Source organism: Giraffa tippelskirchi, chromosome 3, assembly GCF_054371585.1.
Source record: "Giraffa tippelskirchi isolate mGirTip1 chromosome 3, T2T-mGirTip1v1.2.pri, whole genome shotgun sequence".
Lineage (NCBI taxonomy): Eukaryota > Metazoa > Chordata > Mammalia > Artiodactyla > Giraffidae > Giraffa > Giraffa tippelskirchi.
Genome location: NC_137277.1, coordinates 130,690,397 through 130,762,485, shown reverse-complemented (window position 1 = coordinate 130,762,485; position 72,089 = coordinate 130,690,397). Strand labels below are relative to the sequence as shown.

Sequence of the window (72,089 nt, the reverse complement as noted above, 5' to 3'; positions counted from 1 at the left end):
GCATGGATGTTTGATGGACTGGTGTGTGTGTAGGGGATATTGGGGTGGCACAGTGAGCTGGAGCAGGTGTGTGCTGTGAAGAAGCATTATAATCAGGTGCATTTAATGTGAAACATCTATATGCATTCAGCAATCAGTCAGTAGGTGCAGGGGAGATTAAGCTAGGCATTCACAGTATGGTGAGTCTGCCTATGGCCCCCCTGCATATGAGCTCAGAGTGAGGGTGAGATGGGAGGTATGTGCACGCTGCTCCCTAACCATGTCCTGGTCCCTGCACACTTCTGCAAGTAGGAACGTCTCTCTTTGCTGATGCTGAGTTTTGTATTTAGAGACAAGTCTTTTTTGCACAGTGAACCCTTAAAGACACACCAATGACTGACCTGGTGCTCAGAGGCGTGCTGGGGGAGCAATGGACAGAGTGGGACTTCCAGGCAAGTACCTTGGATCTATGCTATCTCTTTCCCAAGGCCTTTTCATGAGAGACTTTGGTTCTAAGCAATTCCTGCTTATTGTAGAGCTAAGCCCCCTGAGGATGGGCCTGAGCCATATTTGGGAGACTCAGCACAGCAGAATCATGGCAGACCAAGGGGAGACAGGCTCAGTGTGGATCCTCCTAGCTGTGTCTTCTTGGGCAAGTCACTTAACCTCTCTGAGCCTTGTTCTTTTCATCTAGAAATGGGGGTGAGTAACACCTTCTTTGTAGAGTTTGATATGAGGGCTAAAGATAAACTGTGCTTCTGTGGGCCCTAGTGGGTATGCAGCAAATGGTGGGTCTTGTTATCATCATGGATAAATGAGTTCTCACCTGGAAACACTGAGCGGCCAATGTCACCGAGGTGCTTCATTTAAAAAAGAAAAGATGCTCTTAAGTTAGTTTCTGCTGAACAACAATAACTTACACTGTAAATAATTGATGCTATGAGCAGAATCCCAGTGTTCACATCCAGGTAAAGTTTAGGAATGATGTCTCCACATTCTAAATCGCCTCATCTTTTCTTTCTTAAATAGATGGAGTCTATGCTGGAGGTCACAGTGAAAGTTACACCAGTGTGACTTCCAAAGAAAGTGCCACTGGGGAGACTGCAGTCTGCTCTCTGGCTCCTGGGGTAGGAGAAGCAACCTGGCTGCCCCTCTATGCAATTAGGAGGCTTGCACCCAAAGACTCTCCTTTAGGGGAACCTCCCCTCCTTTTGGCATCCACTGTTTCAAGGGTTTGCAAACTGCTTCTCAGTTTCACTAAGAGGTTCTGTTCTAGTCTGTTACTCCTTGGCAGCGTCCTCCCTTAGGGCTTCCCACGTGGCTCTAGTGGTAAAGAAAGAAATCTGTTTACCAATGCAGGATACAGGAGACACGAGTATGATCCCTGTGTCAGGAAGATCCCCTGGAGGAGGGCATGGCAACCCACTCCAGTATTCTTGTCTGGAAAATCCCATGGACAGAGGAGCCTGGTGGGCTACAGTCCACAGGGTCGCAAAGAGTCAGACGTGACTGAGCAGGCATGCACGCCCTCTCTTAACTCCTACCCATCCTCTGTCCTGGTGGCATGCGACCTGATTTTGTCTAGGACCGTTATGACAATCTTTCATCAGTTTTTGGAGTAGTTAGTAGTGCATTCTGTTAGAGCTGGAAGGCACCTTCCTAGAGGCTACTGCATCCCATTTTCCAGCTGAACCTTCCATATGAGACTCTCTGGTTGGGAAGTGGGTCGCCAAAGTCATAAAGCAACTTTGACCCTAATTCTGCATCCTCAACTCTGAGACACGCAGGTGTCAGGAGGGTGAGATGCTGGGAATTAGGAAATGGCTATGGGTTGGCTGATGGATAAATGTGACATAAACCAAGATTCACATATCTACTGAAACAGGAGAGTGTGGCCTGGCTTCTCTGGCCTGGGTGCTAATCTCCCTCTGTAGGGGTCTGGTCTGGATTGCCAGAGGTGGAAGGTGAAGTCAAGTGGGAGGTCTGTTCATGACCTGGATGCTCAGCAGCAAAAGAGGTAGGGTCAAGGCTGGTCCCGGCAGGAGCTGGCTGACTCCCTCTCCACTTACTGGATACCTACGATGTGCCAAACAGTGTTCTAAGGATTTGCACATGTTAACTCCTTAGATCCCACCATGGCTCTTGGAGGCTGGTGCTGATACATGTAGATGAGTGATCTGGAGGTGTAAGATCACTTATCTAGAACGGGGATCCAGGACTCTAAACTGTCCGGTCACGCTCTCAAATCCCGTGCTCTTTGCCTGGCTCCTCACAGTCTCCCCAGTGCTCACTGCATGGCTCCAGGTCAACAGGAAGAGAGAGGATGAGGAAACTGAGGCAGAAGATTGGGTCAAGGCCAGGTAGGGAGGCAGGAGATGGCCATAGCCTGACATGGCTCCGGGATCCTGGATACGGCTCTCATGCAGGTGGTGGAGGCCAGCCTGCTCCCACCTGGCCAGGTGAACTCAAGGGCACTTCCTAGGCCCAGCCCTGGCTTCCAGGCCTGCACTTAAACAGGGGACTCCTGGAGGTGCAGGGAAGGGGGCTCATGGAAGTGGGCTCTGGGTAGAGGGAGTGTTTTCCCTGTGGGGTCCCATGAATTGCCCCTCCAAGGAGAACCCCCCTCCCCCGATCCCCGCAACTGGCAGACATGAAAGACCAGCCTGCGGGGGCCTGAGGGAGGCCCTGCCAACTCTCTGTTATAGGAACTTGCCTGCCCCAGCGGTTTTTTAGTCAAACTGCCGGTAGGGCCACCTGCTTTTTAGTTCAATGAGGCTCCCTGGGGAAGGAACTTTAAAAAGATTTCAAATCATAACAATGCTCTCCTCTGCTAAAATCGACAAATGTTTTCTTCCCCTCCATCACAGCAAGGGCACATACAGAGGAGGATAACATTGAGAAAATGCCGTTTTGGGCTGTCAGACCAAGTAGGGACAATTAACCCTTACTTAGTCAATTTCTTCCTGCTGGAGGAGGCATCCTTTGATGAGTGCATTTATTCCTCCCCAGCAATACCAGGCTCACCATCACAGGTTTATTTTCTGCCCAACGTTGCTGTTATATTCATCCCTTGCTTTGCAGCCCCAGGACAGCGACCTTGGCTGTTCATTCATCTTCCCTCTGGACTTCCACAGTGGCCTTGTAACAGGATTTCCCTTCCCCCCTCCACTTCCGTGGTGCCTTTCTGTGTGCCCCATGGAGTGATCTTTCCGACGATGCTCAGTGCTATGAAGGCTGTGGGCCTCTGCCAGGCACCTTTTACTCCTGACAGAGCTGTTAATGACCAATGCCTCCCTTCAGGGTAGGCACTAGGACCCACCCAGTCATAGCACCCACATCTTCTAGCCCTGGTGCTGGACCCAAGGGGTAACTGGTGAGAGCCTTCCTGTGGTATTGCAGCCATGTGCAGGGAGAATCTTCTAAGAAGCAGACCAGCAAAGGCATCTGCTCTTTTGCGTGGCTATGGCAGTACTTCCGGCCTCGAGTCCCAGTGTCACAGGTGCTGCGTGACAAACAGCCACAGGGGTATGTCCCCAGAACAGTGGTGTGGCTGGGGGTTTGCCTGACCCCTCTGTTCTCGCCTGAGCAATGTCCAAGTTCCATTCTGAGATTCTCTCGAAGATACTGAGAGATACCCAATGAGTTTCAGTGAACCCCTTTATACCTAATTCAGCAAAGGGGAGTCTTCTCACCACAACTTAGAACCTTGAGCAACACAGAAAGTGACAAAGAGGCACCCTGATGGCAGCATTTGGCCTCTGGACGCAACTGTGTTTGACCCCAGATGTCCCACCATCCTTCCCAGCTATGTGAGCTGATAAGTCCCTTCACTTTCTTATGTGGTAGAGTAAGGTGTATTTTTGAAATGTGTAATCAAATGAAACCTGAATAATATTGCAGTCTTAATTATATCATATCATGTCTTTGCTCAGGTATCTCCAGAGACTCCCATGGCGCCAGGTTCAAGAGTCTTACAAAGGCTGCTGTCTTCCTAACTACCCCCTCTGAGTCCTTACCTGTTTCCACATGCTTCATCATCTCTTCACTATCTCCCCCTGCTCCCCCACAGCTACCCCCCACCTCTCATTCATACCCTCCTCTCAGCACCCCCTGCTGGAAGGCACTCCCTCTTCACTCAGCTCATAGCCAGCTTGCAGGTTATTTCAGGGGACTGTAGGGACATCTCTGCAGCCCTAAAGTTTATGCAATGTAAGCGTGTTCATTCATCTCCTTCTCAACATTCAGGAAAATATTATGGATGTGGGAGTTTGACAAGTTTTAAGTGAAGGGGTGGGTGTCTCATGGGTCCTGTGTGCCTGGTACCTCCAAGCTGAGTGCTTTATGTACACCTCCTTAATTCATACACATCACAAAAAGGAGACTAATACTGTCATTTGATGACTGTGGGAACTGAGGTTCTTGGACTTTAAGTGATTTCACCAAGGTCACAGAGCTCTGGAGTGTAGAATCAGCTCCTCAGGGGTTCCTAGGTGGTTCTGTCCATGAGGCATGGTCCTCAGTCTGAAAGGGGCAACATTCACAGTGGGACCCAGGATACTCTTCTCAACAAGAAAATGGTTACCACAGTCCATTTAGCCACATCAGTGAGTGTCTACTGTGTGCAAATCATTGGGCTATTTTTTCAGGAGCAAAATAATGATTCAGTCCCTGACCTCAGTGCAGAAGGGAAAAAGGAAAGGCCTTCAAGGTAATCCAGGTTGAAGAGAACAAACAGGAGCCTGTGGAAGGAAAGACAGTGACTTTGAATCGGAGAGCCCTTGAGCTGGGGCTGGGACCCAAGGTCAGGTAAACAGTGAAGGTCATCCAAGTTACAGGGGCTCAGGTGGGCAGCTACAATAGCCTTGGCCTCAGTAGCCAGGTAGAAATTTCCTGAGGAAAGTGGGCCTTACTCTGAGCCTCCAAAACTGGGGAGGGTGGCAGTCATTACGTATGTCACCGATTTCTTCTCCCTTATGAGTATAAAAACTTCTTAATAAGAAATTGATAAACTTGAAAAAATTCTGTATGAAACTTCACTCACATTCAATGAGTTCCTTTCATCTGCCAAACACTGTGCCTGGTATTTGCTTCCAAGCCCAAGTTTTCTTGTCTGTAAAATGAGACTGCTTCTCGCCATCCCTGTAAATATCTGAGCATTTACCTTAGTATAGTATGGTAAATGTTTACACTGATGATGATTATTTCTTTAATAAAGGATATATTACTATGTTTACAATCTTGAGTTTTTAAAGTATGTAACTGGTATCTTTTATAATTCTACACATTTAATTTATGCATTAAAAAAATTAATTTCACTTTATTAGACTGCCAAAAGATCCATGGCACAATTAAGAGCCTCTGCTTTTCAAAGATTATTCAGCATAATAAATGCTTTTGAGTCTGATCCCATGTTAAAAAAAAAAAAAAAGAGAGTGATTCTAAGAGCTTGATTGTTGTGGGAGATTAGCAAGAAGGTATAGGAACTGTTTGGCATTCAGCAGTGCTCAGCAGATGGGAGATGTTGTGGCTAATCATTACAACGACCCCATGTGGAGGGAAGAGGGGGAACTTTCAACTACAAGTGGATGAAACTGGGGCTCGGGGAAATCACATGACTTCCTGGGGCCCCTTGGCTTCTCACGAGCAGAAGAGGACTGTTGGGCCAGAACTCCCTACACTTCTCTCTCCAGTCAGGGATCTCTGGCCTCAGTAGTTGGTCTCGGAGCCAAGAGGGTGCCTGTTGAGGTCGGTGTCCTGGTGGTGGAGAATATACCTTATTGTGTTGTGCTTAGTTGTTCAGTTGTGTCCAACTCTTTGTGACCCCATGGACTGTAGCCCACCAGGCTCCTCTGTCCCTGGGATTCTCCAGGCAAGAATACTGGAGTGGGTTGCCATGACTTCCTCCAAGGGATCTTCCCAACCCAGGGATTGAACCCAGGTCTCCCGTGATGCAGGAGGATTCTTTACCATCTGAGCCACCAGGGAAGCCCCTTCCAATAAGGTACTCAGCCCAGCAACCTCCACATGGGCTTAGTTAGTTGTGAGTTTGTGGGTGTTATTCATCCAGAAACTCAAGGCTTGAGCCTGATATCTGGGGCTGGCACTGGTAGGATGTTGATGTGGATGGCAGAGGTCCTGTTGTTGGGGGGTGGGGAGGCTGGGGACAGTAGTCCTTCATCTCATCCCTGGGCCCTTGTTTGACTCCTATGGGCAGAACAATGTAGGCTGGTCTCCACACTCAAGTCCTCAAGGAGGGGTGATATTTGTCCAAAAGTGGCAGTGTTCTTATTAACTCGGAAAGGCCACTTCCTCCTGGGGAGCATAGCATGGTGCCCCAGGGGGCAGCAGAAGTGATAGGGCAGAGCTATATTTGCCCTTCTTTTTAGTTTTCTTGTCCAAAGGAAGCTGAACTTGGAGTGGTCTCTGGGACCAGTGATGGGTCACAGGGCCACTAAGAGGACTCATGAGGAAAATCTTGCAAATCCTTTCATGATTTTCAGAAATAATCAGCAAGACGTAAGGTCCTGGTTTGCGTGCTTGTGGGTTGCCATTTCCTTCTCCAGGGGATCTTCCTGACCCAGGAATCGGACCCGTGTCTCCCGCGCCTCCTGTATTGGTAGGCAGATTCTTTACCACTGAGCCACCTGGAATCCTGTAAGGTCCTGGAGTAGTGGGTAAAATCAGTCCAAGAAAAGCCTTATCACAAAGCCTGTGCCTAGCGTGATGCTGGGCACACAGGATGTCCCCAATATCACTTCCTAGTTAAGACATTAATCAGGGTCATCTCCTTAGCTGGGATGCACTTGCTGACTGTTCTCTGCGTCCCAGTCAGATGGAAACCTGTGTGGAATGAGAATCTCTGTTTCGAGGAGGCGATGCAGGTGGTGGTGGCTCTGGGCCCCTTAGGGAAGTGGTCTGCCTGCTTCCGCCCATATCCGGGGCATGGGTGGCTCCCTCGAGTGGCCCCTGGCTTTCTTTGCACTGGGAAGGCGTGGCTGTGGGCTCCTAGCAAGAATGCTTGGGTCTCAAGGGGATACTAAGTCTCCTGCAGTGTCTGAGGGCTCTTTTGAGTAAGTCTCTTGTTCAGTCTCCCAGAATGAAAAATTAGAGCCATCCTAGACCAGCCTCCCCTTCCCACGCACCTTGTCCATCCATGGCCTGGCTGGGAGATGGGGGAGTTGGGGAGAAGGGCAGGGGACCTGGAGCAGCAATGGGCAGTGATGGGTGGACAGGCCCTTTCTCTTCAGCTGGGCACAACTGCCTTCCCATCACTCAATTCCAGTACATTTGATTCTGAGCCACAAGTGGCTTGTTCCTCTCCAAAGAAGCATTTGAATTTTAAAAGAGGACCCTGGAGAGGAAACACTTAACCCAAAGGAATGAATATTTAATGCTGGCATTTCAGGTTCTGTCGGGGAGAGGTCTTAGAGGGGTCTTTCCCAGTGTGCCACAGAGCACCCCACAGCTGCTTGCTTCTTCTGCCTGGGAGGAAGGCCAGCCTGGCAGAGACTCTCAGGGGAGGCTGCGGGGGAGGACTAGGCACTGGCTGGTCTCTGTTTCCAGCTAACTCTGTGCTTCCCTAAGCAGGCTGTGGGGATGGCTGGCTGGGCCTCCATTGGTTCCAATGTGAGGGCTCTTAAAGAGGTGGCTCAAGGCTCAAATTGAGCCTTGATTTTTAAAAATTGGGCTGTAAGGCCCTTCAGGGGAGGCTGCAGTATAGGAAGTACCCTGGGATGTGTGGCATGACCAGATATAAGCTCTCCAAGGGACAGAGAAGGCGAAGATGGGGCCTCGATTTTTCTTCACCCTCAGTAGGGAATTCGCAGCCCAGGGCTGTGTGCTGCAGGATTTCTGGGAAGTGGGGCCATTCAATGTGCTCCTTGGGTCCTTCCTGGTGAGGGGCTTGAAAGAGAAATTCGAGGTTATCTGTGCCTGTTTCTGTCTTCTGAGGTGACAGGACCCCTTTACAAATGTCCAGCTTGCTGGTACATCACAATAGTAGCTGTGGCCACATCAAGATTCGCCTGCTGGCAGGACTGCCCCTCAGGTACAAGCCCACACGCAGCTTCTCCCCCCTCTACCTCAAGGAAGTGACAACCATAGGGTCAGTGGGCAGTGGTCCTGTGAAGTCTGTTCCTTCTCTCTGTCTGGCATCAGGTCCCCTGCCTTTTCCTCAGGATCCTGGCTCTGGCCTTCAAGCTGACCTCTGACCTCCTCGCCTCATACCCCAATGCCCACAACCCCCAGTCTTCGAGGCCAGCCTGGGCTGCAGAACCATTGCAGGCTTTGCCATCAGATTTGTGTGGGGTTGAATCCGGTACTCCAGTTTACATTGTGAAATTGGAAAGTTTCCTTCATCTTTCTGAGATGTTTCTTCACCTGCAAAATGGGATAATGATGCTTTACATGGTATTTAGGCAAATTAAGTGTATATAGAAATATATTTAATTAATTTTTCCTTACTTTTCCTTTTATTAAGGTACAATTGCCATAACACCATATTAGCTTCAGGTGTACAACTTAAGTATTTGATATTTGTATACATAAAGATAGATTTTAAATGATTGCTCTACAATTGGCAATTGTTCTGCACCTTGTTTTTTCCCACCTTAATACTATATCTTGAACTATTCTATATTAGTACATAAAGAACCTCATCAATATTTTTATGTTTGCCTGGTGTTCCTTTGTACAAATGGACCATAATTTATTTAGCAGTCCTTTTCTGATGGACATTTAGGTTGTTTACAGTATTTTGCTATTATAAATACTGCTAGGATAACAGCTTTGTATATTCATTATTTTGTACATATGCCTTTGTGGTTATGAATAGGCTGTCCCTTTTCTTAGGAATTTTCTCTCCTTGTTCTATCAGCTGGTGAGGGCATCCTGTTTGTTCTTTAGGTGCATCTTCAATGCTGTGTGCCTACGAAGTCCTTCCTAACTTTTCCAGAGAGTCCCATTGTCCTCTTCTAGTGCCTGTCCTCTATTTATATCCCTAATAGATTCCTCTTCTCAGATTTCATTTATTTGTATGTCTGTTTTTCCTTCTAAAATGTGAACTTCTTGATGATAAGAACTGTACCTCTGTAACAGCAGAAGCTGCAAACATGTATCTCCAGTGCTCGGCCTGGTACTTTTCACATAGTAGGAGCTTAATAACTTTTTGTTGCATAAATGAATAAGTAAATAAACTTTATGCATTCAGGAAATTCATAGTCCAATGGAGCAGGTAAAGATATGCACAAAGATAATGATAATGCAAGCAGAAAGCATTAAATGCCACCAAAGATACAGATTAATTATTCTATTCATTGGTTTTCAGCCATGACTACAATGAGAGCCACCTGGGAGCTTTCTAAAAGTACTACTATGCCTGGGCCTGATCCTCAGAGAGTCTGGTTTATCTGGTCTCGTGTGGAGCCCAGCCATTAGTTACTTAGAAATTTTTCCAAAGGATTCAATTGGCTGCTGGAGTAGAGAACCACTGCCATGCTGCTCTAGGCAGTGAATCTGTGGGGATCTTGTTAAGATACAAATTTTGATTCAGCAGATGTGGTTGGGGCCTGAGGCTCTACATTTCTATCAAGAGCCTAAATGTTGTCCATGCTGGTGGTCCCAGGACTGTACTTAAAGTAGCAGTGCTTTTCTAGAGCAGTTGTCAACCCTGGCTTTCATCAGCATCCCACTCCCAAGCTGATCTCCAGACTAAGTCAAGGTCTCAGTCAGTTCTGGATACTGTCACAGCATAGCAGGGACCGTGTAGCTTCAACAAATGCTTATTTTTGACAGTTCTAGAGGCTGGAATTGGGGATTAAGGTGCCAGCATGGTCAGGTTCTTGGTGAGGGCCCTCTTCCTGGTAATGTCCTCAGATGGTATTCCTTGATGCGTGCAGAAATAAAGAGAGAGGGAGAGAGAGAGAGGGTTCTGGTATCTCTTCTTATAAAGACACTAATCCCATCTTCAAGGCCCCACCCTTACAACCTCATTTAAACCTAGTTACCTCCCCAAGGCCCCATCCTCAAATGCCATCATATCAGTAGTTAGGGCTTCAATATATGAACTTTGGGGGCATACAAACATTCAGAATCTCTGGGTTGGGAACCTAGGTATTAATATTTTTTAAAGTTTCCAAGTTATTCCAATGTGGATGTAGCAGTTCTTTCTAGCTATGTGGAAGGAGTCCACTTTTCCTGGAAGAGATGACACTGTTAAATGGTGAGGAGAAAATTTTATGGGAGGGAACCTGCTTAAATGACCTCTAATTGGTCTCCTAGTTTTAATATTCTGTGATAACCCTGGTTAGATTGGAGGATAGGAGACCTGGGATCTTTGTCTGTATGCCCTTAGGCAATTCATTCATTCATTAATTCACTCATACACATATTTGTTGAATGACAGGTATTGTATTAGGTTCTGAGGAAATATTAATAGCAATGAACAAGACAGGTCTGAAGGTCCGATCCCTACTCTTGTGGAGCTCATTGGAGAGCAGTGAATTCAGACAGTTAACCTAGGAATTATCATGGAATATAATCGATGTTATGATAGGGAAAGCATAGAATAAAGTTCCAGGTTCTTAGAAGAATATAATGAGGCCTTTCCTTTCTACATCACAAGGTGTGATGAATGTCACATGGGACAATGGGTTTGAGAAAGCTGTGCAACTTTGTATAAGGTCTGAAAGCATGTGACACATGGACACTCAGAATATATGTCTAATGGGACAGAAAAGATCTAATTGACAGTCAGAGAAACCTACAAGGCCCCAGCCACCAGCGCATGTTTTTCTGGATGGCTTTGGAGTTTTTTCGGAAGACTTGAATTTAACTCCAGTGCTTTCTGTACCCGGAGAAGGCAATGACACCCCACTCCAGTACTCTTGCCTGGAAAATCCCATGGACGGAGGAGCCTGGTAGGCTGCAGCCCATGAGGTCTTGAAAGAGTCGGACACGACTGAGCAACTTCACTTTCACTTTTCACTTTCATGCATTGGAGAAGGAAATGGCAACCCACTCCAGTATTCCTGCCTGGAGAATCCCAGGGACAGGGGAGCCTGGTGGGCTTCCATCTATGGGGTCGCACACAGTCGGACACGACTGAAGAGACTTAGCAGCAGCAGCAGCTTTCTGTACCACCAACACCGACACAGGCACTTAGTAGTGTGTGATTTTCAATGGGGTTGATTTTATATAGAATCTCCATTGATCACAGCCATGGAGATGACACAGTTCTTCAAGAAGGGATGTGTAGAGTGGCCCTGGCAGAGTAGCAAAGAGAAGGGTGGCTCACCCACCTTCTAGCTGCTCGGGACTCTCCAACCTCCTTCAGCACTATCTCTGAGGCAGCTGGCACTGCAGGGCCCGGGATTTACAGCTGAAATCACAGGTGGTCCTGGACCCAAGCTGCCTGTGTGAGATGACATGCAGATGACTGCATTAATGTGCAGGTGAAAGGGTAAGCACTTCCAATTCACTTCATCTTTCATCGCTCACAGCTGGAATGCCCCACCGGAAACCAGAGAGTGCTATGGGAAATGGGGCGAGGAGAATGCAGCCCTCCTGGGGGACTTGTGGCTGCTTGTTTTTTGTTATTTCTGATTCACTCCTATTGAACTGGACTATGGCATCTAGCTGCCCACTGTGGATGCTTCTTATTTCTTCTCTGCTGCCACCTTCTGAAACTCAGACCCTACCTCCTCAACACTGACTCCTACAGTCACCTTCTGACTTGTATACCTGCTCCAAGGATTGGCCCTCCCATTAACCCTATAAGATGCTGACAGGCTGCTGATGACACTCTGATCCTGACACTCTAACTCCAAGCATTTTGTAGTTCTCTATTTCCCATCATGTCAAGTCCAAACTGCTCTACTTCCAAGGCCTCCACCATCTGGAGGTTTAAGTTAAATCCTTAACTCGAAATATCTAACAAAATGTAACACCATTTCAGACTGCCAGTACCTTCATTTCTTTTCTTTACTCTTTCCACTTCATAAACACACACAATCTCACACACAACAAACACACACTTGGAGGTGGAGGATATTTTACCTTACTTGGAGCATTTTATATTCCCATCTCCTTGTATAAATCTTGTTCATTCTTTAAGGCTCACCTTCCCTTCCCCATAACACACATTTACTGCTTGAACTGTCCTTACACAGTATGGCATCACTTGCTCACTATCCATGTCATGTGTGTTAATTGTGTTTTCCCAGCAGATAGCACAAGCCTTGAATGCAGGAGCCATGCTAGTCATATTTGAGTCTTCATCCATTAGCATTGACCTGGGCATACAGGAGGCTCAATGAATTAATTGATTAGTAAATCCCTATTAAAAGACAAATGGAATCGGTCAGAGGGGCCAGTACTCCAAGTGGCATGCAAAATGACAAGAGGCGCAGATGAGGGAATGAGAACATTTATGGAAGTCAGGCAATAGCAGAATGAGAGAAGTCCCTAGAATATTATTAAAAGAAGGAGAGAAATTACTCTATTTAACAAGCATTTAATGAGCACCTATTATATTGTCAGCATAAATTAGAGCTATCCCACAACCCAAAGGCATTCAAGGGTTAATTCAAGAGAGAAGCCCACATGCAGCCAACTAAAACACACTGTGATACCCTGATAATATGACCTAGGCTATAGGAACAGCAAACAATAGGCACATAGTAATGATCTGTACCTGGTTGGCTTTTGTTGTTGATTGGATCTGACAGGTAATTAGCAGGAATAGGTGACTGATCAGAAATTAAGAACTCAGAAGTGGGATGAGAACACAGAAAACAGCATGACATTGTAAGAAACAGCACAGTGTCATAGAAAGAGCATGAAAGTCAGCAGAACTTGGGTTTAAAGTTCAGCTCCAACACAGCGTGTCGTTTTCCTTATATGTACAATGAAGATAACAATATTTATCTTCTATTTAGTAAGGAAAGGTGAGAAAATGTAAGAAATGTACTTAGCACAGTCCTTGACATACAGGGGGAGCTCGTGGATTTGAATCTCCATTTTTGGATGCTGACTACTGGGCCAGAAACCCCATGGGCAGACCTTCAGCACCACGGACAGCTCCATAGAGGGAAAAGTAGGCTGTTGGTGAATTTGGGCTTTTAGCTTCTGGGTCTGAAAAATAATAGTAGCTAAAGGTTATATAGAATTCCTATCCCCCAAACTTTACATATATTAATCCATTAATTGTCACAAGAAATCTAGGACAAAAATACTGCTTTAGCCTCTATTTTAACACATGAAAAAAACTAAGGCAAAATCACTCAGATAGTAGGTGGTAGAGCCAAGACTGGACCCCAGAGAGATTGGCCCATAGCTCATGCTCTTTGACAGTAGGCTACAGGCTACATACACCGTGTCAGGACTTCAGGATGCCTGTGTTTTCTGAGTTGGAGCAGTGTGACTGGGGAACTGGCAGGACTGTTCTTTCATCACCTTACAGTTCATTATCCAGGACTCCCCTTTATTTTGGTTTGGTCCTGGAGGCAGGATCTCATCCAGCAAACCTTGTTTCTATCATCACCATCCCAGCGTACTTGTACATAGTTCTCTTTTCTCTCACATATCTCCCTTCTCTCACCCAGTCTCCCACCTCTCCTGCATAGTTGAAGGTGATGGGAGAAAAGAAAGAAAAGAGAGGTGAGTAGAGGAGAAAGGAAGGTTAAGTTTAGAAAGGGTAGAAGAGAGTTATAGAAGAGAGGTGCAGGAGAGAAAGAGAGTGAGAGAAGAATCTGAGCGAGATGGTGAGGGTTCAGGAGATGGGGAAAAACAATATACTAGGAGTGAGTGGGAGAGAGGAGGGAGAAATGAGTTGGAAGGAAGCAAATACAGGAAGTGGGAGAGATAAAAAGGGAGGAACCAGTGGAAAGGAGTGAAAAAATATATGGGTACGAGAAGAGAATGTGAAAATTTGGGAAGGAACGTGCTGTGATGGGTGAGGGGGAGAGAGAGGAAGGTAAATTGGAGAAATGAGCAGGAAAGTATCAAAGAAGGCCCAAGTTATATGAAAAAGTGACAGATGACATTCCTCTCCCAAATTTGAGCTGAGATATTGCCCCATCTCGGAGAAGGCAATGGCACCCCACTCCAGTCCTCTTGCTTGGAGAATCCCATGGATGGAGGAGCCTGGTAGGCTGCACTCTGTGGGGTCCCTGAGTCGGACACAGCTGAGCGACTTCACTTTCATGCCTTGGAGAAGGAAATGGCAACCCACTCCAGTGTTCTTGCCTGGAGAATCCCAGGGACGGGGGAGCCTGGTGGGCTTCCATCTATGGGATCGCACAGAGTCAGACACGACTGAAGTGACTTAGCAGCAGCAGCAGCAGGGCTGTTGACTGCTCTTGTATAGGTTGTGAACTACAGAAATGTGCTAAAGTCAGAAGGACTGAATGAGTGCTGAAAACTATCCTGGACTCCCTTTACCAATCTATGTGTTCTGGCATGAGGTGTCAGTCCAGAAAAATGAGGAACCTATTGCTAATTGCTCTGCCCAGAGGAGGATCCCTTTCATATTTTACTAGGCAGAGAAGAACATTCTAATTTTTACAGAGGTGCAAGAACTGCAGCCCTATTCTTCCTCTTCATTTAAAAAATTCATTCCCCAGATTTTGCTTCCAGAAATTGTTCTAGTTATGTTGAAGTAACTGGCTTTAGATTTACCTACCCACAAAAGCAAGAAATTATAAAACAGAACAAAATATATAAAGAAACTGTTTTCAGACATTGGACAAGAGGAAGCATAGGATTTTGATTCTTGAGAGAAAGAAAACACATGGATGTGTGCCAAGGTCTGCCTTGATTTTCTGTCTCAGATCATGTTTCTGATTTTAGTTCGGGGTGGGGGTGGGAGGGGGAGGGCAGGGGGCGGGAGGGTGGTGGGTGGAGCCCATAATGAAAGTGAAAGTGGTGTTCTCATTGAGTTGAGGAGGCAGAGATTGAAGCATCTGAAATTTGCAAGGAAATGTACCAGTGGGGAGGAAGCTGCATGGGAGAATACCTGGGCAAGAGTCTATATGGGAGTTTCCCTTAGTTTTTTTTTTTTTAATTTTAATTGAAATATAGTAGATTTACAATGTGTGTAGAGCAAAGTGATTCAGTTATATATACACACTATAGTTTATTACATGATATTGAATATAGTTCCCTGTGCTTTACAGTAGCAGGTCCTTGTTGTTGATCTATTTTATACCAAGTAGTGTGTATCTATAAGTCCTAAACTTCTAATTTATCCCTCCCCAACTTTTCCCTTTGGTAACCATAATTTTGCTTTCTGTGTATGTGAGTTTGTTTCTGTTTTATAAATAAGTCCATCTGTATCTTTTTTTTTTTTTAGATTCCACAAATAAGTGAAATTATATGATATTTGTATTTCTCTGTCTGACTTACTTTACTTACTATGATAATCTCTAGGTCTATCCATGCTACTGCAAATGGCACTGTTTCATTCTTTTTTTGTGACTGAGTGATAGTCCAATAGTCTATCTATCTAACCATAGAACATCTTCTTTATCCATTTATTTATTGACGGACATTTAGGTTGCTCCCATGTCTTGGCTATTATGAACAGTGCTGCTGTGACCATTGGGGGTGTGTGTATGTTTTTGAATTAGAGTTTATGTCTTTTCTAGACGTATATACAGGAGTAAGATTGCTAGGTCATATGGTAACTGTATAAAATAAAATATTTTGAAAATATTTCATTAGCATAAAAGGCGGCAAGAAAAAGTAGCAGAGGAATAAAAAAATGATAAAATGAAGAAAACAATAGTGAGACAGTAGACTTAAATTCAAGTATATAAGTAATTACATTAAATATAGTTTTACCTCCAATAGAAATGCAGATTTTTATTTTAAAAAAATGTTTATTATTTATTTACTTGGTTGTGCCAGGCCTTAGTTGTGTCATGAGAAATCTTAGTTGTGGCATGTAGGATCTAGTTCCCTGATCAGGGATTGAACCTGGGCCCCCTGCATTGACATGAGGATTCTAAGCCACTGGACCTCCAAAGAAGTCCTTGTAGAGATTTTTAGACCAATTTAAAAGAGACCCAACTATGCGATACCTACAAAAACCTCTACAAAGAGTCAAAGACACAGATACACTGAAAGCAAAAGGATGTAAAACTACACAATGGAAATGGTAAGCATAAGAAAGCTGCTGTGTGGCTATTTCAATATCAGACAAAGTAAATTACAAGATAAGAATTGTTAGCTAGAGATGAAGACTTTCCTAATGATGAAAACAAAAAGGCTAGTTCAGCAGATAAACGTTGTGTCTTCACTGAATAATGGGGCTATAATACATATGAAACAAAAACCGATATAAATAAAAGTGCTCTTTAAGCCAACAATAGTATTATATTTTAACACTCTCCTCTCAGTAATTGATAGAAAATACAGACAAATCAACAGGGATATGGGAGATTCGAACAACACTAACTACCAACTTGACCTAAACAACTGAAGCATACACATTCTTTTCATGCGCATAGAGAATACTGACCTAGAACTCACATTGGCTGTAAAATAAGTATCAGTAAATTTTAGAACAGTGAAGTTTATATATGTTTTCTTATACTAAAAAGGGATAAATTTGAATTCACGAAAAACAAAACACCTTGAAATATTCCAAATATTTGGAAATTATACAACATATTTCTAAATAATCTATGTGTGAAAGAGGAAGTTATAAGAAAAATTAGAAAATATTTCAAATGGAATGATAACAAAGAACACGGAATTCCAAAATGTGTAGGATATAGCTAAAGAGGTTCTTGGAGAGAAATGTATACCTTTAAGTACTTATTCTAGAAATGAAGAAAGATTTTAGGTTAAGAATAAAATTTCTACCTTAAGAAAAGAAGTCATAAAGGAAAGTGGATAAATATAGACGTGAAAAACAATGAAATATGCAACAAACAACAGAGAATACTAATAAAACCAAAACCAATATTAGTTCTTTGAAAAGATTAATAAAATTGATAATCCCTCAGAGATGCTGATCAAGAAAAAAGAGAAAAACCATTGAATACAATAGAAAAGAAGCAGATTCATAGATATAGAGAACAAACCAGTGGTTAGCAGTGGGAGGAGGGAAGCGGGAGGGTCAATATAGGGGTAGGGGTAATAACAGGTACAAACTGCTAATATTACGTATAAAATTAGCTACAAGGATATATTGTACTACATGGGGAATAGAGCCAATATTTTATTATATCTATGAGTATAATATAAGCTTTAAAATTGTGAATCATTCTATCATACACCTGAACCTTACATAATATTGTATATCAACTATATTTCAATAAATAAGAAAAAGGAGACAATACAAGTTATCAACATCAGGACTGCAAATGGAGATACCACTATAGACCTTAGAGACATTAAAAGACTATTATTAGCAACTTTCTGCCAATATATTCAACATATATAAAATAGACAACTAAAAAATTGACACAAGATGAAACAGCATATCTGAATAGCTCTCCACGTATGAAATAAGAGGAGTTTGTTTTCAAAAACCTCAAGATAAAACTTCAGGCCCTGGCAAATTCATAAGTCAGTTCAATCAAAGGTTAAGAAATAGTACCAATCTTACACAAACTCTTTCAGAATATAGAGGAATAGACTTCACGTGCCAATTCACTTTATGAGACCAACATTACTCTGCAGTACCAAAGCAAGTCAAGAATCTTAGAATAAAAAAAAAGAAAAAACAACCCTGCAGATCAGCATCTCTCGTGAGGTGGATCATAGAATAAAGCATCAAAGCCAACATTAAAAATTTCTAGAAAAAAATAAAAAACTTAGACCAAAGAAACTTTGACACCTAAGAGTAGGCAGTGATTTCTTAGGACATAAGAAGGACTGATTTATAAAAGAAAAAATTTGATGAGATAAATTTCATCAAAATTAATAACTTCTGCTGATCAAAAATACTGTTAAGAAAATGTAGAGCAAACTATAGGTTGGGAGAAGAATAAAAACAATATATATGTATATATAAGACAAATATATCCAGAATATGTAAAGAATGTTTGCACATCCAGAATAAGAACATAAGCATTTCAATACAAATGGAGAAATATTTGGATAAACACTTTAAAAATTGTAGGATGCACAGGTCTTTTTTTTTTCCTTACCCCAAAGTGCATGTTCTTAAACATTTCATTCTATTTTGGGGACTGAGCTGAGGTTTGAACAAAGTCTGGTACCCATTATCCCACCCAGGCATTCTCCTACCCATATCATACTCAATCAACAGGTAGCTCACAGTCGGAAGCAGGAGTGGAGGGATAAGCTGGTAGAACCTCACGTTATGCTGCAGCATAAAGGAAGGCCCAGGGGCTCTGAGTGCCAAGAGGAGGGGCCCCAACCTAGTGAGCCATTCCAGAGAGGCTCTCAGAAGAAGGAAGAATGGCATACTCTTTCTTGAGAAGATTGAGATTACCCCCCTCCATTCTTGTGCACCTTGGGTCCACATCACTTCAGGGTGGTGTACAACAATCTCCCTAGGGCAGGGAACTGTTAAACAATTCCTGACTGGTAAGATGGACAAGGCAGGACAAAATCTTGGCTGCTACCCTTCTCCTTTTCCTTCAATCTCCCATTCCCTTATCCTGGACTAGTCAATGTGCATCCATAAGAGGACATTGCCCTTTCCTTCCACTGAACTATGAGGAGAAGAACTGAGAAAAACAACGTCAGATAGATTTGCTGTTGTTCAGTTGCTCAGTCTTGTCCAACTCTTTGCAACCCCATGGACTGCAGACGCCAGGCCTCCCTGTCCCTCACTATCTACCGGGGTTTGCCCAAACTCATGTCCATTGAGTCAGTGATGCCATCCAATCATCTCATCTTCTGTCACCCCCTTCTCTTCCTGCCTTCAATCTTTCCCAACATCAAGTGGAAAGGATTTTTCCAGGGTATTTTACAATGAGTCAGTTCTTCAAGTGGCATCAGGTGGCCAAAGTATTGGAGCTTCAGCTTCAGCATCAGTCCTTGCAATGAATATTCAGGGTTGATTTCCTTTAGAACTGACTGGTTTGATCTTCTTGCTGTCCAAGGGACTCTCAAGAGTCTTCTCCAGCATCACAGCTTGAAAGCATCAATTCTTCAGTGCTCAGCCTTTTTTATTGTCCAGCTCTCACATCCGTACATGATTACTGGAAAAACCATAGCTTTGACTAGATGGACCTTTCTTGGCAAAGTAATGTCTCTGCTTTTTAATATGCTGTCTAGGTTTGTCATTGCTTTTCTTCCAAGGAGTAAGTGTCTTTTAATTTCATGGCTGCAGTCACCATCCGCAGTGATTTGGAGCCCAAGAAAATAAAGTCTGTCACTGTTTCCATCGTTTCCCCATCTACTTGCCATGAAATGATGGGACCGGATGCTATGATCTTTGTTTTTGAATGTTGTTTTAAGCCAACTTTTTCACTCTCCCCTTTCATCTTCATCCAGAGGCTCTTTAGTTCCTCTTCACTTTCTGCCATAAGGGTGGTGTCATCTGCGTATCTGAGGTTATTGATACTTCTCCCACAATCTTGATATACCCTAGGAAAAAAATCCATCTTCTCCTTTATCTCTCTTCACGACTCTGTGTCAGGTAGGCTGTGTGGGAAGGATGGAGGACTGGGACCTACCCTCAGACATCCTCTGCGCCAGCACAGGAGCTAAGGCATATGCCCCAGGAGGAGCAATGTTGGATGAGAATCAATGAAAGCAAACATGGAGGAAGGAAGGTCGAGGAAGGCAGATGCAGATTGGAGGGCTTCCTGGAGGAGGTAGGGCTTGTAAAGTAGAGTAGGGAGGATTTTTTTTTTTTTTTTGGATTTTCTCCTGATTTTTTTTTTTCCTAGTTGGGTCTTTGGTGCTGCATGCGGGCTTTCTCTAGTCTTGGTGAGCAAGGGCTACTCTTTAGTTGTGGTGCACAGGCTTCTTATCTCGGTGGCTTCTCTTGTTGCAGAGCATGGGCTCTAGGGCACGGGCTCAGTAGTTGCGGCACATGGACCTAGTTGATCTGTGACATGCAGAATCTTCCTGGACCAGATATCAAACTAGTGTTACTCTGCATTACAAGGCAGATTCTTAACCACTGGACCACCCGGGAAGCCCCCTTTATTATTATTTATTGTGTAAATGTAGACATAATTGTAGAGAACACAAACATTTACTTGCAGTAAATAACATTTAAAAAAAGACAAATTCTTACAATCTCATTGTAGTAAAACATGTTGAATCAAGAGTGGGAAGTATTTTTTTTTAAATTGAATTTTAATTGGAGGATAATTGCTTTACAATGTTGTGTTGGTTTCTGCCATACAACAATGTGAATCAGCCACTAGTATACATAAATCTCCACCCCCTTGAAACTCCCCCCACCCCAACCGGCACATCCCACCCCTCTAGGTCTACACAGAGCACCAGGCTGGGCTCCCTGTCCTATACAACAGCTTTGAGAATGGGAAGGATTTGGATGGGAGGAGGGTCATGGGGGGCATTGCACATTCGTGCTCAGTTGCTAAATCTTGTCTGACTCTTTGAGACCCCATGGACTGTAGTCTGCCAGGCTTCTCTGTCCATGGCGTTCTCCCAGCAAGAATACCTAAGCGGGTTGCCATTTCCTTCTCCAGGGGATCTTCCCGACCCAGGGATTGAAACTGTGTCTCTTGTGTCTCCTTCACTGGCAGGCAGATTCTTTACCAATGAGCCACCTGGGAAGTCCGGGGGGCATTGTGGGTAGTACTAATTATGTAACGACGTATTACATTTAATTACTAATAACGAATTATTATTCCTGTCTATGGAGTATTTATGTTCCTTCCCGCCCCCCCCCCGAGTCTTTGACAAAGGTAAGCACTTTATTGGAGAAGGAAATGGCAACCCACTCTAGTACTCTTGCCTGGAGAATTCCGTGGACAGAGGAGCCTGGTGGGCTGCTGTCCTTGGGGTCGCACAGAGTCGGACACAACTGAAGCACCTTAACATGCATGCATGCATTGGAGAAGGAAATGGCAACCCACTCCAATATTCTTGCCAGGAGAATCCCAGGAACAGAGGACCCTGGTGGGCTGTCGTCTATGTGGTTGCACAGAGTCGGACATGACTGAAGCGACTTAGCAGCAGCAGCAGGAAGCGCTTTCTATGAATACATATTTTCATTTCAAGAGGGGCAGTGGAATCAAGATGAGCAAAGACACTATCCTCTCTGTTGTATCCCAGGGCAGTCCCCAGCATGCCCGCACCCCTTGCAGGCACACATTCAGGTAGGCACACAGAATCCAGACTGAGATGCTCAGGGGCAGAGCTCAGGAGCCGAGTCTCACACATTTCCTTAGCACTGGTCTCGTTCATTGATATAAATTGGTATAAGCACATTGGCCTTTGGGCAGCATATAACTGTTTGAACTTTCAGAGGAAAAGGGTGCAGGGTGGGCAAGCTGGGGGACAATGACTGTCACCTCTCTGGCGGTAGCCTGTGGAGGGCCACACATGTCTAGCTTAGAACTCTCCATCAGTTAGATGACCCACTCTCACCCATTGTCAGCTGGGGCTCGGCACTGCACTTGAAAGCAACGGCGACCACTCACACAAATGAACTGATTGAACAGCTGACCTGGATCACAGTAGAATATTGGAGATGTGATGTTATGCTGAACTCAGGGCAAGGGCCTTGTGTTCCCAGGCTGTGTGCTGGGAGCCTAGGGGGATGTAGTGGGATAGTCCCCTTCCCTGCTTCCCCCTGATTTGTTTCATGCATCCTGGACTTCAGGCAAGAGTTCATTCAAACCTGTTCTTTTTGAGAAAACATTGCTAGTGGAGTCCCTTAGAGGTGCTGGGTTGATGCAATTGGTTGCAGGGCTCCTGAAGATCCTGAAGGAATTGGGAGACTGCGCACATGGAACTGGGGAGTGGGGAGGTGTCAGTTCAGGTGTCCTCAAGTGGGGGGCTTGAGCAAAGTGAGCCCTCAACCTCCCCATGCCCAGCACAAGGAATTCCATTTCCCACAAGCATGCAACATGCTCAAACTCTTAATAAAAAAAAAAACAAAACACCTCTTAATTTTCCCAGGTAGGGGCTTCCACAGGCTTCCCAGGTGGTGCTAGTGGTAAAGAACCCACCTGCCAATGCAGGTAGACGTAAGAGACACAGGTTTAATCCCTGGGTTGGGAAGATCCTCTGGGAGGGCAAGGCATCCCACTCCAGTATTCTTTTCTGGAGAATCCCATGGACAGAGGAGCCTGGCAGGCTACAGTCCATGGGGTTGCAAAGAGTTGGACACGACTGAAATGACTTAGCATGCAAGCCCACAGGGGGCTTCCACTGTGGTGGTCCTGGGGGCTGGAGCCAATGCTTAGGGGGAAGCCTGGAGATGTTCACAGAACCACTGAGGGGGATCTCACCTGATCTTCAAGAAGGGAACCAAGATAACAGGGCCTGGGCCAAGGGTCAGCTTTTATCAAGACCACAGTCTCCCTGCTCTGGGCGGTGAGGACCCCAGAGTCAGAGGCACCCCCTCCATCCCACCACCAGGAGCACTGTTGGAAGCACCTGCTACCTCACTCCCTGTCACTCATCAGCTTTGGAGCAATCAGTCTGCTACTTAACACTTAACTAGGCAAAGCACTTCAGCGGCTGCCTCCCATTTGTCTTTGTTAGTGCTCACAGGGGATAGGTGTGGGCATCTCTGGGCCACCTCCCCGCCACGCTGCACCTGGGCCCGCTGTGCAATTACTCAGCCTCCACAATCACCGGCAGGGCACTTAGGAGAGGCTCACCTGGCTGCTAAGTCAGCGCCACAGGGCCCAGGGGGCATGGCCAGCGTGCCAGGGGATCTCTGGGGAGGGGCCCCAGGCAGAAACCCACCCTGCTATCTGTCTCCTCATGTGCAGACTCATGGGCACACGTGTAGTGTGGCGAGTTTACTTAGTAAACACTGGCTGCGCTAAAGGCTGGGCCCCCACCACTCTCCCCTCAGAGCCCACAGCCTGGCAGACGAGGCAGACCTGTCCACAGATGCTTTCCAGCGATGCAGTCAGTGTTAGAACAGAAGTGGGTACTCAGTCCTGTTACAGTGGAGATCTCCTCTCACTCTGCCAGGCAAGGGCAGAAAAGGCCTCCGGGACTGGGATGTGTGGGAGAAATCTAGGCCATCGAAGGATAGGCAGTGGGGCACTGAGGCTGCCAAAGGGACATGAGCTATGGAAGCAGCCTTTGCAAAGGCCCAGGGATTGGAAAGATTGGATTGAGCTGGGGGAATCTCAGGTGGATAGGCCTAGCTGGAGTATTATTAAACTGTCATGTATCTATTATTTAGGTGTCAACAATCCATCCCTATCTTGTCTCCTGTTCTCTTTTTTTTAAAAAAACTTGTATATTTTTAATTAGAGGGCAATGGCTTTACAATGCTGTGTTGGTTTCTGCCATACATCAACATGAATCAGCCATAGGTATATATGTGTCCCCTCGCTCTTAGGTCTCCCTCCTATCACCCACACCATCCCACCCCTCTAGGTTGTCACAGAGCACCCGCTTGTTCTCTCTTTATGGATCTACCTACACTTTCATTGCCATCCTTCCAGTTAGCTGTTATTTGTCTATCTTTCATCCATTCATTCATGCATGCATGCATCCATCCATCTCTTCATGTCATGTTCCAAAGCAGATCTGTCTTCAGAGAACTCTCTCAACTGACACAGTGCCTGACACTTCACTGTTAGGGATGAATTTCTACCTTAAGTACTAATGTCTCTCAGCACTTTTAACAAGTACATGACCCAAGGAGAGGCAACAGAAATCACAGACACTGCCCCCTGTGTGATGTTGATTAAATCACACGTCTGTTTCATGATCAGGTCCTGGGACCTGCAGATAAGTATAGAATAAGCTAGCGGGTGCAGGGAGGCCCAAGCACAGAGGGCTAGGGCCACTATTGAGGATTTGCTGTTGATATGATCCTGTCCCCGGGACCAGCCTTCCCCTGACTATAAGCTCCATGGAGGCAAGAGGAGGGGATTCTATCTGTCCAATTATTACAGTGATGGTACATAGTACAGACTCAATGAATAATCTGAATGAATGACAAAGGAACCCTTGTGCAAGCTATTGTGTACCCCCTGCCAAAGCTGCTACCACTCTGGCATACCGGTGCTGGCCTTAGAAACCATGTAGGGTCCAGACCTCATAGGTTTGGGTTCATAAATGTCTGGCCTTGAGTGACAATTTAGCCACTTACCAGCTGTGCAATTTGAATAGGATACATACTCTCTTGGGAGTTCAGTTTTTTCAGTTGTAAAACGAGACCAATAGTTTGTATTTGTGGGATCAAATGATATTGTGATTTTTCCAGAACTACAAAACATTCTACACAATAGCGATTGTTAGTCTGCTTTGCTTGTGAATAGAAGGCAAGACTCATCAGAAGACCTTTTGCTTCTCCCAAGGAGGAGGAAAAATTACAGAAAATATCAGACACTTCTAGATTTGTGGTCTACCTCTTTTCAGAGTTGTCCTCTTATCATACTGGAAAGTTCTATGTCATTTATTTAAAGAGGAATTCTTTTATAACCCTCAGTGCAAAACATTTCCAATGCCGTGACTAGAATTTCATCGTTAAAGATTCAAATTTCTAGGCAAGACCCTTACAAGACATTTTGTTAGTCTGATACAAGTGTCCATCTTGGAGGGCTGTATCTTGGGTTTTTATACTAACACCTGGAAGTGTGTATGTGTTATACGTGATATCCCCTCCCCAATACACACACTTCTCAGGTGGTGCAGTGGTAAAGAATCTGCTTGTAATACAGGAGACTCAGGTTCAATCCCTGAGTTGGAAAGATCCCCTGGAGTAGGAATTGGCAATCTACTCCAGTATTCTTGCCTGGAAAATTCCAGGGACAGAGGAGCCTGGTGGGCTACAGTCCATGGGGTTACAAAGATCTGGACATGACTGAGCACAAACACACAACACACACACACACATTCTGCTGCTTACAATCAAAGCTTCAGACACACACGGTGTTTGGCTGGAATTTCTGTTTCTCTCTGTTGACTCCCTAAATCTGGGAAGTGCTTGATTTTTATATCTGTTGTTTTATTTGGTCCCCGCAAGTGAGCTAGGATGTAGATGCATTTTCATGGTGGGGTGGGCCCATCCTCAAAGGACGTTGCTCTTTCAGGATCATCTTTTAGAATCTTCCCCTCTTGACTCCCCTTGGCCCTGGTGAATGCTGGGGAAACCCAGGAGGCTCTGCCCCTCCGCCTTGCCCCCAGCCCCACTACTGACAGTTCAAATTGGGCGACTCATACTGCTGCCAAACTTCAAGGTATCTTTGTACTGAGCTCATCAAAAAGCAAACACTCAGGCACTTGAATAAGATAAGCAATTTGTGGCTTTGTAAAAAGTCAATGCAATTCAATTTAGACCTCTTAAGGAGTGCTGCTGCTTCTCACATTTATTGTTTCCTTGTATAACCTGCTCCATCGAAGGGACTGCAGATTTGTCTTCTGTTTGCGAAGTGGGATGAAGTCCCTGGAATGAGTGACCTTCAAGAGAAGCACAAAACTTACAAATGAAGCTGTCGCCGAGAAACCTCACTCTTGCCTCAGCTCACAGCTTTCTTTCTTTATATAGATTTGATTTTCCAAATGGCAGATTACAAAACTAGCTATTTTTTCCTCCCAAACACAAACACTTTAATTTCTTGTCTTTTTTCTCCCCTTTTAACCAAGAATGATATTTTTAAAATGCAATCCTCACTCTAATCTTTATCACTCCTGAAAGGCTCCATTTTTTTCACCCATGAAGACATCTCTGGTGCCGAGTGAAGCCCCCCAGAACATGTGCTTTTTTTCTCTTAGCTTTCTCGGAGGTGGATTTTTTTTCTGGTTTTTGTTTTTTGTTTTGTCATAGAACAAACTGCTCATGGTTTCTTTTGATTCTTTGTTGGTTTATTTAGAGAATTGGATCAGTTTAGTCCCACCTTGTCAAATAAATCCAAGGCACATGAGAATAATAGTATTAATAATAACGATAGTAGTAGTAATACTGTTAATGATTATCTGTTCAGTGCCAAGCACTACATATGGTGTTTCACATGTGCTTTTTTGATTAATTCTTGCAACAATCCATGAGGTAGGTATTGCCACCTCACTGTGTTGATGAGGCTCAGAGAGGTTATGGAAATTTCCCAAGGTCACACAGCTAGTAAATGCCAAAGCTGAAGGTCAAACCCGTGCCTGGCTGAATCCTGAGCACAACTCCTGGGGCCCCAGTACTTTACAGATATTTCTTCCTGTTTCCATTCCTTAAGCCTCAATTGTGAGAACTTCTCATTGTACATTTTCTCATATAGACTCTTTTTCTTTCTTTTTATTGAAGTGTAATTGATTTACAATGTTGTGTTAGTTTCTGGTGTACAGCAAAATGATTCAGTTATATTTATCTATTCTTTTTTGGATTCTTTTCCTTTATAGGTTATTACAAGATATTGAATATAGTTCCCTGTGCTATACAGTAAGTAGGTCCTTGTTGGTCCTATTTTACATATAGTAGATTGTATATAGGGCTTCCCCAGTGGCTCAGTGGTAAAGAATCTGCCTGAATCACAGGAACCGCAGGAGATGCCAGGTTCAATCCCTGGGTCAGGAAGATCCCCTGGAGGAGGACAAGGCAACCCACTCCAGTTTTCTTGCCTAGAGAAACCCATGGACAGAGGAGCATGGCAGACTACAGTCTATGGGGCTGCACAGAGTCAGACATGACTGAAGCGACTTAGCACGCACGCACACAGCATGTATATACTAATTCCAAACTCCTAATTTATCCCTCCCTTCTCTTTCCTCTTTGGAAACCATAAGTTTGTTTTCTATGTCTGTGGGTCTTTTTCTCTTTTGAATATAAATTCATTTGTATCACTTTTTAAGGTTTCTTTTGTATATAAGATGTATCATGTGATATTTGTCTTTGGCTTATTTCACTTAGTATGATAATCTCTAGGTCTATCCATGTTGCTGAAAATGGCGTTATTTCATTCTTTTTTTATGGCTGAAGCATATTCCATTATATATATGTACCACATCTTCCTTATCCATTCATCTGTTGATGGACACTTAGGTAGCTCCAAGGTCTTGGCTATTGTAAATAGTGCAGCTATAAACATTGGGGTGCGTGTATTTTTTCAAATTGTGGTTTTCTCAGGAGTGGGATTGCAGGATCATATGGTAGCCCCATTTTTCAGTTTCTAAGGAACTTCCATACTGTTCTCCCTAGGGCTGTACCAATTTACATTCCCACCAACAGTGAAGGAGAGTTGTTTTTTCTCCACATTCTCTCCAGCATTTATTACTTGTACACTTTTTGATGATGGCCATTCTGATTGATGTGAGGTGATACCTCATTGTAGTTTTGATTTGGATTTGTCTAATAATTGGGCTTCCCTGATGGCTCAGACGGTAAAGGGTCTACTTGCAGTGCAGGAGACCCGAGTTCAATCCCTGGGTCGGGAAATCACCTGGAGAAGGAAATGGCAATGCACTCCAGTATTCTTGCCTGGAAAATCCCATTGACTGAGGAGCCTGGCAGGCTGCAGTCCATGGTGTCGCAAAGAGTCGGACATGACTGAGCAACTTCACTTTCAATAATTAGGCTTCCCTGGTAGCTCAGTTGGTAAAGACTTTGCATGCAATGTAGGAGACCTGGGTTCAATCCCTGAGTGGAGAAGATCCCCTGGAGAAGGGAATGGCTACCCACTCCAGTATTCTTGCCTGGAGAATTCCATGGACAGAGGAGCCTGGCAGGCTATACTTTATGGAGTCACAAAGAGTCAGACAAGACTGAGCAACTAAGCATTCATTCATTCAATAATTAGCAGTGCTTAGCATCATTTCATGTGCCTGTCTTATTTGGAGAAATGTCTACTTAGATCTTCTACCCATTTTTTGATTGGGTTATTTTTTGCATTGAGCTATATGAGCTGCTCGAATATTTTGGAGGTTAATCCCTTGTTGGGTGCATTGTTTGCACCATATAAAATCTCTCCTTAGCCCATATTCCTTGGCATTAAAAGCACCCTGCTTTGAAGGACTCAAGGGAGCAAAAGGTGATGTTTATGAAGCTTCATTTGATTTCATTTATCATTTGTTTCAGTTAAAGGCTTCTGCATCATTCTTAGTATTGAAACTATTGCTGACATATTTTCACCTACTTAGAAGCTTCCTTTACTCCCTTTCATCACCTTTGTGGAAAACTCATCAACTACCCTCTCTCCCCCAGTCATCCCTGGCTCCCCGTTGGCCTTGGGAAAACCATGGGGCTTGTAGTTGTAGCCCAATACATGGGTGCAGCCCCTGGGAAAAGGAGAATGTTGTGGCCATACTTTTGGCCCAAGAATCCTGACTCCAAGTTGAACGTGGAAAAGTAGGTCTTCCTGCCTGGATTCAGAAGGTCCCCTGTTCTCATCTCCACCTTCCCAGAACACCAGGAGATTCAAAGACTGAAGTACCAGGCCTCCCAAGGAGTCTAAAACTTTAGAGCAGAACACCAGCTGGGCGGGGAGGGGAAACAGAAAATGCTGGATTGTGAGCTTTGATCCCTCTCTGGCTACCTTTTATTTGAGCCAAACACAGACCAGGCACCTCTAACTGAGCTGCATAATCGAATCTCAGTCTTGCCCCTCCTCACAGGTGCCACTGCTCATTGCCCTGTGAGAGGCTGATAACTTCTAATTGTCCTAATACTCTGCTGCTTTCCCACTGATTCTACCCAAATACTGTGTATCATGCAGCATCCGATTACCATTGTTTTATTTTCATTGTGTTTATTTTCATAGTTACTTTCTATTTAGGGAAGATGATGTTTGTTTTCCATGAAGGACAGTGATCTGACATTTTATGCTTTTTGGTATATTTAAGCGAGAAAGGACAGTCCATTCAAAAATATAATGCAATATTCTAATACAGATGTTAGGAGGGAATAAAAATAGTAGTGCAGGTGTAGAAATGACTGAAGGTGAAGTCAGTGACCTGTGTAATTCTGAGGAGTAAAATTGAAGATAGCAGAATCAATCTGAAACAAAATGCTGCACAGTTACAGAACTAAGGTAGAGGCGATGGGGCAGGGGACTCTTTGGGCGTGCTTGGATCAAATGAGCAGTGAGTTGTAGGGAGTTATCTTGGTAATACATTCTCTCTCCAGGAGCTGGCTGACTGCCTCTCTCTCCTGGCTGACTGCCACGTGGTTCCAGCCCAGCCCTGGGCACATATGTGGGAAACTTTAATGTATGAAGCACCTCTGAACTCTGGAACCAGGAGCAGGAAGGCTCCTGGCCTCGTGGACAGCTACTCCTCATGACGAGGTCATCCACCTCGGCCCCTTAACTGGTGGTTTCCGTTGGGGCCCTGAGTAGGAATTCTGTGGACTCTAGGAAGCCTCGGCAATCTCTGTCCAGTTATCTTTCTTGGCTGGACTGGTATGGAGACTGTGATGACTGTCACACAGGGGACAGGCCCGTGGGGAGAAGGAAGACAAGGCCAGGCTGTCTTCCTGTATCTCACATTTGAAGGACTCACACATTTGGCTGATGGACTGAAAGGAGAATTTTTAAGGAGGAAAAGTAAATAAATGTCAGCATTTGAAGCAGGGCCAGGCAGGATAAAAACAGAGAGACACACAGAGGCTGTGTTTATCGACATGTGGGGCTATAACAACCTGTCAGTTTTTGATCAATCAAAATACTAGTCATACTAGGAAAATCAGTTTGATGTTGATAAAGCAGTTATTTTCTGCACAGGCCAAGGGCAAGGCTGAGGTAGTTCCCACAAGTCAGTGAGAGGAGCATTTGGGCAGAAGAGCTGGAAGAGGCAAGAGGGAGCAGGACAGGAGGGATTAGAGAATCCCATGGTCTGTGACTATTTGGAGGGGCCATGCCACACTCCCTGGGTCAGACACTGCTAATTGTCTTCCTAGTGGCTGTTGCTGCCTCTTCCTAACTAACAGAATTCTAATTTAATTCTGGGCAGTAACTTGCTTAGCAATGGAGCATAATTGTCGAAGTCAGTCATGACGATTGTGTTTGCTGCTTCCCCAGATGTTCCTCTGGCTGGGTGGGGGACACAGCTAATGAAATCTAAGATTTTTTCATAAGACTCTGAAGGAGCTATAATTTCCTTGTAAAACGTTCAGATGAAGCTGGTGCTATCTTTCAAGCTTCTGCCTGTTTCTTGCCTTAAGCACAGCTGTGGTTCCTAGAAGGACATTAGGTGCCCCCAAGGTGGCAAGACAACACATCCATGATGGCACAGCAATAGTAGGGTTTGGAACTTTTGATGATATCATTAGGCTGCTGCACCATTTCCCTACCCAAAGTAGCTTTCCTCTGGATTTCTCCTTGTGTGAGATAAGTGAAAGTAAAAGTCGCTCAGTCACATCCGACTCTTTGCAACCCCATGGACTATACAGTCCATGGAATTCTCCAGACCAGAATACTGGAGTGGGTAGCCTTTCCCTTCTGCAGGGGATCTTCCCAACTCAGGGATTGAACCCAGTTCTACACACATTGAAGGTGGATTTTTTACCAGCTGAGCCACACAGGAAGCTATCTTATAAGCTTAAGCCACTGCTCATCAAATATTTTATTACTAACAGATGAGCACTTGATTTTACAGAAGAGGACACTAAGGTCCATCAAAGAGTCAGAACTTTCCTAAAGTTACACGGTTGGTTATAAATCTCCCTCAGTAGGTCTTAGAGTGTTTCTTGAAATCCCCCACCCCTCACTGCAACCACCCTAGTCTTCCACCAGCCCGGTCTCTCAACTTCAGTGCTCTCTCCCAGTGGATTCTGTCTTTGGTGTTCAACATATCTTTTTCAAATGGAATTTTCTTTACATTATCTCCCCATCCCTACCTTATCCTGGACCACATTGGAGGCAAGTTTAAATGCAAGGTCCTCTGCTTGGCTAAGCACATCAGTGTCTGTGGATGCATTAAATCCTTGAGGTTTTGCAAAGTGGTTATTATCTTTCTTCAGGACCAAGAGGCTACAGTGTCTTCCAGAACCATCCTGGGCACAGAATCCTCTCATCCTCAAGATAAACAAAGCTGTGAGTTTATTCCCGAGGAAGCAGATAGAACACCTCATTCAGTCCCCTACTCTTCGATGATGGATGTTATTCTCTGTCTCCCTGGAAACCATCCAACACCTGGTACATCCAACAACTGCTGTCGTTCTCTACCGGTTCATTAACAACTGGGAAGCAGAGTTTTGGTCATAGCAGGCCAGCAGTGGTTCTTGAGTTACACACCCTGGTACAACCAGCATTGTAAACCTTGGTACAAAATGAATCTTGATCCATTTTGGAGATTACATCCTGCATGCAGCAAGGGAATGCTGTTGACCAATGGTTTTTAAAATTTTGTGGGTCATCCATCCTTTTAAGAACCTGAAGAAATCTATGGATCCTATCCTGAAAAAAAACCAGTGAGTGAGCATGTGCGGGAAGATCAGTTCAGTTCAGTTCAGTTGCTCAGTCGTGTCCGACTCTTTGCGACCCCATGAATTGCAGCACACCAGGCCTCTCTGTCCATCACCAACTCCCGGAGTCTACCCAAACCCATGTTCATCGAGTCGGTGATGCCATCCAACCATCTCATCCTCTGTCGTCCCCTTCTCCTCCCACCCCCAATCCTACCCAGCATTAGGGTCTTTTCCAATGAGTCAACCCTTCGCATGAGGTGGCCAAAGTATTGGAGTTTCAGCTTCAACATCAGACCATCCAATGAACACCCAGGATTGATCTCTTTTAGGATGGACTGGTTGGATCTCCTTGCAGTGCAAGGGACTCTCAAGAGTCTTCTCCAACACCACAGTTCAAAAGCATCAATTCTTCGGCACTCAGCTTTCTTCACCGTCCAACTCTCACATCCATACATGACCACTGGAAAAACCATAGCCTTGACTAGACGGACTTTTGTTAGCAAAGTAATGTCTCTGCTTTTAAATATGCTATCTAGGTTGGCCATAACCTTCCTTCCAAGGAGTAAGCATCTTTTAATTTCATGGCTGCAGTCACCATCAGCAGTGATTCTGGAGCCCAAAAAAGTAAAGTCTGACACTGTTTCCACTGTTTCCCCATCTATTTCCCATGGAGTGATGGGACCAGATGCCGTGATCTTAGTTTTCTGAACGTTGAGCTTTAAGCCAACTTTTTCACTCTCCTCCTTCACCTTCATCAAGAGGCTCTTTAGTTCTTCTTCACTTTCTGCCACAAGGGGGGTGTCATCCGCATATCTGAGGTTATTGATATTTCTCCCGGCAATCTTGATTCCAGCTTGTGTTTCTTCCAGCCCTGCGTTTCTCATGATGTACTCTGCATATAAGTTAAATAAGCAGGGTGACAATATACAGCCTTGACGTACTCCTTTTCCTATTTGGAACCAGTCTGTTGTTCCATGTCCAGTTCTAACTGTTGCTTCCTGCCCTGCATACAGGTTTCTCAAGAGACAGGTCGGATGGTCTGGTATTCCCATCTCTTTCAGAATTTTCCACAGTTTATTGTGATCCACACAGTGAAAGGCTTTGGCATAGTCAAAGATCACAGACTCCCTAAAGCCCAGGTACATGCACCCAAAGTTAAGCACCCTTTCCACAGGTAAAGTTGGATTTCATCTGGTTATGCTATATAGCCTTTAATTTCATTTTTGAAAGCAGGACCTGGATGACTGCAGAGCTGGTGGAAAAAAGAATATCAAAGATATTTATTTTAATAAATGGTGGTTCTTCTGGAGAGAAGTCTAAGTGGGCCACCCGAGGTTCTGCTCTTGGCCCTGTTCTATGTGACATATGTTTAAATCAGTGATTTAATATAAGACAACTCAAAACTGACACACTATTTATAGGGAAAGCTAGTATGTTGTATAAAGAGATCAATATTAAAAAAAGATGTCAGCAGATTAAATGACAGGAAATTAAAACAAAGTGAATATTATAACACATGTGCAATAGAACATGGGCTTCCCTGGTGGCTCAGTGGTAAAGAATCCGCCTGCCAGTGTGGAAGATGTGGGTTTGATCCTTGGCTTGGGAAGATCCCCTAGAGAAGGAAATGACAAACCACTCTAGTATTCTTGCCTGGGACAGAGGAACCTGGCAGGCTACAGTCCATGGGGTCGCAAAAGAGTTAGATATGACTTAGTGACTAAACAATAACAAACAGCAACAGAATGTATTAAGGTTATTATGAGTCAATTGCCCAAGTACAAATTAGGGAAATCTTGTTGACAGGAGTGCCCCACAGCTCAAGGGACCTCAGGATATCTGGGAAGTTAGAGAGTTCTGCATTACCTTATGGGGAGCATAGCCCCCAGGCACTGAGCAATTGTCCTTAGGTCTAGAAGCTGCATGTGGCAATAGGTTGAGGAATGAGATTATATCTAGAGAAGGGAAGTTAAGAGGTCCAAGACTTATGGATTCATATAATGTGAGGGGAGTTGTAAAGAACCCAGCCTCTTTACCCTAGAGGAGAGATGACTTACCTAGGGAAAAGGATGGGCCTGATAACGGCCATCAAGTATCTACTGAGCTTCGACTAGACCAGTTGGTGGTTCTAGGAATTTCCTGGCAATGTGTTGCTCACCAACAGCATGGGCTGACTCATGGAGAAGCGGGGTTCCCATCCAGGGAGATGTTTGAGGAAAGACTTCCTGATTACCTGTCGGGGTGGGTAACTCGGCAGGCAGTCACCTCTGCCTTGAGTTGAAGTTGCAGTTGATCTGGGAAGGCAGCTGTAGTAGACCGGCTGGCTAGAAAGCAGGGACGAGAAAGCTTCAGTGGGCACCTGTGGTTCTGCAAGGTGGTAAATGATGGCTGGGTACAGGGGTGGGAAGTGACGGTGCTTGTGCTATTTATTGGCCAAGATTCCTTATTGCTTGAAGACTCTGAAATTCTCCTTTTTGTCCCTGGGAAAACCTCTTCGGCACACGTCTGTGCTTCCACACACACTCTGTGTGCCATTCGTGTGCATTGTGTGTGTGTGTGTGTGTGTGTCTTCCTCATGGTGACTCAGTCAACTGTTCATGTGGGAACAGAGCTTGCCCTCCCCAGGTCTCTCCACCTAACCTCAACCTATACGCTGGTTCACTGGCTTCCACTCTGCCCGTGTGGGCTCCTCATGGATCTGAGCACAGGTCACACTCATTCCTGCCTCTGCAACTGCACTGTAGATCCTCTCTCTTCTCTCCTGTCTGGTCCTCCCTACACAGCTAGGTCCAGGCCAGTGCCTCCCCCTTCATGGGTGTGGGGACCATCCCAGACCTGATCAGAGACCCACCACTTAACTATGAGCTGCAACTCTAAAGGAATGAGGATAGACTTCTAGAATGCTTGATGGAAATTAGCTTGTTCAGGTGTCTAGGTTTGTTGTCCCCAAACTACAGCCTAAGACTTGGGTGTAGGAAATTCATTTGGGAGGTTTCCACAGGGCTTACCTCATAGCTCAGTCAGTAAAGAATCTGCTGGCAATGCAGGAGACCTGGGTTTAATTTCTGGGTCAGGAAGATTCCCTGGAGAAGGAAATGGCAACCCACTCCACTATTCTTGCCTGGAGAATCCCATGGGCAGAGGAGCCTGGCAGGCTACAATTTATGGGGTCGCAAGAGTTGGACACGACTTAAGCAACTAAGCCACCACCATAGGAAATAGGATTAAGGCAGATGGGAAATGAGGATGGAGGAAAAGTCAACAGAAAGGTGAGTTATTGAGGCTCCAGGGGCTTGGTTTGCAGGTCCTCTGTGAAGTGTACAGAACACCTCAAGGATCTGTCTGTCTGGACGGACACTGGGGGCACTTATTGACTTGTTCCCAGCCCCACGGGTCAGGTTGCCCATCAGAGTTCTAACTCCTTGCATTTCTGGTATGCAGAAGTTTGAAGGCTGAGTGGACCCCCTGCAGAGCAGGTCCCAAGGTAGGAAGGGGAGAACAGAGCTGCTTGTCCTTCAAGTCTGTGATCCCTGTCACCCTCGTCCCCCACTCCCCACCTGTGACTACACCCTGCCCTGGTTGCAGCAGAAATCAGAGGGGGACAGGGGGATGCTGAACCGTCGACTGCAGTAGGTCTAGCTGGCCCAGTGCCACCTTGTGATTTCCACTACTGTCCCACTCTGTGTTTATTTCAGCAAACACTTTTTGAGCACCACTGTACACCCAATTTTAGGCCCCAAGATACAGAGAGTTCTAAGTCCGTTTCTTATCATCTACCATTTCAATGGGAAGCTGTTTGGTGCAGGGAACACAATATTTTGGACATACTGTAGGCACCCAAATTTGTTGATGGATTAATTAATTGATTGAACAATTTACTAAACTAAGCTTTCATGGTTTCTATATTAAAAGTCATTCCTTATGGTAGGAAAAAAAGTTTACTCCCAGGCCTCTGGGGCATTCTAACCTGCGGTGTATGCAGTACACATTTCAATGATAAAGTTCTTAATAACTACAGGATGAGTTGGCAGAATGATTTAGATCTAAAGTCCAGAGCAAGGCAATTACATCTGGCTCCCAGCTTTAAAAAATTGAAATAATCTTTATCTGAATTTTAAAATGTATGTTAAAATTATAACATCAAATGTCAAATGTGGCGATGACTTATCCTGCCCATGTGACACGGGGCATGGAGGAGGTAGGACCTTAATATGCATGTTGCTACCACCTAAAGGTTAAAAACATCTGATGCCATCTGGGGAACTAATTGTACTTTTATCGATCACATTCGGAATCTGAATAGCATCAGGGAAATGAAATTCTTGTGGCCAACCATTCTGCCATAGACTTTCCCCATCTCCCTTGGACAAATGAGACATTTGGAGAAGGAATTCGTCTCCAGGGACTTGCTGTCCTGCTAAATTATTTTCTATTTCTCATTAATTCTTGTCTTCCTTTTGCTCATGCCACCCACCCCCTCACACCCTCCCTGGCCCATCCGAGTCACATCAAGTTGTCAGATTCACCTGCTCCAGGCTCTTCCTCCCTGCTCCACTGAGCTCCCTTCCCTCCCAACCAAGGCTCCTGGGACCTGGCAATCGGGGCTTAATTATGTCCTTCTCGTGTTACTTGTTAATTGTCACTTCTAGGACTCTCTTGGCTCCCTGAGAAATACTGCCTTTTGATGTAAAAGGCATGTTTTAAGTAACTGTAAGACGATGTGAGTTTGAAATTGCCAAAGGAACATTAACAAGGTAAATTCAAAACCTGAAGCCAAAGTGGTGAATCTTGGCTTCTTTCTTCAAAGGCGGCGGGGACAGGCACTAACGCGGACACTCCAGGTGGGGGCCACGGTGCAGATAGCATAGCAGGGAAAGTCATCAAAATAAAATCACAACCCTCATAGGTGATCACGGGGTCACACAGACCCAGTGTGAGCAAAGGAAGCCAGACACGAAATACATACTGTGCAATCCCATCGACGTGAAGTTCAAGAAGAGGCAAAATTAATCTAAGCCCTGGAGGTCAGGAAGTGACTTACTTCTCAGTGTGTGAGTAGAGGGAATGGTCTGCAATTTGATGTGTGGGTGGTGTGTGCAGTGGTAAGAAACCACCAAATTGTACACTTCATTATATGTATATAATACCTCAATTAAAAAAGTAACAACAATGACAAAAGTAATAATACAAGGGTGGATGTTTGTGGAGCCTCTCCTATGCCCCATGTGCCCGGCACTGTGCTGCTACTTCCCATGAGTTCTATTTGACTCCTGCCCTGGTGGCTCAGCTGGTAAAGAACCCACCTGCCGTTGCAGGAGACACAGGAGACATTGGTTTGATCCCTGGGTTGGCAAGATTCCCTGGAGGAGAAAATGGCAACCTGCTCCAGTATTTTTGCCTGGAAAGTTCCATGGAGAGAGGAGCCTGGCAGGCTACAGTTCATGGGGTTGCAAAAAGTCGGACACAATTGAGTGTGCACACACACACACATACAAAGCACTCTTCAAGGCAGGTGTTCCCAGCTTCGTTTGCCAGGTGGGGAAACAAAGGCTCATAGAAGGTAATAAACTCATTCAGCAAACTCGTGTTACAAATTCCTTCAACTGTGAACTGGAAAATAGTGGGAGAATTCTGAAGAGTCAAAGATTGTATCCTGAAATCAGTCCCAGGACTGGACCATGGTTGGTCATCTCCAAGCTATGAACGCTATTCCTCCAGTGCCCACTGACATTTGGAAGTTTGGGAAAATGACAGGACTGGGAGAGGCCGGGGTCAGAGGTCACAGCGCAGACACTGCAGTTGGTGGCAGTCAGCAGGGGAAAAGCCACTGCCCGGGGAGAAGGCAGGAGCCCAACAGATGCAACGGTCCTGAGGTGGGAAGGAAGCCCTAGTGTTTGAGGAACAGTAGAAGGCCCTTTCGGTTGAGTGAGGGAAAGAGAGCAGTGATTGAAATCAGAACAGGCAGGCACCAATGGGAGGGAGTTTCTTTTCTATGCTGAATATAATGGGACCTTTTGTACATTTCTGAATAGGGGTGAGGCTCAATCTGAATTTCTGATCCAGGCAGGATGGAGGCAAGGCGGTCAGGAGGAGTCTCCTGCAGAGTCAAGCCTAGAGACAGGGCACCCTCCTAGGCCTGTCATCCAGGCTGCCATCTCCTGAGGAGTTACAAAGTGCGCCTTTGAAATGGAGTGAAAGTGAGTGTTTGTTGCTCAGTCATGCCTGACGTTTTGCGACCCCATGGACTGCAGCACGCCAGGCCTCCCTGTCCATCACCAACACCCGGAGTTTACTCAAACTCATGTCCATTGAGTCGGTGATGCCATCCAACCATCTCATCCTCTGTCATCCCTTTCTCCCAGTTTCAATCTTTCCCAGCATCAGGGTCTTTTCAAATGAGTCAGTTCTTCACATCAGGTGGCTACAGTATTCAAGTTTCAAGAGTTTCAGTGAGCCCAGATGCTTGCATCTTCCCAAACATAGAAAAGTACTAAATTTCTTTTTTTTTTTTTATGGTCAATTTTTTATCAGACTTATTATAATTCACATACTATGTAATTCACACATTTGAAGTTTACAATTCAAAGTTTTTTAGTATATTCACACAAGTCATAATTTTGGAACATTTTCATCACCTCCAAAAAGAAGCCCCAGACTTATCAGCAATCACTCCCCAGTTCTTCCCCAATTTCCCAAACTCTAGGCAACCACTAATCTGTTCCTTAGATTTGCCTATTCTGGACATTTCATGCTAATAGAATCATACAGTGTGATCTTTTGTAACTTATTTTACAAAGCAAATGTGTTTGTCATTACTTTATTTTTTGTTATTGCCAAGTAACCTTCCATTATTTACTCCAGATTGATTTTATTATCTATTTATCAGTTGGATGTTTATGTTGTTCCCACTTTTTGGCTATAAATAATGTTGCAATGGACACTTTGTACAAGATTTTTTCTGAACAAGATTTTATGTGGACATATGTCTTCATTTCTCTTGAGTGTATACCTAGGAGTGGAATTTGTGGATCATGAGGTAACTCCATGTTTGACAATTTGAGGAATTGCTGTTTTTCAGACTGTTTTACATTCTCACCAGCAATATATAATGGTTCCAATTTCTTCACATTTTCCCCACGATTGTTACTCGTCAGTACTTTTGGTCACAGCCGCCCTGTGGGTGAAGCAGCGTCTACTCCCTTGCAGCTGGAGTTGCCTTCTCCATTTGGCCGATGATGCTGGGCAGGCCACGTGCTTACTGGTCAAGTGCATATCTTCTTTGGAGAAACATCTGTTCAAATCCACTACCCATTTTTCCATTGTGCTATGGTCTTCTCACTTGCTCCCAGGCCCGCTGCAGAGCTGCCAGATCCTGCGCCACGGCCGCCTGCAAGGCCCGCCTCGTGGCTCTCCACTCAGGCCCGTGGCCGCCAACCACAGCCTGCCAGGCAGCCCGTCGGGCCTCTGCCGCCTCCCGCAGCTCCTCCTGCAAGGCTTGCAGCTCCCCCTGCAAGGCCTGCAGCTCCCGCGCCAGCAGCCCCACCGCTCCAGCCCCCGGCTCGGGGATCTTAGGCAGAAACGTGGGCGGTGAGGCCTCCAGGGGGCAGGCGTCCAGGACTGTGTCCATCCACTGCCAGAAGACCAACTCCCGGCGCCGCCACTCCAGGGCCGCCTCCAGCCGCATGTTCTCCGTCTCCAGCCGCTGCAGCAGCTGCCGGCCGCCCTCGGGGTCTCTGAGCAGCTCTGTTTCAGTGACAGACAGGTGGCCAAGGCTGCGGTCACTGTGGCAGCCACGGGTGTAAGAGTGGATCTTGCCCAGGAGGGCGCACTGCTCCTGCTGACCGGCCATCAGGTTTCGCCACCGGAGCCACAGCTTCCCCATCAGCCACTGCAGGTGGCGGATGTCCACACAGCCTTCTGCTTCCACACCAGGAGCAGGCAGGCCAGGGCTGGCCAGGGCCTCACACTCGCACACGGGCATCTCATCACCCAGCCGTAAATTTCTTAACTTGAGATATCTGGTTTTCCTTAATTAACAATAATCTTTGATATTCAGACTATCTGTCTCCTTTGTTGCAAACTCCTCTATAACCTGACTCCTTCCCTTCCTCCTCAGAGCATTTTCTCAGGGCTACTTGAGATGCAGCCTCCTGGGCTTGAAGTTCTAAGAATTCCCACTGAAAATACATAAATCTCAACTTTCAGGTTGTGACTGTATTTCTCAGTTGACATCCCTAAAATGCTGTGTATGGGCCTGAGATAGGCCTCTAGACCCCTGCCTAAGGGCCTCACTGGTAAAATGACAGTTTGGAAACAGGACATTGACAAGCAGTGAGTTCAACACAAATTTTTTCCTTTTTCAATTCTCCTTTTATCCTTTTGTTTCCCTTGAGGGAACGGGATTTCCCAAGGTTTACAACAGTGGTCCCCAAAATGGGATGCATCAGCCCCAAAGCCGTGCAAGAGAGTCTCTGGGGACAAGAGATGAAAGTGCAGAAACATGTAATTGTAGTTAGTTCTTATCGCATAGATCTCTAGGTGATTCAATCTATGTGTGTGAGCTCAGTCGTTTAGTTGTGTCTGACTTTTTGTGACCCTGTGGACTGTAGCCCACCAGGCTCCTCTGTTTATGGGATTATCCCAGCAAGAATACTGAAGTGGGCTGCTATTTCCTCCTCCAGGGGATTTTCCCCACCTAGGGATGGAATCTGCATTTCTTGCATCTCCTGCATTGTCAGGCAGGTTCTTTGCCACTGAGCCACCTGGGAATTCTGATTCACTTTATGCGTATGTGCAAAGTACATTAGTAAGACCATTCGTGTACTAAATTTACAAATATGTATGCTGGGAGGTGTTGTTAAAATATTGGGAAATGGAATGGGCAACAAAAATACATTTGGAGTTCATTGACCCACAGAGTAAAAATCCCAAACTCCACGACATGGCTTACAATTGCCTCACCATGGCTTCCTGCTTCCCTCCCTTCCCTATATCCTCTGTGTCACATAAGAGCCTTCACTGTGGGGGTGGGGAGTATGGAGATTGTTGGGAAATTGTTAATAGACTTTCAGACCTCAGCCTTCCCTGAATCATCTCCCTCTCCCCCCTCCCACCCCCGCTACCGTCATGTTCAGGACAGATTCCCAGCCCAGCATCTGAAATACTTCATTGCTCCTATTTATCCCCAGCTTGTCCATCTCCTCTGGTTGTGAGTGCCTTGGGACAGGGGTGGTGATTTACTGGTCTTTGGATCTCAGGGTTGCCAGAATCAGCAAATAAAAATACAGGGTGCCTAATTAATAAATTTTTAGTGTAAGTATGTCTCCTGGGAAGTATTTGGGACACATTTATAATATAAAATTATTAATATTTGTTGTTTGTGTGAAATTCATATTTAATTGGGATTCTATATTTTAACTGGCAATCTTCTTGCACCTCTAGGGCCTGGCTCAGGTGTTGTCATGGTGGAGATATTTGAGAATTACCTTTTGAATGAACATCTGAATGAAGAAATGAAGTGGCAGTTAGAACGATTCTCTCCCTGCACCCTCTAGAACAGAGAGGTGTGAGGACTTATCTTTTATCTGTTTAATAATTTGATTTTTTAAGGGGAACTCTGACTCCATTAATAGCATGTATGCGTGTATTTTCAGCTCTGTCCACTTATTGAGTCTGAAAGCAATAAGAAGGACTCCTTAGCAGCATGAACACACTTAGTACCCATATCTTGGTTTCTGAATGTCATTTCTCTCTAAAAGTTACATGGAGAAATGTCTGGAAATCTCAAGGGCTACCTCGAACCTCTCCCTTTGTCAGAAAAACAAGGGTGAACTTAAAGATTAATTGGGTTGAGTATAAAAGGCATGGGCTTCCCTGGTGGCTCAGTGATAAAGAATCCTACCTGCTATGCAGGAGACTTGGGTTCCATCCCTGAGTGGGGAAGATCCTCTGAAGGAGGAAATGGAAATCCGCTCTAGTATTCTTGCCTGGAGAATTCCATGGACAGAGGAGCCCGGTGTGCTACAGTCCACAGGGTCACAAGAGTCAGACACGACTTAGCAATTAAACCACCACCACCATAACAGGCATAGGACCCACTAGAAGAGGTTTCAATGCATCAATTTTTGGTAATTTGAGCATCAAAAAGTATAATGTCTGTAATGAATATTAACACATTGAAAAACTAATGCATTCATAGTGATGAGAGAGAGATATGTGGATATGGGGGAGAGAGAAGGGAAGAGAGAGAAAGAGTGAGAAAATGAGAGACAGAGAATAAAAATGTAGAAAGATCCTTGTTTCCAGGAGAATGTTAGCTAATAAATATGGAAGGAACAATAGAGTTAGAAAATCACCATTTTGTAACTAGCAATATAATAGCTGATTCAGGTGAATATAATCAAGGCTGACAAAAAATTTGATAAGAGAACAGGATATTCCCATGGACTTTAATTATCCCCCCACAGATTATTTATAATTATCAAGGGGGAAGTGAACGTGACCACAGCAACATTCAATAGCTCTGGCCTAACCATGCAATCAAACGTCACCCACGAGGATCCTGGTATCATGTGTCTTCTAATGTGAATCAATAAGAAGTACCAACAATACTTGTATAATATTCTTGGCTGAAATGATTAACCAGAATCTACATGAGGAAATAGTGAAATCCAGAAAGTGAAAAATTTTAAAGAACAACTGTCTTGAAATCTTTGTAAACATCAGTGTCATAAAAGGCAAAGAATAGGGCTTTCCTGGTGGGCCAGGGGTTAAGAATCCATCTGCCAATGCAGGGGACATGGGTTCAATGCCTTGTCCAGGAAGATCCCACGTGCCACAGGGCAACTAAGCCTGTGCACCACGACTACTGAGCCTGTGCTCTCAAGCTCACAAGTTGCAACTACTGAGCCCATATACCTAGAGCCTGTGCTCTGAAACAAGAGAAATCACTACAGTGAGAAGCGTGTACACCCCAATGAAGAGGAGCCCCTACTCCCTGCAACTAGAGAAAACCAGTGTGCAGCAACAAAGACCTAGTGTAGCCAGCCATATTAAAAAAATGCAAAGAACTACACATATGTACACACCCCACAGATACATTTGGTACATGTAAAACGGGTGAAATCTGAATAATGTTGGTGAATGTGACATGTTAATTCCTTTAAAAAAAGACAAAGAACAGTGAGAGAGTTGTTCTAGGCTAAAAGACACTAAAGGGACACAGCAACAAAAAGTCATGGGTAAACATTGATTGAGTCCTGGATTGATGGAGAGGACATTTGGGGAACAATTGAGAAAATTCAAATGGTGTTGAATTGCTGTTAATTTTCCTACATGTGAATGCTATTGGGTAGTTCAGTAGAAGAATATTCTAAATCCAGGAAACACCTGCTTAAGGATTAGGGTTGAAGTGTGGTGATGTTGGCAACTTAATTTCAAATGGTTCAGAGAGAAAAAATGAATCTAGGTGAAGGGTTTTAAAACATTAAAAATAAAAAAACACCAAAAAAAAAAAAATAACACGAGGGTATTCAGAGGAGAAAAGATTCAGAAATTGGAGAAAGGCTGTGACAAACAGAGAAAGGGCAGAACATTTGTGGACTGCCAAACAGGCTATGGAATGAAGTTGTCCAAGATCCTCCCTCCCCTTTTCATCTCCTTCCAGAACATTCCTCCCACCCAATCCCGGCCAAACCTCCACACTGTAAGATACCCCTGCCTGGAGCAGAAGTGAACAAGTGATATAGAAGCTAAAAGCGTCTGTGACACATTTGGTCCTTCTAATCAGAGCTTAATATTTCGAAGCATCACATTGTCCTTTAATATCTTTATTAAAACACATATGCTACACGTACATGTGCATGTGCACATGCACACACACATGCTCATAGAAATGTACAGCAATCCAAAATACACCTGCAGCCCCCTCTTCCTGCCCCAGGCCGTCTGAAATGACAGAGTGCGCTATCTGAGCAATGACTCCTTTCAAGACAATAATTACAAAACACTTAGCGGTATTTCCAAATGATTATACATTTTATTTAAATATTTATCTTTCTCAAATTTGACTTAAAATCTATAAGTAATTAGTTATCAGCCCAGCTACCAGGCTGATGGGCGGTTTCCTTAATTTCTTATGCAGTCGACAGGTTTTAACTCTGAAATTATTCTAGTCACAACATACTTCAAAGGTCTAAATGAAAAAAAAAGTTAAATGCCTTAATATCTCTGAGATTTGCAAAGATATTTGAGGATTTGCTGAGGGATTCAGTGTAGGGATGAAGAAAGTGTTTTGTTAGCAGGCAGACGAACTTGCATCTCCAATTTGAAAGGAAATGTGAAATCCAAATGCATAAAGATTATTTAGATGAGAGAGCACTGAACAGTCACTGTTATTCCTCTGCACCCGGGGCTCTGAGTCCTTGGTCGTAGAGGTTTGGAGAAAGTATGGGAGGATGCGCTCCCCTCCTGTGCCAAGGGTAACCGTGTTTTCACAAGTAAAACATGCAAACTGGCACACCCTAATTATAAGGCGTCTAAACTAAACTGAGGAGAAGGCAATGGCACCCCACTCCAGTGCTCTTGCCTGGAAAATCCCATGGACAGAGGAGCCTGGTAGGCTACAGTCCATGGGGTCGCTAAGAGTCGGATACGACTGAGCAACTTCACTTTCACTCTTCCCTTTAATGGACTGGAGAAGGAAATGGCAACCCACTCCAGTATTCTTGCTTGGAGGATCCCAGGGATGGCGGAGCCTGGTGGGCTGCCGTCTATGGGGTCGCACAGAGTCGGACTCGACTGAAGCGACTTAGCAGCAGCAGCAGCAGCAGCAGCAAACTAAACTGAAGCTCAAATCCTCTCCTGGACAAACACACACCCTCTGGCTATATTTGGGCCTCAACAGTGTGGCTTTGAGATGCTCTGGTGTCCTGGGCTGGGTCATCCTCCCAGACCTTCCTGTTTGCCTGGTTCCTGGCTTGTCTGCTGCAAGGTTTCTGGGTTTCTGGTGGTCTATCCTCACCCCTACCTCCTCAAGATTTCTCCTGCCACACCTTTGCACTATCTGTCTCCTCTACCTCACAACCCCACAGTTCAGCTCCTCAAAGCACAAAGCTCATGTTAGTTACCAGGAGAGACTAGTTCCAGAAAACCTAGCCTAAGGCCAAGGCATGGGAATTCCTGAATGAAGATTTAACTTGTCAACTGAATTCAACTTGGCTGATGGTCTTTGAAAATTACCTTTTGACCAATATCAAATTGTTCACTGCCATATGTCACTGTCCTATGAAAGCCAAATGCTGAAAATTGGTGCTGGCTAACTGGTAATTTTGGTCAGTCAATGACCAACAATGGTTTCTTTCCTCTGCCTGAGGGTTAAACTCACCTGGAAAAGATGATTTTACCGACTCACATGACTCCTCCAGTGACTCAGTGGAAAGAATCTGCCTGCCAGAGGAGATGCAGGAAACACAGGTTCGATCCCTGGGTCAGGAAGATTCCCTGGAGGAGGAGATGGCAACCCCATTCCTGTATTCTTGCCTGAAAATCCCATGGACAGAGGAGCCTTGTGAGCTACAGTCCATTGGGGTTACAGAGTCAGACACAACCGAGCTTGCATGCAATGCAGTACAAAATAAAAAATTAAAAAAAAATGTGTTTTGCAGGCCAAACAAAATACATCAGCCAAAAAGGGCCATGAGCTACCAATCTGCCACTCCTAAGGATAAGGAGGATGAGGCCCAGGGTGGGAAGTGATTCACCCCAGACTGTCCAGCCTGTGCTGGATACACAGCAATCCCAGGAACCCAGTCTTTGTCCCAGAAACCTGACTTAGTACCTGGCTGCAGGGACTCCATTCTCTCTCCCCAGCAGGCAGGGACCTGGGAGCCTGAGCCTCTTGTGAACAGACACTCCTGATCAGCCCTGCTACATTCTCCGCCGGAAGGACACAGGAGAAGGGGTTTCTGGCTGTCAGCCCACAGCACGCCCATCACAGTTCTAACCGGCTCTGATGAGAAAGTTTTGGTGGGGCTTCCTATGAATCCAGAGTCATCATGAAAGGATTCTTTAGCTCTGGCTCCCATGGGAGCAAGAAGAGGCTTTACAGACCTGAGACTCAGCACCTTTCTGTACCCTATTTGCCCTTAGATTACCTCCCCACACCTCAACCCACCTACAGCGCTTCCTCCATCACCCTGCCAAAAGGACAGGTGGAGATGCCTCTGAGAAATGGACTTTGGTTTCTATTATTTCAGTCAGGAGACTGCATCCTTGGATGTCAGAGGGCAGGAGACAATCGCCTGGTGTGGTTTGGGTTCCAAGAATCAGAGGGGGAGAAGGGGTCCCCTGAATCAGAGCAGAGAAAGATCGAAACCCCATATGCCCCACTCTTGACCTCTTGAGCCACCAGGTAAGCTGTCACCGGGCCGACCCAGGGACATGGAGGCAGGGGTTCTGGTCCCCTGAGCCCTTTTTGTCACCTGGCCCCGTGAGCTCAGTCATGGAAACTGAGAGGCTTGGGCTTGACCTGCAGGTCGAGCACGCTGCAGGGGTGAGCTCTGAACCGCCTCTCTCCCCTCTTCCATGACACGGGCCTGCTGGCATCCACCCCAAAATATCTTCCCCACCCTCAGCCTGCCAACCTCTCCCTCCTGCTTGGTGCGGGTGTGCCTCACTCACTCAGTCATGTCCAATTCTTTGAGACCCCATGGACTGCAGCCCTCCAGGCTCCTCTGTCCATAGGGTTATCCTGGCAAGAATCCTGGAGTGGACCTACTGGGAACTCTCAGCTTGCAGCACATGCTCTCTCTGACCTGGCCTCACCCTTTAATTTCAGTCTTCATGTACCTAGTCACTATTCCTCAGGATGTGTTTTATAATCTGAGTTTTCCTGATTTTGCAGGATGAGTGCTTGATACCTTGGACTGAGATTTCATACCTTGAGACTTCAGCAAAGATCTGACCTCAGAGGTGGGCTTCTTCCTTGCATCAGCTACTCCCTCCTCTGCCTGGAGCAGCCCCCCCACCCCCGCAACCTCCCTACTCTGCTGACTTTTCCCCAATTAACCTAATTGCTCCCTTGCATCCACACCCACCAAACTTGCTCTCCAGAGAGGTTTGGTTTTCACTCATTTACACCGTTACATGAACCAGTGGCACCTGTCCCAGGTATTGACTCTAAATCTGGTCCCCGGATGCAAAATGAACATCAAGTCCCAGGGAGTGGGAGGGAGCTGGTGGTGATGTGGTCGATCACCTTCTAGTTGGGTGGGCCTCAAGCAGGAGTGAGATAAAAAGCTCTAAACTGCTAAGTGAAAGCTTGCTCCTCCTGAGAATCAGCAGGCAGACTGGGAGGCAGGACTCTTCAGTGTTTAGCATCAGCTGTCTGATTTGCAAGGTTGGCAGAGGTATGGCATTTGTTTGTCCATTTAACAGATATTTGTTGAGAACCAACTTTGTGCTGGCTTGGAGAATAAAGCAGAGGACAGGCACACAAAATCCCTGCCTTGTGGAGCTTGTATTCTAGTGGGGAAGACAGCACTTGTGGGCTTCACCTGCCTGGGAAGTCAGGGAGGAATTTGGGCTTTGAGTCTGGGGATTCTAAACCATGGAATATTGAATGAGGATAGGCTCACTGTGGCCATGCTGATCACTGAGCCAAAGGAGACAAAATAAGGGGCAGACAGTCTAGGTCAGAGCTAATGACCCAGGGTCATGGCCAGGCAAGCAAGACAAGGAAACACAAGGAATAACAAGTGTCAGTGAGGATGCAAAGAGAGACCTCATGGTTTGTTGGTGGAAATGCAAATTGGTGAGGCCACTGTGTGAAACAGTATGGAAGTTACACCAAAAATTAAAAATAGAACTGCCTTGTGACCAGCAATTCCATTTCTATGTATTTATCCAGAGGAAAAAACCCTCACCAATTTGAAAAGATAAATGCACTCCTATGTGCATTGTAGCATTATTCACAACAGCCAAGATATGGAAGCCACCTAAATAAGATAAACAAGTTAAAATATGATTCTTTAGAAGGTGATAAGTGTTAAGAAGAAGAAAATAGGAAGGAGGATAAAGTGTTGAGATGGAGTCGAGTTTTAAACCTGATTGCCAAGAAAGGCCTTGCTGAGAAGGTGAATTTTTGAGCAAAGTTCTGAAATAAGCAAGGAAGGCTGTGGAACAGCTATCTGGGGGAAGATCCCAGGAAGATGCCACAGCAAGTGCAGAGGTCCTGTGGAATGTGTGTAGAACAGAGAGGAGGCCATCAGCCAGCACAGAAGAGAGAGAGATGGAGAGCAATGGGTGAGGTCAGGGGCTGGATGGCAAGGATGCCAGACAGGGACTTGGTTTTAACTCTGAGATGGGAGCTATGGGAGGATTCTGAGCGGAGAGAGACTTGGTCTGACTAGTGTGTTAACTGGGTCACTTAGATGCTATGTTGAGGAGAGATGGCAGAAGGGTAAAATGGTTAGGAGGCTACTCCAATGTCCTTTTACACAATTTATGAGGTTCTGATGGCAAATACACTGGGGTGATTTGCATTCCCTCCTCCAGTGGATCACATTTTGTCAGAACTCTGGCAAAAGACTATGTATGACCCATCCATCTTGGGTGTCCCTGCATGGTGTGGCTCATAGCTTCATCGAGTTATGCCAGCCCCTTTGCCATGACAAGGCAGTGATCTGTGAAGGGCTGACAAAGATCTGTATAGTCAAGTCTATCGTCTTCCCAGCGGTCATGTATGGTTGTGAGAGCTGGACCGCAAAGAAGGCAGAGTGCCAAAGAATTGATGCCTTCGAACTGTGGTGCTGGAGAAGACTCCTGAGAGTCCCTTGGACAGCAAGGAGATCAAACTAGACAATCCTAAAGGAAATCACCCCTGAATACTCATTGGAAGGACTGATGCTAAAGCTCCAGTATTTTGGTCATCAGATGTGAATAGCTGACTCATTGGAAAAATCCCTGATGCTGGGAAAGATTAAAGGCAGAAGGAGAAGAGGGCATCAGAGGATGAGATAGCTGGATGGCATCACCGATGCAATGGACATGAACTTAGGCAAACTTTGGGAGATGGTGAGGGAAAGGGAGGCCTGGCGTGCTGCAATCCATGGGGTTGCAAAGAGTCAGACATGACTGGGTGACTGAACAACAACAACAACTACTACTACTACTCCAATGAGCCAAGTGAAAGATGATGGTAACTTGGACCAGCCTGGACAGTGGGGAGGTGGAAGGGCTCAGATTGTTGAGGGTGGGAGGGACGGAGGGAGAGAGGGAGAGAGGAAAGAAATAAAAAAATGCAGGAAGGAGGAAGGGAGGAGGGAAGGAGGATGAAAGGAAGGAAAGAAATGTTAACTGTTGTTATTATTCATCAGTATGCTGTTATTTATTGGAGTACTGTAGCACCTTGACTTACAGCCTACTTATGTCAGTTAGCTACTGTGATAATAATGCTACACAACAAACTACTCTGAAATTCAGTGGCTAAAACAACAATCATTTACTCTTACTCTTGCTCTTGCTGCTGAGATTTTGTGGATGTAGGATGGATTCGACAGAGTGGCTCTAGGAAGCCCTTGGCTCCAGATTCTTGGACTTGTTATTCTCATACAGCTGCAGAAGCAGGGTAAATTCAGATGAGGACAAAGCCCAATTGTACAAGCATATTTCAAGTTTTTGCATGCATCATGCTCACTGATGTCTCTTTGTAGAAGCAAGTCACATGGCCAAGCCCAAATTCCAGGAGCAGAGAAATCAACCATCTAGTGGGAGCAAAACAAAATGAAGGGTATGAATGTAGGGAAGGTGAAGAATTAGGGCCAATTATTCAGTCATATCACTCTTCATTGCCTCCTACTTTTCTATGAAGAATCATTTGGGATCATCAAGGGATAGGAAAGTGCCTAATGGGACCCGAGTCTCTTTTCCACTCTAGTTTCTTCTATCGCTTTCTTCTGCTCAGTTGTGCTTTTTCAGGGCTGTGACTTTGTGTTCCTTTGAAGAAGCATCAGTCAGCCTTCTTTGCTTGCAGGCCACAAAAACCTCTGGTAGACTTCATAAAAAAGGGAATTGGATGAAGGGCTATTAGGCAGCTCACAAAACTGGCAGGTGGCTAGAGAACGAGGCTGGAAACAGAACAGATTATAGGATAGCTTTGGGGATCCAGGCACTGATGGTGGGGTGGGGAGGGCACTCCAATGGGCCTTTCCATCACCATGTCTTTGTTCTCAGAATTCAAAGTCTTGGCAGAGAGGGTCCCATTGGCCTAATTCCCACCTCTTGGTTTGGGTAGGGCAGGGCATCACAGCTTATTTCTTGCCAAGATTACCCACAATAAGGAAGAGTAGTTTCCCAAAAGGAAGTCAGGAAGCAATAGGAGGGATAACCAAAAAAAAAAAAAAAAAGTCAGCATCCTCTATGTCAGGCTTCTAGGGCAATGGATGTAACAGAAAGAAGCTTGGAGTGCAGACAAGAAGCCAGATTCTAGCCCCCTGCTCTGCTACCAACTTGCTTAGAATATCGAATTCAAGGTGGATTTCTTCTCCTTTAACAAACACTTGAGTGGCACTTATGATGTTCCAGGCCCTGTTGTAAGAACTTGACAAACATTAACTCAGCAATCCCTGATCTCAAGGAGTCGTTAGCGAGGGCGACGACGTACCTGACCTCACAGCTTAGTTGTAAGGATTAAATGAACAGCATGTGTGAAACATCCAGGAGAACTCTGGCATGCAGAAAATACTCAATACATATGTTAACCTTCTCCCAGCCAACTCTCAATTCCCTCCTGACAGAGGACTCCATGAGAGAGGGGGATGCTTGAGGTTTCAGAGGCTGTCCTAAGTCTCTAACATTGACATCAGGGACACCTCTACCTCCAGAAGCACAGCCAGCCTGCCCACTAGAGCCCAAGGAGAGGTATGGTGTTTGGTAAGTCGTGTTTGGTCATCTTGAGAGTGGAAAGATATGAAGCCTCAGGACATCTTGTCACCACCATCTTCAGTATTTCTGATGCCAGGGAAGCTCTGGATCTCATTTTCTAGGCTGTATGCCCTCCAGTGTGATGGTGGAAAAGTTCTCCATCTGTGAGGTCCAGGGTGGCAGCCAGTAGTCCCTATGGGGCTACTGAGCACCTGACAAATGGCTAGTTTTACTGAGAAGCTAAGCTTATCTTTAATTTTTAATCATTTAAATTTAAATAGCTGTTTGTGGCCAGTGACTATCAAATAGATAGTGCAGCTAGAGTTTTATTTTGTTTTTTTAATGAATTTATTTGGCTGCGTTGGGTCTTTGTTGCAGCATGTGGACTCTCTAGTTGTGGTGCTTGGGCTCAGTAGTTGCAGTGCATGAGCCCAGCTTCCCTGAGGCATGTGGGATCTTAGTTCCCCAACCAGGGATCGAACCCCTGTCCCCTGCACTGCAAGTGGATTTTTAACCCCTGGACCACCAGGGCAGTCCCACTGCTAGAGTTTTCGATGGAACCACCTAAGAGATGCTGACACCTGGAGTGAGAGTGGCGGGATGGAGCCTTTGGAGAAGGACAGAGCAGCTCACTTTCCATCCTAGGAGGCAGCCCCCCAAAGGCCCCACCCTGACCATCCCTGAGCCCTGGCTCCTGCTCCACCCCTCCCACCCTGTTCTCCTTACTCCCCAGCAATAACCCCTGGCAGCCGACAGACGCCTTGGGTAGGAGTCATCCTGCTTCAATCCTACACTCAGGCTTCTCACAGTAAACAGACCCAAAGGTTAATGGAGGTGAGATAAACGGGAAACACTCGGAGAAAAATTAATTAATCTGGGGTTTCTGATCCCTTAGTGTGACTCATCCCTCCAGAGATACCTGTCTACTGGCTGGTTTCGTAGGTTGCATTTTATTAATACAAAAGAACAACAATTCTGTGTACACAAATACTAATACCTAGAACCACTGAATGTCAAAGCTGGAGGGAACCTTTAAGAGCAGCTGAGTCGGCATCCTTATTTTGTGGATGGGGTGACCGAGGTTTAGCTGGGATGGGCAACCTGAAAAGCTGACTCCAGTCCTATAGGAGGAGGTGTGGAAAAGGAGGCCATTTCCTTTCTGCGATTGAGCTGATGGAGCTAGAGGGAGAGCCCACAGGATCCCAAGAGACTGAGCCAGAGAAGTGTGTCCAAAGGGCATCCTCTGAGCAACGTATGGGAAGCAGAGGTGGGAGGCTCAGGGAATCAGAGGGCTGGGAATGCTGAGGTCAGCCAGAGATATGGACCCACATTCTGGACAAATAGCAGAGCATCTCAAGGGCTGTCCTGGTCTGTTCTGGCTGCCATAACAAGAATATCATGGACTGAATGCTTGAGCAATGAACAACTGTTTATTTCTCATAGTTCCAGAGACTGGGAAGTCCATGATCAGGCACCAGCAGATTTGATGTCTGGTGAGAACCCACATCCTTATTCCTGCTGTGTCCTCACATGGAAGAAGGGATGAGAGAGCTCTGCAAAGTCGCTTTTATCAAGCACTAGTCCCACACCTGTGGGCTCCATGTTCACGACCTAATTATCCCAAAATAATTATATCCCTAATTATACCAATACCATTGCATTGGGGAATTGGATTTCTACAGATGAATTTTGTGGGACACACATCACTGTTGTTGTTCAGTCACTAAGTTGTGTCTGACTCTGCGAAGCCATGGGCTGCAAAATGTCAGGCTCCTCTGTCCTTCACAAGCTCCCAGAGTTTGCTCAAACTCATGTCCATTGAGTTGGTGATGCCATCCAACCATCTCATCCTCTGTCTTGCCCTTCACCTTCTGCTCTCAATCTTTCCCAGCATTAGGATCCTATACTTTGGTCACCTGATATGAAGAGCCGACTCACCGGAAAAGACTCTGATGCTGGGAAAGATGAAGGCAGGAGGAGAAGGGAAAGACAGAGGGCGAGATGGTTGGATGGCATCACTGACTCAATGGACATGAGTTTGAGCAAGCTCTAGGAGATGGTGAAGGACAGGGGAGACTGGCATGCTGCAGTCTGTGGGGTCGCAAAGAGTCAGGCACAACTGAGCTAATGAACAACAAATTTACAGGAAATAGGCTTAGGAAGACCAAGCAGCTGATTCCAGGATGCACAGCAAGTGGGGGCTCAGAGTTGAAATTTGAGCTCGGGTGTGTGTGACTTCATAGCCCATGCCCTTGTGCACCTTGGGAGTGTAGCAGGACAGGCTCACTAGCTCCATTTGACAGACTAGAAAATGGAAAGGTTGTGTGACGGTCTGGGGACATAGTGCTGGGGAATGACATAGATGTGGGAACCCAGGACTCCTCCATTTGAGTTCTGTGCTTCCTCCAGAGCCCCTATTTCTGCTTTCTCATATGTACTGGTCTGGAGTGTTTTTTGAACTGGGTGACTTCACAATTTGTTTTATTTGGCAGGTGAGGAGGGGTGTGTCCTGCTGTGGTCTCCGTAGCTGCCTGGACAGTGAGTATTGATTTGAGGAGTCAGAAGTGTGGTCTCAATTTCTGAAAGCAAATGACTTCTTGAGCGGCGTCCCCGGCTAAATTATGATGCCTTGTCCTTTCGGCCGGCTGGCTGTGTGTGAAGGGAGGTGGGGCTCCCAGTAGACGGCAAGGAAAGGTTAGGAGCCCATGCAGCATCCTGGATGCTCACTGGGGCTTGCCCCACACAAACCAACGTCTCAGCAAAGAGCACTCCTGCCTGATTAATAGGTACACACTTCACACTCAGCCTTGATGGGGGCTGGGCCCAAGCGGCTGTTAATCATCTCACCTCACGCCTACACAGGAGCTTGAGTTCCGGAGGGGTGGCTGCGGGGGGGGCGGCTGCCATGGCTCAAACCCTTGGAGATGCCAAACCACCAGGCTCCAGTCCACGCTGTTGCTCCCCCGTGGCACTGTGAGGACTCGGAGGGCCTGACCCAATGGCGTGTCCCCTGCCTCCCTCACTGTATGGTCACTAAGTACTTCCCCACCTCTCCTGAGAGAGAGCTCAGGGACGACCCCTGGGTGGTGTCCTCTGCCCTTGGGGTTGGGTGAGAAGTAGCAAGAAGCTAAACATGCCTGCGGTCAGGGGAGGTGGGCATTCCACTGAGGCCAGAAGACTTCACTCCCTTTTCCAAAGGAATAAAAAGAGATAACCTTGTCTTTTGTTTGTTTTCATGTTGTTTTGCCTTACTGTGGTAAGATACATACATAAAAAAATTTACTGGTTCAAGTGGGAGAGGACATGTGTATACCTATGGCTGATCCATATTGATGTATGGCAGAAGCCAGCACAATATTGTAATTATCCTTCAATTAAAAATAAATAAATTAAGAAAAAAGTTTATTGGTGCAAGAGGGAGAGGACATATGTATACCCATGACTGATTCATGTTGATGTATGGCAGAAAACAAAACAATATTGCAAAGCAATTATCCTCCAGTTAAAAATAAATTTAAAAAATTAAAAAAACAAACAAAGAAAATTTACCATTAGTGACATATAGCAGCACATTCACAGCATTGTGCAGTCATGACCAGTAGTTCCAGGATATTTTCATCATCCCCAAAAGGAAATATCATACACAGTATGCTGTTGCTATCCATTTCCTCCTCCCCCAAACCCTGGCAACCACCAATCTGCTTTCTGTCTCTGGATTTGCCTATTCTAGATATTTCCTACAAACAGAATCACAATATATGTGAGCTTTTGTGTCTGGTTTCTTTGACTTAGCTTAATGTTTTCAGGGGGCTCCCCTAGTGGCTCAGCTGGTAAAGAATCTGCCTGCAATGTGGGAGACTTGGGTTGGGAAGATTCCCTGGAGAAGGGAAAGGCTACCGACTCAAGTATTCTAGCCTGGAGAATTCTGTATACTGTATAGTCCATGGGGTTGCAAAGAGTCAGACACGACTGAGTGACTTTCACTTTCACTTTCAATATTTTCAAGGTTCTTACAGGTAGCATGTGTCAGTACTTTATTTCTTTTTTATGACTGAATATTATTCCATCATGTAGAAAAAGTAAATTTTATTTATCCATTCAGCTGTTGATGGACATTGGGTTATTTCTACCTATGGACGTTATGAATAATGCTGCTGTGAACAACTCACGTATGAGTTTTTATTAGAACTTCAGTTTTCAAGAAAAGAGACAACATTGTTTTACATGTTTGAGACAAATGCATTCAGTCTTCTGCTATTCCAATATAGTGGCCACTAGCCACATATGGGTATTTAAATTTAAATTAATTAAAATAAGGGTTTCCAGATGGCTCAGTGGGTAAAGAATCCACCTCCAATGCAGGAGACACAGGAGATGTGGGTTTGATCCCTGGGTAGAGAAGATCCCCTGGAGGAAGAAATGGCAACCCACATCAGTATTCTGATAATTAAAATAAAAACTTCATGTCCCCAGTTGCAATGATTATATTCCAAGTGCTTAATAACCACATGTGGCTAGCAGCTACCATATTGAATGGCAGTGCAGATATAGAACATTTCCATCATCCAAGAAAGTTTGGTTGGTAAACTCTTATCTAAAATGTACTACTAATGGAAATCCTGCCAGTCCTTCAACAGGTGTTTCAACTCCAGTTTCAATAATTCGAACCTCCCTAATCTCTCCCTTTCCTTGGGTTACCTTCTGAGAGCAAGGCTATTTCCCTGACATTGTCCTTTCTGGAGGAGGGAGGGATATTTTTTCTACTTGCCTTTTTTTCTCTCTTCTTTCCAAGACAGTAGAAGCTGGAGATCTTGTTTTGTCCCCTAACTTGTATACACTGATGGACACATTCCAGCACTCAGCATTGTAGCCACTTCGCACCTACAACCTGGCCCTTTAGCAGCAAACCTCTCAACCCTGATAGGCCTTGGCATTGCCAATGTAACCCAACGTGGGCAGACATCCTAGTCTGGGGAAGTTAATGCTGTCACATCAGACTCAATTGTTATAAGGTCTTGTTTTTGCCCCTTCCTGCATTGGCCCATCCAAGTCAAACCATCTCCAATAGAGCATTCCGTATACACGTTGATGTCAGCTGCAGTTACCAAGCAGGGTCCCTGGTGTCCCTCTACTCTCCTGGCAGCCCTCGTGGATACCTACCCATTGCTTTCTCAGATCCACAGAGGAGCCCTCTGTCAACAGTGGCCTCTAGAAGAATGTCACTGTCCAGTGAGGACAAGGAAGGCTGGGGGTGGGCTCCCGGGTCTTAGCCTCTATACCTGATGCTGACCTTCATGCTGGGAAACAGTGAAGGCAAAAGGAAAAGGGGGAAGCAGAGGATGAGATGGTTAGGTAGCATCACTGACTCAACAGACATAAGTTTGAGCAAACTCCGGTAGATAATGAAGGACGGGGGAAACTGACATCCTGCAGTCCATGGGGTTGCAAAGAGTTGGACACAACTTAGTGACTGAACAACAACAACTTGATACTCAGTGCCAGAATGGCTAGGGTTCAGTTTGTGCTGTGGACCATGAAACTCTTGAAACAACCAAGGGTCACACCTGAGAAGACAGTGTCTAAAAGTTAATTAAGGATGCTCATGTGTTGCAGACCAAGAGCTGAGAATAAGGAGGAGCTAGCTGGTCTATGGGCTCTTTGGCCAATCCTGCCTGGGCAGAAGGCGGCCACTCTGATGAGCTCACTTGATTGAGCCAGTAAGGCATAAACTAGCAGGTCATCTAGTCCAGTTCCCCTATTTGATAGATGAAGAGACTGAGCCCCAGGAAGCCTTGAGCAGCTCCACTGCTGCCTAGTGGTGCAATCACGTCACACCTTGGAGTTGCTGCTGTCACAAGCGGTCCCCATCAGTATTACAGGCTGAGGTCCACAAGGCTACCCCCACTCTCCCTGCCCTGAAAAGCCATGGGTATCAGGCTCAGCCAGCCTCCAGAAAGTGGTTGCAAGAGACTCATGTTACCAGCACAGCCGGCAGGGACCAAGAAGGTCATCATAAGGAAAGATACTAATAGAAGCCAGAACATGGCTCAAGACTCGTTTATACACCTGGCTAACATGACAGGGACCCAAGGTGGGCTTTTGCCATGTGGCGAAGGAGTAGGGGATAGGTCCAGGGGTTAGTTTTTGGGTACCAGCAGGTAAAATGGCCATTACTATGTTAAGAGGATTCTCTACTTCCCACTAACAGAACTACTGGAGGAATGAGAGCGAGCAGAGTAAGAGGGAATGGGGTTAGGTCCCCGACAGCCAGGCTCAGCGGCACCTTCCCACCTGGACCCAGGCAGCAGTCCTGCCTCCCAAATGTGGATGCCCAGTGGGTACTGACCCCAGGATCCTCGTCCTCCCGAGGTGACCAGTTTGCAGCAGAACCAGGCAGATAATCAGGGGACACATGACGGGCATGTGTCCAGGCCGTGGGCTACCATTCCACAGGCTCCCTCCCAAAGGCTGCCCAGCCAGGCAGGAGTGATTTGGATAAGGAGATACAAGTCCCCAGCAAGCCGTCTGCTCACCATCACTAGCATAGTCATCCTGTACACGTCCCCAAACCCCATAAGAGCAAAAAAAGACAAAAGCCCCACTATCTGAGAATAAGTGCCCTCCCAAAACTGATTAGAGCAGGGCTGAGGCAATGCTAGCTATTCCAACCATCAGCCACTGTGGGCAGCTGGTAAGTGATAATAAACGTGAGACTCCAGCCATAGGATGTGAATAACAGGTTGGCACTGAGTACAAAACTGCCTGTTGACAAAATAGCTAGCAATATCCATGCAACACAGAGCTTTTATTTTGTTTTCATCCACAGATTTCTTTTTTCAGTAATGACAAACATGATGTTTTCAAAAGGCTTTGTTTCACATCTTGCCAGGTAGAGATTTTTAAAGATTTTTAAGTCAGAAAATCTTTCCAGACTAGGAAAGTCACGTTTGGATCTGTGGACAGTGATGGAAGAAATCTATCTACCCTAGACTTCCACGCTATGAGGAAGCCCAGACCACATTGGAAGGCTGTGTGCAGACGTTCTGGTTGATAGTCTTGCTTGAACTCTCAGCAGATCACCAGCATCAGCTGCCAGCCTTCTGAATGGGCCAGCTTGAAGGTCCAGCACAGTCAAGCTTTCAGAGGACTGCAGCCCAGCCAGTCTGTGGCCTTTGCAACCCCACGTAAGTCTCCAAGTCTGAACTGCCCAGTGGAGCCCTTTCTGAAATCCTAACCCACAAAATAGCAAATGAAATGATTATGTTAAGTAACTTAAAAAACCCAACTAAATAAAAACAAAACCTACCTTGATACAACTAGAGGTCTTTTCAAGTTCACAAACTGCATGCACTTGCTACTAAGGGTCTTAAATTTTATGATCAAGAAAGATACTGAAGGGACCTCACTGGTGGTCCAGTGGTTAAGAATCCGCTTTCTAATGCAGGGGACACGAGTTCAATCCCTGGTCAGGGAACTAAGAGTCTGCATGCCACAGGGAAACTAAACTCTCACACCGTAACTACTGAGTTTGCGTGCTCTAGAGCCCATGTGCCACAGTGAAAGATCTTGTGTGCCCCAACTAAGACCCGATGCAGCCAAATAAGCAAATAAAATTTTGAAAAAGAAGAAAGATACTGAGGCTCCAAATTGGCGAGCGCCTTGCTCAAGGACACCCTACTCTGGACCGCAGGCTTCCTGTCCCTTGGGCTGTGAAGTCCTATTCCTGTCCCCCTTGGTCCCCATTTGCTGGCTGGCTCATCGAACAGAGGCATCTACCGCTGGACCGCAGAGCACCCTCTGCCTGTCTCATTTGTTTACAGAAGATTTTACTCTAACAACTCTTTTCCTCAATGGAAATATCAGTGAGCAGATCTGTCAAATGAACATGCCACCCCAGACCGGCGTCTGAGGCTGCCAGTTCCATAAGAGCAGGGAGGCAGTGTAGCGGGAGAGACAGAGCAGGTGACGCTTCCCTGTGGCCTGAAGGAGGGAGATTGGCTGGGTCACCGGGCCGGCCTCCTGTCAGGAGCAGAAGTGGAGGAGGCATGCTGAACCAGCACTGCTTAGTCAAGCAAACGCTAGTGGGAAACCAACCAAGAAGCAACTTGGCAGCTTCCTAGTGTGGGGGCAGTCTCAGGCACCCCATAGGGGGCCCCAAATGGGCTTTTAGGCATTTGGAGGGTAGCACTGCCTTCTAAAAAAGCAGGTGCACTCAGGAGAGATCGACAGACCCCAGGAGGTTTGTCAAGCCCTTGGCTCTCATCAGAGGACGGACAGGAAAAGTGGTCTTGTGGATATATGGGAGTGAGGGATTGGTCAAGTCTGTGCCCAGGACAGAGACCGAGGCCCCATGGGCCCTTCTATGTGAAAGAAAGCACCCCAGGAAGGCTCCAGGCCTGGGGTCACAGGCCACAGGAGAAAGCCAGATCTGGGCTTCGTGAACCCAATCAATTCACTCCCTCCTCAGCATCACATTTTTCTCATTTATATAAGAGAGACCAAGCCAGAGACGACTGAGATCACTGGTTTTCAGCTTTCTTTCTTTGGTCAAGAAATTCTTTATTCGAATGAAGTCTTATGAAGAATAAAGCAGAAAATCTTACAAATAATAAAGCAAAAAAGAATAAAGCAAAGCTGCCTTGGTTAAAGATGATGGTGGTGGTGGTAGTAGCCAAGGACCCAATCACTGGGCTCCAGCTCCTCCTTGACTTCTTACTTCTGATTTCTCATTTCTAAGTATCTATGATTTTAAAATCATATTCCCACTAGCTTTTTCGGGGAAATTTTGGACTTGTGCAAATCCCAGGTTTAAATTGCTGTGTTTTCTTTCAGTCCGTTGTAATTTGCAGTGAGTAAAATACCTAGTTTACACTCTGTTTCTTCATCTGTAAAGTGTATCCTATACTACTTACTCTCCAGGGTTCTTAGGAGATTAAAGTGCCCTGGCAGAGAATCTGGCATCCATCACGTTTATCCTGTCTTCCATTTGCATAGGCTGGTTTTGCATCCCATATCTCCTGCAGGCTCTGTTCTGGGTAGATTGTGGGCCAGGCACTGTGTTGGGTAGTCGGTAGTGGGTTTTTAAAAATAAATAAGGCAAGACCAATCACTTCATGGAATTCATGAAAATTCCTATACAATTTGTTTAAGCAAATGAATATGTTTAAACCTAGATGCAGAACTTCTTATTTATCTTGACTGATGTTCACTTTATAGCTTTGGGTATGTCTCCTGGCTTGGTTTGAATTTTTTTCCGTCTTGAAACTTAATAGTTATCTTATCTTTCTTTATCTACAAGTGTAATAAAGTTCAGTTCAGTTGCTCAGTCGTGTATGACTGTTTGTGACACTATGGACTCCAGCACGCCAGGCTTCCTTGTCCATCACCAACTCCTGGAGCTTGCTCAGATTCATGTCCATTGAGTCAGTAATGCCATCCAACCATCTCATCTTCTGTCGTCCCTTCTCCTCCCGCCTTCAATCTTTCCCAGCATCAGGGTCTTTTCCAATGAGTCAGTTCTTCACATCAGGTAGCCAAAGTATTGGAGCTTCAGCTTCAGCGTCAGTCCTTCCAATGAATATTCAGGACTGATTTCCTTTTGGATGGACTGGTTGGATCTCCTTGCAGTCCAAGGGACTCTCAACAGTCTTCTCCAACACCACAGTTCAAAAGCATCAATTTTTTGGCACTCAACTTTCTTTATGGTCCAACTCTCACATCTCTACATGACTACTGGAAAAACCATAGCTTTGACTAGACGGACCTTTGTTGGCAAAGTAATGTCTCTGCTTTTTAATGTGCTAAGTTGGTCATAGCTTTGCTTCCAAGGAGCAAGCGTCTTTTAATTTCATGGCTGCAGTCACCATCTGCAGTGATTTTGGAGCCCCTAAAAATAAAGTCTCTCACGGTTTCCATTGTTTTCCCATCTATTTGCCGTGAAGTGTAACCAAAATAGTTCCCATATCTTCCTGTTATCATGACTGAGATGGTGAAAAGCACTAGGCCATGAGCAATGGTGCAGATCTTCCCACCAAACTGGTTCTAATATTTTCATCAACCCCGTGGCAGTTCAGCCAGTTCAAAAGTTTCTCTCTCTCTCCTATGCTCACTCCTATACCTATAAAATGAAACATTTTATAATGCTGTAAAATAAATTTTTGATATACACAATAATAATTTTACATGTGTGCATAAATATAACTGTTTCATACACATTTTCAGAACAGTCCCATTTTGTTTGGCTTCTCTTCCCTCTCCAATCTTCTGTTCACAACACTTTCCACTACCAGCCCTAGGCCTTCTCTGGGTAACCTAGGTTAACAAACAGTGTGGGTTGTGTGTCCTTCTATATTTTTCCATATACATATACATATATACACACACACCATACACACACATGTACATACACAGGCACACCATATGAATGTTGTTTTTTTTAATATTTACTTACTTATTTTTGGCTGCACTGGGTCTTCGTTGCTGTATGTGGGCTTTCTCTAGTTGTAGTGAATGAGGGCTCCTCTCTAGTTGCAGTGCACGGGCCGCTGACTGTGGTGGCCTCTCCTATTGCAGAGCATAGGCTCAGTAGTTGTGACATAAGGGCTTAGTTGCTCCATGGCATAAGGGATTTTCTTGGATGAGGTATTGAACTTGTTTCTCCCACATTAGCAAGTGGATTCCTAACTGTTAGACCACCAGGGAAGTCCAAACATTGGGGTTATTTTTTCCGTGTTTTACATTAATTGGGTACTATCTTACACACTTTTCTTTATCTTTATTTTCTTATCATCAATAACTTGTAAAAATTATTCCTAGTCAACCATCAGAGCTCTAATACACTTTGTTAAAGGGTTATATAACAGACTATCCAGTGAAAAATGGGTCATTATTTATTCAACTCTTCCTAATTGGATAGGCATTTACCCTTTTTCTATATAAGCAACAACTATTCTTGCGTATATGTCCTCATGAACTGGTGCTTTTATTTCTAGGGGATAAATTATAAGAAATGAGATGGCTCTTAATGTTAATATCTAATTTTAATAGATGTTGGTGGATCATTTCCCAAAATGGCCATAATAATTCAGATTTCCATATCCAAGCCCAGAGTGGGTGTTCCCACTGATAGTTCCCCAGAGTAGGTCTTTTAATTTTTGCATACCTGCTATATTAACTTCTTGTATTTTAATCTCTCATGTCTTTGTGTTTTTGTTTACTTTCATATTACTAATTTCTTTCATTTCTCCTAATCAAGTTTGTGAGGAGATATTTCACCTTATTGTTCTTTCCAAAATACTGGTTTTAGATTTATTGTCCCTTTCTCTTATTTGAAATCTCTTCCTAGCTCAATTTCAGCTTTTGTCTTTATGAGTTTCCTATTCCTAGATTAAAAAAAAAATTTCTTTATCTTATTAATTTCTTGAATTCTGAAATGTTTTAACTTTAATTTTAAATAAAAAAGGCATTTTAAGCATGTTCATTCTTATTAGCATGGCTTTTCTGACTCATAGGTTATGTATAAAATGTTCTTTTCACTGACTTGTATAGAATTTGTAATATCTCTTTTGATTTTTCTCTCAGTTCAATGATTTTTTAAGATTGTATATTTTAACTTCTGAGTAGTTAAGATTCTGGTCATTTTTTGTTACATATTTCTATCTTATTGGAATAGCATCAGAGAATGTGGCCTCTATTTTAATCTATATAATGTCTACTTCTTAGAATATTCAAAACATTTCTTTTGGGGAAAGAACATGATCAATATTTTATATGGTTTGTTAACACAGAATAAGTATATTCTGATTCAAAGCAATTATAGATTTTATATATAGTCAAGATTATTGATTTTAAAAAATTTGTCTATGCCCATATTTAATTTATTGGATATGAAATATTCAGATGGAATTATATTGAAATCTTTCTGTATAATTAAAAAAATCAAGTTCTTCTTACATTCCTAAAAGCTTTAGCTTTATAAATTTAGCTGATACATTGCTTTGTGCATACCTTTTATGAAATAACTTCTTCATCAATTGTACCACTTGTGTTATGCACCATCCCTTTTTTTGTCCTGATTCGTGTTTAACCTTGAATTCTACTTTGTCTATTATTAAACATTGCCATTCTTGCTTTTTATTTGTTTGCATTTGCCTGGTATTCCTCTTCCCATTCCTTTAATTTGAACCTTTCATTAACTATTTCCTCTAAGTGTATTTATTTAAACAGTGTATAAATGTTTTTGGTTTTTAACTCTCTGTGACATTCAGTGAGACAATTCTGCTTGTTCACATATGGTTCAATAACTTACATTCCTACTTCTTCTTCCCTATCATATTGCTTTATAGTTATAATTTATTTTATATTACTTTTCTTTGTCTTTATCTTCATCGGTTTAATTAAATTGTTACTCATCTTATTTTTCCCTTTGTTAATTTATAGGTCTTAACACAACTGTTAGATTAATGTTTTCCTTCACTGTCCTTGTATTCCAAGTCAAACACTGTTTTCTCTATTATTATTTGAAGCAATAATTTTACCAACTATTTTACCAAACAAGGCAGTCTATTTTCATGCTACTTCCCTGTTCTTACTATGAGATAAAACCATTAGAGTTCCATCACTTTTTTCTCCCCCTTTTCCTTTCTCCCAATCCTGGAAGAGGCATCTGGGATACCTCTCACTCCCTTCCCCAACCACTGCTCCCGTTAACCTCAGTTCAGTTCAGTCGCTCAGTCGTGTCCGACTCTTTGTGACCCCATGAATTGTAGCACGCCAGGCCTCTCTGTCCATCACCAACTCCCAGAGTCTACCCAAACCCATGTCCATCGAGTCGGTGATGCCATCCAACCATCTCATCCTCTGTCGTCCCCTTCTCCTTCCGCCCCCAATCCTACCCAGCATTAGGGTCTTTTCCAATCAGTCAACACTTCGCATGAGGTGGCCAAAGTATTGGAGTTTCAGCTTCAACATCAGACCTTCCAATGAACACCCAGGATTGACCTCTTTTAGGATGGATTGATTGGATCTCCTTGCAGTCCAAGGGACTCTCAAGGGTCTTCTCCAACACCACAGTTCAAAAGCATCAATTCTGCGGCGCTCAGCTTTCTTCACCGTCCAACTCTCACATCCATACATGACCACTGGAAAAACCATAGCCTTGACTAGACGGACTTTTGTTGGCAAAGTAATGTCTCTGCTTTTAAATGTGCTATCTAGGTTGGCCATAACCTTCCCTCCAAGGAGTAAGCGTCTTTTAATTTCATGGTTGCAGTCACCATCAGCAGTGATTCTGGAGCCCCAAAAAATAAAGTCTGACACTGTTTCCACTGTTTCCCCATCTATTTCCCATGAAGTGATGTTAACCTAGTGTTGCTCAAATAGTTTAGTGCCGTTAGTTCTAGGTTATTCTTATAGTGCATATTTCCATAAAATTCATTATTCTCCATTCAGAAAGCTTTTCCTGTTATTTGCTTAATTATTATCTTTTTTGTCACGTTCTTACTTTTCTTCTAGAATCCTAATACTAGAACCCTAATATTAGGTTTCGCTGTTCCATCCTCGAACTCTTTGGTTTTTTCCTCTGCAATTTTCATCTCTTTATATTTTTGCTCTATGCATTAGTATCTATAATTTCCATTATGAGCTTCCCAAGTGGCACCAGTGGTAATGAATCTGCCTGCCAATGTGGGAGACACAAGAGACATAGGTTCGGGAAGATCCCCTGGAGTAGGAAATGGCAAGCCACTCCAGTATTCTTGCCTGGAAAATTACATGGACAGAGGCCACTAATTCAGGCCTCAACCACTGCCATCTTTTCCTTTCCTTCCCCTGTCATATTGCTTAGCGGGAAATCTATATTTTAGCTTCAGAATGTCTTTGTGTGTGTGTTTACTGCTCTTGATTATCAAGTGCTCTATTTTTCTGTTCTGTCTCAGCGAGAAGGAACTTGGAGGCAGTTATAACCATGGATATAAAAGAAATTAAAATACTTAAAAGAGAATAATATATACAACGTACTGGCCATAACTTTAAAATCTAGAAGAAATGGATGATTTCCCAGCCAGTAGATTTTCAAAATTTACCCTAGAAGAAGTGGAGCACTTGAAAAGACTAACTATCATAGAAGAGAAAAGAAAGTCATTAAATATCTACCACCACCTGGGAGGTGGGGATTACAGCTGGGTTTTATCTAACATTTAGGGTCAAGAGAGGAGCTTTCTTTGCCTCGGTATGCATTTTGTCTGGTAGGTCGTCCTTCTCTGGGCCCCAGAATGGTGTCACAGGTGAGGTTCCCTGGGAAGAAGACTGACAGGGAGAAGGGCTCATCTCTGCAGGGGAGGGAAGGAAGCAGGAGCGGGAAGAGAGAGAAGTTGGGTTATCATGGGCAGTCTCTACAGAGCCTGACTCTATGAAGGGTTCTAAAATTATGGCCTTTCAGGGCTGTCAGGGCTGATGTGAGGGGGCTGGGCTTATACCCTTACACCACCAAGGTGTTTGATGTTGTCTGCCCTCAAAAGTGGGCATGACTTTGAATGTACTAAAGTAATCCCCAAAGAGAGCTGACTGGCAGTGGTGTGCTATCTGTGCACAGGGCTCTCAGAAGCTCAGGGAGGAAGGGAGAGGAAGTCCTTCAGTTCCACAGGTGAGTCTGGGTGGCACATTACAGCATCCACTACAGAAGGGTTGTTATTTTCCTCTGTGGCTCCCCGAGTTTCTGGTCTGTTATTGGACTATCACAACAGGTATCTGTCCCCAAATTTCTGGATGATGAAGCAGTCCCCTCACCGTGGACCATTGCTGCTTTACTGTGTAGCAGATGAAGTGTTGATCCCTGTGAGATGTCTAGAGGACAACTCCCTGGCCCCTTCTATCCTCTAAGCCATCAGAACATGAAAGAAAAGACTCAGATAATTTATCCAGCTCTCTCTTGACCAGGTACATGGAAACAGAGGGAAGGCAGGGGAGGGGAGGCATATCCCCTGAAGGTGCACAGATTTCTTTTCTCCCAGGACCTGCTGCTTTACCATGCTGGCTGCCCTCATCATCAGAGGAGAAAGTCTTATGTCAGTTTCCTTGACCATGACTCCCCTGGTGCCCAGTCCCCAGCAGCTGTTTGACTTGGGAAAATCAAACAGATTAGAGTTGACAGGCTGCCTTCTCCTCACAATCCCCTCTTTCCCTACCTTTCTCACCTCGTCCATGAGAATCATGTAAAATATTTTGCTAGTTGAGTAGCTGAAATCAACATGCTAATTCAGCAGCCAGTGGACCCAGTGACAACTGGGCTGGAGGTGGAAAAGAGGCAAACACACTTCATTTGGAGGCAAGGGAGAAGTTTAACCAGTCATCAGACAGCTCCTTGAGGCACTAGTGGTAAAGAACCCACCTGCCAATACAGGAAACATAGGAAACCCGGGTTCAATCCCTGGATCTGGAAGATCCCCTAGAGGAGGGCCTGGCAACCACTCCTGGAGAATTGCCTGGAGAATCCTATGGAGAGAGGAACCTGGCAGGCTTCAGTCCATGCTGTCGCAAAGAGTCAGACATGACTGAAGTGACTTGGCACACACAGACAGCTCCTTAATTGTGAGCTGAATATTCATTGGAAGAACTGATGCTGAAGCTGAAGCTCCAATACTTTGGCCATCTGATGTGATGAGCTGACTCATTGGAAAAGACCCTGATGCTAGGAAAGATTGAGGGAAAGAGGAGAAGGGGACAGCAGAGGATGAAATGGTTAGATAACATCAGTGACTCAATGGACATGAGTTTGAGCAAACTCCGGGAGACAGTGAAGGCCATGGAAGCCTGGCAAGCTGCAGTCCGTGGGGTCACAGAGAGTTGGACACAACTGAACAATTGAACAACAACAGCAACAAAAGCCCTGAGTTAGGACCTGAGTGGAACTCAGAAAAGAACAATTAGCGAATTCCAGGAGACAGCATTCTCTGCATGTACTTCCATCCAGAGATCAATGTTTATGTATTTAAGTAAAGCCTTATGTCTTATATATGAGTGTGAGCAGGTGGAAATGTTTACTCAGCCTGAATCCCTGGTTGCAGCTCTCTCTGTGATCCTGCTCCTTTGAAATTCAAACATATTCATGAGGCTGAAATAGGAAAGCTCTTTATTAAGGCAGAAGAGGCTCTCTCTAAAAAAAAAAAAAGAACTCTCAACCCCATATATATGTTTGGAAATAGATGTGTTAATGGAAGTGTCCCTGTCGTGGAGGAACAAGGAGCTGATGAGTCCTGGGAGGGCTGCCCCAGTGCACACAGCGGGTGAGGGTTAAACCCCGCTAGCAATTCTGACTTCGCAATCCCAACCCAGCTGGAGAGGAAGAAAGAAAGGCAGGCGGGGAGAGGAACGCACGGAAGGGAGAGCTCTGGGTGCACAGGGAGCTCCGTCTGAGCACGGGTGTGGGAAGGAGACACACAAAAAGCAGACTCATAGCCAAGGACAAATGCTAAAGTACGCTCTGAGGAGTTAAGAGTGGTGGCCAAGAAGCCTCACTATTTGAATGAACTGAGGTTTGGAAGAAAAAAATCATCGACAAAAAAAATTATTTCTTTCTTTCATTTTGTTTGGAGCCAGGAAAGGATGGATTTGGCTGCTCCTTGGAGGCACTAGGGTTCTCTGCTGCAGGTGACCAGGTGTTCCCCTGGCCACAGGGGAGGCAGGTGTGTAGCCGACCGCACTGTGAATGGGGCACAGAGGGAAAGCATAAGAACCCAAACCTCTCTCATTGTTTTCCTTGTGAGGGGTTTTCACATGGTTGGGGGGGATGGAGAGGGCTTGATGTGGGAGGTGAAGCCCAGCAAAGGTCAAGAGATGGAGAGGGCATAGCAGCTGAGGGTGGCCAGGGGTGGAGGAGGGCAACCACTGAGCTTGCTGCAGGCTAGCCCCACAAAGCCCTGCACGTGTGGGCTCCCACAAACTCTGTTTCAAACAGGACAACAGCTCGATGATGTGACCTCAAGGAATCCACTGTCTGGACTCTCAAGACTCAGAAATGACAAGGGAGGGAGGCAAGAATGCTCATACAACAAATGCAATGTTGACATTCAAAACTGAAAACCAGAACAAGTCCATTTCCAAATAGGAAACTGAAGGACATTGACGTTAGTGTTAATTCCTGGAAAAACCTCTAAATCCAGCCTGTTTGTAAGTGCTTCAGGAAGAAAGCAGGCCAGTCAGTGAGGGCTCATGAAAAAAGATATGCAAATAGAGGTAACTCTGTTTTAATAGGGTGAATCTGGTTGATCAGGGTGTCTGAACTTCAGCAAACCATTCTGTATCTCTCTGGGTAGTCTGGTCTGCAAGGGAAGAGCATGTGGGCCACATGACAGTAAGAGGGTTTGTGGGGGGTTGAAGACGCATCCCAAAGAGTGTTGGTGAGTGGCAGGGTTTCCTGTGGTCTATGCAAGGACCTGCTTTCAGCCAGATTCTGCTTTGTTTAATAGGGAGACAGGTAAGCACAGTAGTTGAAAGCAGTATTTGAGTTGAATGAGCTATCCACACTTAAATTTTGGCTCAGTCACTTACCAGATGGGTGATCAAAAAAACTTACCTTATTTTTCTTGGCCTCAGTTTCCCCATTTGTAAAATGGAAGATAATTCTACCCCTACTTACCAAATTAAATACATATACATGTACATATGGGCTTTCCTGGTGGCTCAGTGGTGAAAAATTCTCTTGCTAATGTGGGAGACACAGGTTCCATACCTGGGTTGAGAAGATCCCCTGGAGGAAGAAATGGAAACCCACTCCAGTATTCTTGCCTGGAGAATCCCATGGATAAAAGAGCCTGGCGGGCTACAGTCCATGAGGTCACAAAAAAAGAGTTGGACATGACTTAGCGACTAAATAACAGCATACACATACATATACATATATATATATATATATGTTTGTCTACATATACATGAAAGTGTGAAAGTGTTTGTCACTAAGTTGTGTCTGACTTTTTGTGACCCCATGGGCTGTAGCTGACCAGGCCGTTTTGTCCATGGACATACACACACACATACATATCTATATCCTGTGCATATATATGTATGTGCATATATATATATCTCATATATGCTCAGCACAAGTGTGGAATATTGTGTACACTGAACAATGATCTTTGGGTAACGGGTGTTTATCTATGTGCATTATCATCTCTTCTTCCAGAAGGAGGAGCAGGAGCTCATGTTCTTGAAGGGCAGGTCTTGATGGCTCCCAGGGTATGAATGCAAGAGAACATCAAGGATTTTATGAAAGGGAAAAATTTAAAGTTGGAGTAAGTCTAAAAGAAAATAGTAAATCCTGAACAGATTTGCTAAATGAGAATGGATTGCAGCACTCTGGCCAGGGGGAAATTTAGGAGTTAGTGCGGCAATTACAGCCCTCCCAGAGTTATAGGGCACACTAGAGAGTCTTTAACCAATGCCCTGTAGCTGGAAGAGTAATTCACCAAGCTGGGCTGTACGTCTAAAGAGAAGCCTTGCTGGAGACCAAGCGGTTTTTCCCTTCCAAATTAAAAAGCAATTTACATTCTTAAATCACAAGCTGCTGAGTTCTCCCCCACACCACTATGCAAATCTTTTTCTATAGGCAGATAGATTGAGACAGCAGTAAAAAAAAAAAAATAAGTAAAGCTCCATACATTTAAACCTCTTCTGCTCTCTACTTAGGACGAAGTAGAGCAAATGTCCCCATCCTTGCCCACATCGCTTGAAGAGGCCAGCTGGGTCTCCCCTGTTCCCTCAGTCCAGTCACTTGCTGAACATTTGCGGCTGCTGCTGCTGTGAGCAGTCGTGTCTGACTCTTTTGTGACCCCGTGGACTGTAGCCTGCCAGGTTCCTCTGTCCATGGGATTATCCAGGCAAGAACACTGGAGTGGGTAGCCATTCCCATCTCCAGGGGATCTTCCTGACCCAGGGAATGAACCTGAGTCTCCTGTGTTTCCTGCATTGCAGGTGGATTCTTTACCACTGAGCCATCAGGGAAGCCTGAACATCTGGTAGGTGTGAGACAAAGTCTGGGCCTCCACCTGAACTGCCAGCTCAACATGGGAAGCAGAGAGCTAATCCAGTCCTAGGTGTCCAGCTGGATCCCCAGGAAGAGTTGTGTGTCGTGCTCAGTCACTTCAGTCATGTCCGACTCTTTGCAATCCCATGTGGACTGCATCCCCCCAGGCCCCTCTGTCCATAGGACTCTCCAGGCAGGAATACTGAAGTTGGTTGCCATGCCCTTCTCCAGGGGATCTTCCCGACTCATGGATCAAGCCCATGTTTCCTGTGTCTCCTGCACTGGCAGGCAGATTCTTTACCACTGGGAAACCAAGAAAGAGCTAGGTGATGTTAAAATAAAATGGAAGGAATTAATAGCTGTTGAGTATCTATTATGCTATATGAGCTCTTTAGTGGTGATCCTCATAGAAGAAAGCCCTGTCAATGTCATTATTCTCAGTTTACCAAGGAGGAAGAACAATGAGCATCAGTGAGGTGAGAATTCTTCCAGGTTCCAGTGAGAGAAATCCAACTCAAAGCAGATTCAGGGGCTTCCCTGGTGGCTGGCTCAGTGGTAAAGAATCCGCCTCCTTATGCAGGAGACAGAGGTTAGATCCCTGATCCGGGAAGATCCCAAGTGCTATGGGGCTACTAAGCCCATGCACCACAACTACTGACCCTGTGGTCTAGAGCCCGGGAACCACAACTACTGGGCGGTGCCGCAACCAATGAAGCCCAGGCGCCCTAGAGCCACTCTCCACAACAAGAGAAGCCATCACAATGGGAAGCCTGAGCACCACAACAAAGAGTAGCCCCTGCTCACTACAATTAGAGAAAAGCCAGTGCAGTAATAAAGACCTATCACAGCCAAAAATAAATAAACGAATAAAATTACTTTTTTAAAAAGCAGATCCAGCAGGAATGGGGGTTCAGGGGAAGGATGCTGGGGTGATAAGGAGGTACACATCACAAGCTTTACTGCAGCGCTCTGGGCTATATTATCAACAAAACACACTACCTGTTGAACAGGACATTTCATCCCCTTCCCCTCATTCACTTGAAGCCTATAGCTCATCACAAGGTAGAGAGAGAGGGCTTATAAAGCCAAAGCATTTCATTACCCTCACTGTCCAAGGCAGGGATGCAATGGAGCAAGCTGGGGAGGAGCAGAGAGGGCAGTTGTTTTTTCCAGAGCAGGGTGTGAGCCCCCGGAGGGTGGGACACAGTGTCTTCTCTTTTGGCTCTACACCCCATGTGCCAGCTCCAGAAATGCAAGATCAGTGATGTGGCTGGTGGTCTTGATGGCTGACCCCTGAACAGGCAGCCAACCTGCTCAGCCACTCCAGTCCTTGCAGCCTGGAGACAGACACCCCTGTCCCAACCATGGGTGTCCTCCTTCCCTCTCTGTCCTCTTGTCACCCAGGCCCTTGTCAAGCTGCAGGAAGCCACTGGGTCTTGGGTGAGAAGGTTGAAGAGCCCCAGGCTGTGGCTTCTCTCTTGGGTGGAACATTCTTCTAGAGTACCCAGCTTCCTACTGCTTCTGAGCCTTTGAATTCGTAACCCAGTCTCCCAAGTTCTCCCCAATGATGGCAGATTCTCACAAATACCCAGTACCTGGCACCTCGCTTGGGCCAGTCACCTCCCACAGAAGGACGGAGTCTCTCAAGCAGCCTGGAAGATGCTCTCTAGCTCCAGTTGCATTGGGATCTTGTCTATTCTTTCTGAAGCCTGATGTGCAGTCCATACATCTGTCATCAGCCAGGTGTTGCCTGTCTACCTGGGCTCCATCCATCCTTTGTCAGGGGCTACAGAGTCTCCAGAGAATGAGAAGATGGAGGTTGCCCCTCAAGGAATCTCTGGGAGACGAAGTATAGGCACAACCACCCCCTTGGAGAACTGCGTAGAGCAGTTTGGGTTGCAGGTGGGCTGGACATCCAGGAAGCTGGGAGCTGGAGCAGCTGGTCAGGAAGAACCTCGTGGGTGGCTGGGTGAGAGTTGGTGGGAGAGGATATTCCGTGGGGAGGTGAGAGGGTGTAGGAGCTTGGAGGAGGGGAATTTGTAGGGGTGGAGTAGGCGGGTGGCATGTCATCCTCTACCTATGTCTTATGCTCAGATCACGTGTATGGCCTCTGGGACTACAGGCACTGCTTCTTGCTCCAAAGCATTTGCCCCTCCTGTCCAAATCCTTCTTTCCTCCTGCAATTCCTTCAGAACCCTGCAAAGGGGGCCTTCTCCCCAAAGCCCACAGACCAGGAGTGTGAATCACTTGGTCTATACCTCCTCCTCCATTTGCAGCCTGGACTTCACATGGCCTCTCTCTCCCTCGGCTGGGCCCTCCCCCAGGACAGACCACATCTTACCTTACTTGTCCTTGACTCCCAGTGCCCAAAATGAGGCTCAGCACACAGCAGTTTGCCAGAAACACCGACTGGGTTAATCTGAGCTGCTGGCCAAGCCCAGCCCGAGGGCCTCTTTCCTCTATGAGTGTGTCCATTCTGTTCAGATGCTGGTCCTCTCCCCTTGCTGCCCTGCATCTCGGCTCCTCCCCTTCAGCCCTGCCAGTTACCCCCAGTGATACTTGGGCCACTTACTTTAAGTCTTGGGCCTCAGGCTCCTCCTTCATGTCAGTCAGTTATAAAGGGGTCTCCACATGGAGAGGTTATGACACTTACAGGGCCCAGAGACTGTCACCTTGGAGGCCCTT

At 45.2% G+C, this 72,089-nt stretch overlaps 1 pseudogene across 1 annotated transcript; it reads right to left on the bottom strand.

The window, feature by feature from the left end:
- Positions 1-38,157: 38,157 nt before the first annotated feature.
- Positions 38,158-53,296, bottom strand: LOC145540466 (tubulin epsilon and delta complex protein 1 pseudogene; annotated as a pseudogene). The gene is made up of 3 exons (XR_014078352.1): positions 53,237-53,296; positions 40,954-41,018; positions 38,158-39,495 (listed from the first exon to the last, which is right to left on the bottom strand). The product of XR_014078352.1 is annotated as a tubulin epsilon and delta complex protein 1 pseudogene (transcript).
- Between the last annotated feature and the right edge of the window lie 18,793 nt (positions 53,297-72,089).